This window comes from Leptosomus discolor, chromosome 7 (genome assembly GCF_034619465.1).
Source record: "Leptosomus discolor isolate bLepDis1 chromosome 7, bLepDis1.hap2, whole genome shotgun sequence".
Lineage (NCBI taxonomy): Eukaryota > Metazoa > Chordata > Aves > Leptosomiformes > Leptosomidae > Leptosomus > Leptosomus discolor.
This window is the reverse complement of record NC_141397.1, coordinates 48,986,614-49,041,338: the sequence shown is the minus strand read 5'-3', so window position 1 is coordinate 49,041,338 and position 54,725 is coordinate 48,986,614. Positions and strand designations below refer to the sequence as shown.

General features: G+C 36.5%; 2 protein-coding genes across 9 annotated transcripts; both read right to left on the bottom strand.

Moving 5' to 3' along the window:
* Positions 1-1,991: 1,991 nt before the first annotated feature.
* On the bottom strand, positions 1,992-24,203 carry TRPC1 (transient receptor potential cation channel subfamily C member 1). 7 transcript variants are annotated; one of them, XM_086468653.1, is made up of 13 exons: positions 24,068-24,203; positions 22,084-22,238; positions 20,750-20,851; positions 19,667-19,869; positions 18,098-18,229; positions 16,606-16,801; positions 13,880-14,216; positions 10,604-10,743; positions 8,373-8,516; positions 4,122-4,297; positions 3,759-3,960; positions 3,034-3,228; positions 1,992-2,219 (listed from the first exon to the last, which is right to left on the bottom strand). In XM_086468653.1, the coding sequence occupies exons 1-13, from the start codon at positions 24,201-24,203 to the stop codon at positions 1,992-1,994; spliced, it is 2,346 nt and encodes a 781-aa protein (XP_086324779.1). The 7 variants fall into 7 exon arrangements, with proteins under 7 accessions (XP_086324779.1, XP_086324780.1, XP_086324783.1 ...); XM_086468654.1 differs by lacking the exon at positions 20,750-20,851; XM_086468657.1 differs by lacking the exons at positions 8,373-8,516; positions 20,750-20,851.
* Positions 24,204-26,869: 2,666 nt separating this feature from the next.
* PLS1 (plastin 1) lies at positions 26,870-51,378 on the bottom strand. Of its 2 annotated transcripts, XM_086467865.1 has the most exons (16): positions 51,309-51,378; positions 47,236-47,399; positions 45,837-45,966; positions 44,010-44,142; positions 43,003-43,084; positions 41,511-41,676; positions 41,285-41,427; positions 39,688-39,783; positions 37,943-38,138; positions 36,214-36,234; positions 32,801-32,879; positions 31,547-31,661; positions 30,670-30,803; positions 29,579-29,702; positions 27,493-27,617; positions 26,870-27,005 (listed from the first exon to the last, which is right to left on the bottom strand). In XM_086467865.1, exons 1-16 carry the CDS (start codon positions 51,376-51,378, stop codon positions 26,870-26,872), a joined length of 1,914 nt encoding a protein of 637 aa, XP_086323991.1. The 2 variants fall into 2 exon arrangements, with proteins under 2 accessions (XP_086323991.1, XP_009949679.2); XM_009951377.2 differs by lacking the exon at positions 36,214-36,234.
* Between the last annotated feature and the right edge of the window lie 3,347 nt (positions 51,379-54,725).

Below are 54,725 nucleotides of genomic sequence, written 5' to 3'. Positions count from 1 at the left end.
TTCATACAGATAAACACACCCAGCTTCCCAGAACTATCAGTGTGAGCAGAGTGCCAAGCAGCTAACAGTGCATCTAGAATCCAGCCTAGCTTGTTTGGAACTTGCTCAGGCTATCACTTCATGGCACTGCATGAAGCCATTTAAATGAACTTAGAAGTTAACAGGATGGGTCCACAAGGAAAAAATGTAGTAGCACATTGACACCAGCTACCTTCCTTAAACTCACTAACATTACAAAGAAATTACTTTCAATGTAATACCTGATATAATGTGTTTCAAATATGACTAATACTAATACAACCACATTTTTCAAAGAGCTTTTATTTGTCTGCTTACTTTCTTGGATACACGTAACATACACAGCACACAGTTTTTATGTTGGTGTATTATTTGAACATGAGATCTGAGTCCAAATACAAATTCAGTGATCCTCTTTGCTTTGAACATAAGAGGTTAGCTTCTTATTCACATGAAAAGCCAACACTTATCAGAATCCCTCTGGACTGGAAGCAGAGTATTAAACCCTAGTTCAGATATACATAATTTCATAGTACAGAAAATATATTACCTTTACAAGAAAGAGTTTTATAAGAATTGCTTCAAAAAAGTAAATATTCATGTAAGCCTCCACGCTATCAACCTCCCAAAATCAACTGTAGTCAAAGACCACCATGGCTACCTGCGCCTTCTGGACATAAGACCATTTTAGAAAAGCACCATTGTAACAGTAAAACTGTCAATCAATCCTTTAGCTGTCAAATATACTTATTTTTTAATTAAAAATACAGGAATCTCACATTTCTCAACTACAATTTGTCAACTGAAATTGTATTTAAGCATATAAAGCCATATAGGACCCTCTAGCACAGAAAATCCACAAAGCCCTTACTGTCCATTGTAAGCCAAGTCAAATCACATGTTTTCACAAAACTTAGTATTCCTGACACAAAAATAAAAATGTTTAGCTTGGCAACAATTGTGGTAAAAAAAAAAAGGAAAAAAGACAGACAAGTTTAAAAGTAGGGTACGTAAAACCTGTCTAAAGCAGGCCCTCCTAAACTACATCTGTCCAATGACCAGATTCAGTGTATGTTCTCACAGAAAGAAGTGTAGTATTTAACAGGAACTGTTCAGCACTGCAAACAATAGCACTTTCATTCTCCACCTCATTTTTATTAAATCACAGGTTTTAATAAGTCAAATAATTTATCATCTGGATTTTAAAAAACCAAGACAGTAAACATTAAAAGTTCATAGGTTAGTTTTGAAATTTTGTTCCCAATCTTAACATGTTAGTAAAATGCACCACTGAAAAATCCAAGCAAGAATTGATTGTCTTACATATAACGATAAACACTCAAGAAATGGTTGGTCTATTCTGAGTTCAAAATTTCAATGTTCCCACAACAGGGAAGTCTTGATGATCTGATTTTCTGTATTCTATAAATGTTAGTACACAGTCAATGTTAACATACGAAACGTGGCACTAAAACTGCCTCTTTCAGAGCCATACGGTCTTCGCGTGCACTGTAACCTACAGTCAAACATAATTTCCAACTGGGCTGGAAATTTCCCATTATTCTATATCTGACTTTTCTATTAAAAATAAACACAGGCTGGATTTCTGTTTTAAAAAGCCTACCTTCTCCCACAACTTGAAAAACAAGTATTAAAAAGGAACAAACAGCAAAAATAGAAGAAATAAACACATTGTGCTAGTCATGAAGCTCTAATACGACAGCCACAGCCTGAGGAACATTAAAAAAATTCCTATATACAAATTTTATATACACACTAAGATTAAGAGCTTAAGAAAATCACTATGTCTGTTTTTGCATTTATTTCCACCACTTCTGCATCTAGCTGCAACTCATGCAAATGCAGTTTCAAATGTATTATTGTGCAATAATCTTCTGTTTGGTCTGGCCACAGAATTAGGTAAACACTTTCACCTATAGGTATCTACACACTTTTCATTTAAAAGTTAGGCCTTAGTTTCTTGGATAAAACATAGCATATTTAGAAGTTCGAAAGCCAAGCAGGTCTCTCATTTCGTTTCGGAATTTTGACAAGTCTTGCCTCAGTTCGTTTAGGTTTTCCACAGTTGCCTGATCCGTGCTTTGCATCTTCTGCCTCATGGAAGTCAAGTAACGGTGGACTAAGCAACACATCACCTTTTGATAATTCTCATCTCTCTTCTGCTTCAGATTTCTCCATTCCTTTAAACAAACATCACGCACTTACTATGGAAAAGTGTTTTTTGAGCCCTAAAGCCCGTATACAATTATACAGAGGAAAAATATGAAAAAAATAACAAAGCTATTTTATAGATACATCCTGATGCACACAAATATACAATGCATCTAAATTGCCAATAAAATTTAAATTAAATTATAATCTGCTGCACCAGCAAAACTGAAAATTTTTAATCTACCTGGCTTGGTAATTGTCCTAAGAGCAATTAAGAGTTCCATAATCCTGAATGCTTCAGTGCACATTCCATAAAGTCTTTGAATTTAGTTTAATGCTATTTTTGTCATCTAAAAGATGCAAAATCAGTATGCAAAATTACAGGGTAGAACAAAAACATTTATTTAACACAAACACAAAAAAATCCACCTCCCAGCAACGAGAGGCTTCAGTGATTCTTTTTGGTTATTTATTTTGACACATCTGTAATGTTTAAAACCAGTTGCCTTCTCCAAAGAATACTCTAACCTCACCATTTGTGAGATTAGCACACACTTCCTTGAGGTTCCTGTGAGTTTTCAATCAATCAAGGCATTTTTTCCAGACTGTTTCTGGGGGGATTGGGGTTGGAGGGAAGGGGGTTGAAATTCCCCAAACTGAAAGTTAATAGAATCTTACTTAAGCAGAAATAGGTAAGACTTATTTATATTTTGGATGCAACACACATTATTCTATAGTTCCTATTTATCTTAGTAGCACTCAAATGTGACAGGCTGCTTCATGCAGCAATTTGCTGATTCACTTCCAGCTTCAGAGCCTATGGCTTTCCCAATGATTTCTTACCTTTAGGCTGTTCTGACGTTTCACTTTGCCACTTGATGTGTGAGAGCAGATCCATTTACTAAGACTGTTGAAAAGATAACAGATAGTCTTCGGAGAGGGAATAACATTGAAAGGTGGAGGTAGCGTGCATTTGTCATCAAAGTAGCTAAGCCAAAGCTTGGCACGAGCAAACTTCCATTCCTTATCTTCATGATTCTAAAGCGTCAGAAACATTAACAGAGATCAGGAGCAAAAATATTAACAGGCTACTTCATAAGTTTTATTTTCTCATACCTGAAAAACTGATCATTATTTAACTTTGATAGTATAGTATTTTAATAAATTTGTTTTAATATACTAATATTAAATAATTAAAACCCCTCCTAATCTCTTCACTATATACTCTAGTGTAAATACAAAATGCAGCTATGAAGGTATAAACCCCCTATTAATTGCTCAAGCACCATACCTTACCAAGAATAGCATCTTGAACAGCCATTGCATCAGGAAAGTCTTCAGTACCCAGAGGGCTAAAGCCTTGCATATGTTCAACATGTAAAGTACCCATTTTATTTGGATGAAAGTAAACAAAATTTTGTAATTGAAGGAAAGATGCCCCTCGTGAGCTTAGAGTCAGAGCTCATCCATAGAGGTCTGCAAATTAGTCTAAACATTGTAGGAAGAAGTTTGTATAAAATCCAAAGATACAGGTAGCAATTATTGGTAACTAATCAGAAACCACTTACTGCTATCAGCTGAAAACTCTTATGAAGCATTGCCACAAGGAGTTTAGTTAATACTATCACAACCACCACATTGTAGGTACCAACAATAACAGCACCCACAAAAGACTGTAATTCTTCACCATAGCTGAAACGTGTGACAAAGATTGCTACATGTGCCAGGGAGAATATATACCAGAACAGAGCAAAACACGTGCCAATAAACCTACAAAAACAAGAAAAAAAACCAAATCTGGTTAGGTAAAGCAAACACCAAAAGCGATCTACTCAATGTACATTCAAGTTCTGTGAAAAATTTCAGTTTTCTTTAATTACTAGGAATTAAGGGCTAGAACAAAACAGCTATTTGATAGATATCAAACTCACGAATGGAATGTGTCATTGCTCTGTTGTTCACAGAAAATACCCGCACAGTCCTTTTCTTCATTTACAGTAAATCCTTTATCATAAAGTTGTGTCAATCCAATTGTGAATGAGAACAAGACAAGAAGAAACATGCCCAGAAATTTTCCAAAATCTTGTAGCATCTGCCCCATTGAAATCTGTGAAATAGATTTATTTCCAATTTTAGTAAAACGTGTAGTTATTTATCTGTATTCTCTCCCTCACCCTCGAATCAACAAAAAAATACCTATTTAAACTTTAAATGTTTATCTAAAATTTAAGATGCTAAACAGACCTCAAAATCTGGAGGTACCATTTTTCAGTGAAAAATTCTAGATGTTAAAAGGAAAATTTAAGTCATTTTACCATCATCTGATAAGTTCATATCCTTCAATTAACATAAGCAATAGTATGTACACCTTATTTTTTATTTGTAATACCAATGGTAATAAGGAACTCACAAGTCAACAGAAAAAAGCAGTAAATGAAATGCATTTGAACATAAACACCATCATAGAAAGTTAAGAAAACATTTAATAAGGACACTGAATTAATCAAAACATTTAGAATCATAATCGGAAAAAGCAGTATACCAAAATCAAAATACTAATCAAAAAGTAGTATACCAAAGCCCATCTGCAGAACACAGAATTAATTCACTGTATGTTTTGTGTAAGATTTTAAATATACACGTGTAGGTGTAAGCACATACAAATTGAAGGTTGTAAAGTATAGAAGATTAAAGTCAGATCATTGGTTTCCATTTCAAAATATCCTATACAGAAGTTTGCAACCGTACAAATGCAGCACCTTTAAAACAAAAAATTATGCTTGTGCATTTTTCCAACACAGAGAAGACCTTGACTTGCTTTTGTCCTAAGTGTAAATTTTTACACAGTCACAGCATAAACTGTTTACATTGTTTAAATTACCCTTCCTACAAACTTCTTCAAAGAACAATATACTATTACAAAGAATGCAAATATATAAAATGGGGTTGGGTAAGTCTAATCTTCTATATAAATCAGTGTGTGAAAAGCCTGAATCACACAGTCTGTACCAAATCACAGTCCAGAATTGTTATCATGGTCAGGTTATCATGGTCAGGTTTTGCAAGTCAAGTCTACTGGAAGATAAAGTGCCAGCTCCTGCTCCCTCCCATGCTGCAGGAAACTCACTGAGTAGACCTGCTGCACAGCAGATTGTCTCTGACTCTTTGCACCGTTTGCCACGGTCATGGAGAATCTGCAACTGTAGGCAAAGCTATGCAGTAATTATATCATTTGGTCAGAGGATGAATGTAATCCCCATCATACTGTTTCATCATGTCCAACCCTTTGAAGAAAAAAACCAAAAACCCAACAACAAAACATTTACCCTTTAACAGACACATGGTCGCAGGCAAGAGAGAGAGACAAAGTAGATGAAACAGGAATGCACAACAAGTTCAAACCACCCAAAACTATTTTGGTTGGAATAGAGTGTAGTAACACAGCCCAAATACCAGTTGCTTTCTTCATAGTGTCATGCTATTCCTTTCAAAGTATTTAGAATTTCTAAACATTTGAAATCTAACCATCTAATCTAGGGGAATATTATGCTATCTTCTGTTAATAATAAAAAACCACCATGCACCACCAACTTAAAAATCTGTATTAACGTAGGCTGTATTAATCAATAAGTAAAATAACTGAATGCTTAAAAATAACTCTAAGAGCCAAGAGAACATAGTAGCTGCCTCCCCCCGCTCCCTGCCCCTGTTGGGTTTCCATGCCATATTTGATTACCACCATTTGAACTTTGTGACCTACTTTCAGAAAATACTGTAAGAGTTGTTGCACAAGCTGTACTGGCCAACACTAATAACATAAGCTTCAGTGTGCCACTGAATGGGGTGACTGTTGACTGTTTTTATTTACTTAGAAAATTTCATAACATAGGCTCCTAATAAAAAACTTGTGAAATATCTAGTACATAAATAAATATGCACAATAAACAGTGAATCTCTTTAAAATATGGAGCGACTTCAGCATTCAATCAATTTGTATAACAAGCCTAATGCTTACTGCAACATCAAGACACTAGGATGCAAGTACATTTCCATGTAAAAATATATAAAAAAATATAACAATAATTAACAGCAACATAGTCACAGCTAGAGAGAAAAGGGCAAGAAGTAAAACAAATAAAACCCTGAGAGGAGAAACAGGCATCTTCCAATAATATTAAACTGGTTACAGGAACTATGAACATTCTTTTTAAAGCATTTTCTATGATGATTTTAAAAAGCAATTTAACAAGCAATTGTTTTTCTTTTTCTTGTCAAAGAAGGACTATTCCATGTGAAACAAAAATATTCTAAAAGATAGTTATTTGTGCAGCAAGATTAAGTACTCTAACTCATTAAAATGAGCTAAACATTCAAGCTGGAGGTTTTCAGCTAGATTCTAAAGCCTTGATACAAGACCTACTGATCTGAGCCAAAATTATTTACTTCAGAACCTCCTTTGGTATAGCTCTAGCTGCAAAGCGAGGGTTAAAAAAAACCACTGCACCCAAATATTGAGTCTGCCTTTATGCTTAACAGCCATAATGTTTCTTGCAGGATACTTTCAGATCATCTTCTTGCCACAAAGCTCTCAAAACTAGTCCTGTTCATTAGAAGAGAGGACAAAACATTGATTTGACCTATTGACAGATTCCATCAGTATAATCACTGGATGACTATCCTATTTATTCCAAGTGTCTTTTTAGTCAACAGACACTTGCAAACCCAGTGACAATGTTGACAGCCAGCTATATTAACTACATCCTATCACCATCGGGGAAAAATAAATAAATAAATAGAGGGGGAAATCATCGGTACAAGAAAGCAGTGACTTGTCTGATCTGATTTGTCACCATAAATCCCTCAGGAAGTGGGGCCAGAGAAGCTGGAAGCGTACCTATGCAAAGCTTTTTTCAGTAAGCTATGCTTTTAATAACAGATGCTTTAGTTTGTAAGTGCTTTTCACTGGCAAAGTAACAAAATCAGTCAGTGCTGAGGACTCAAGCTGAACAGAAAAACTGCAGAAGGGAAAAAAATGTTGCTAGTGGAATAAGAGGTGACTTCCACTCTCAGTACCTTTAGGAGGAAGCTTTCTTCCTCTTTTTTATCTAAAAAGGATTAAGGGAGGTAATTGCATCCTGAATTTGATGTCATAATAATAGTCCAGGTTCCTTCCCCTATCCCCAAAGGTACTAGACCTTCTGTATACGGTCATATTGCACTCTTGGGTCCACAGTTTATCTAAAGTTTACCATGATGAATAGCACCAAGACTAAGTGAGAGGGTCTGTGCTTAAAAAAACTAACAAACCAACAGTACACGGCATAAGCTCAGTAGAAAACTCCATGTCTGCTCTCAAATCAGGAAAATAAAATTCAATTCTTTGCACAAAAGCAGGCTAAATTTCAACTTTAAGTTAAAAATTTGAATTTAGCTTAGAAACTGCTGTGGACTACTGTTCCAGCATCACAGCACAAGACTGTTAATGCTTCCCTCCCCATCTCTTGATGACTGAATTAAATGTATTACATAATTAAAATGTGGGGCTTTTCTGTCATTATTACTCACTGGAAGACTCCAGCAAATTCCAAGTAACAAGAAACCTGTTCTCCTTACTTACAACTGGCTACAAATAGATGACCATGTCAATGCTCTTGAGAGATTTATATTTTTCAAACCAAAGCAATCTGCACAATTCAACTCAACAAGCAACTTCAGAGAGATCATAGACATCCACAGAAAGGCTTTGGATTACTCTTCCTTGCTACACATCTCATTCATCTATCTTTTAAAGATAAGAAATCATTTGCACAGAACTTTATAGGAAGAACCTGATCCTTACAGTTTTCAAACTGCAGACACATATGCTGTACATACATGCTGCAGACACGTATGCTTAAGCTAGCAACAGATGAAAACAAAACCACAGTATAGGTACAGTTATCAAGGAAAAGACATTGTAACAAAGTGAACTACACCAGGTCTTCTTTTTCTTACCTTTTCCCATCTAAATCAATATGTTTTACATGAGAGATTAAAAAAACTTCAATGCAGTTATCACTTCTTTCTACTTTTTACTTTCTGATTTTCTTATTTTAATTTCTTCTTTTTCTCTTTTCAATAAGACTTTTCATAGCCAATTAAAATCAAGTTTAATATTTTTCTCAAGCAGTAGTGATACTCACCTGGAGTGGTCCCAGAATAGAGCTGGTTGTGTACATGAAGAAGAGACGCAGATAACTAAGAACATTAGCAAAAGCAAAAAGACCTTCTGCCACTAGGGTAGGATGGAATGCATCCCAGTCCTTCCTTTCAGCATAATCATGAAACTGCAATATAAAAAGGACAAACTGAGATCACTGACATTACAAATACAGAAATGTACCCATGCACTGCTCCCTAATTCTGTCTCCAGAACAGACAATAGCATACAAGAAATTAACGCATACAATTCATAGATAGCTAACGTCTTTCAGGTATCTCCCTCTTCTTAGATAAAGACATTTTAAAAGCCAGAAATCAGATGATTTAAATTCAACACTCAACTCTGCCACTCATTTGCTCAGCAAAACATTTATTCCTCTGTCCTGCTTTCCCTTCTACTCTGTTTTGCATGGTTTGTTGAAACAGGGACTCGTGTACTTTATAAACATGTGCGTTGTCTAGTGTACAGCCCTCAGTCAAAAACAACATTAAAATGCTACAAAGAAAACTAACGTACACAGGCAATTGCAATGTGGTGCTAGCTGGTCTTAAGCAGTTCTAGAAAGATTTAGAAAGACTTAGGACCTAGGGTTTCTTCAGTGGATTTTATGAATGACTACAGAGAATGGAAGTCACAAACTGTTGGTGTAAACACACCCTTAAAGTATATCCACTAGATACTATTCAACTATTCATGGAATAGCCACAGATCACTAACTTTTGGCTTGGCTGAAAACATTCTGCATTTATATTACCAGCTTCTGCTGTCTCAAAATGGATGTTCAAAAACTAAGGAACTCAAAACTGCTTTAAAATAACTTGCCCAAAAGTGTGCTGCACAAAGAGAGTGAGAAACAGGGATAAATATGTCTTCATGCATTGCAATTGCATGTGTACAAATCCTTCTGCTACAGAGACTCTTCCTTTATTTCTTACAGCTTCAGTGCCTATGATACGGACTTAAGGTGTAAACCAAGCATTTTTATTTTGTTTTCTAAATAATTTATAAACTATCAATTTTGCAGTATAGAAGTGGCAAAAAAGGCATCATGTGCCTGTTACACAGGACAGGAGTTCTGCATCTTCAAAAAGGTTACAACTTAAATTAGTAGGAAAGGGCTCTTATCTCAGTGAAGGAACTACTGCTACAGACATGTGCTCGTTGCAAAGCAAATGGCTGGGAAGGCAGCCCAACATGGCATTCTCTCTCTGTTTTTTCCAAGAAATGGACCTTTCCTTTCCAAATGATTACCAGCCTCTGAATCAAAGCAAGGATAGGGAAACGAGCCAAACACCAAGTTGGGAAAAACTGAACCAGTTTATTTCCCTCCCAACTGCCAGACAGCTGTCAACTCACAGTTTGCAATACAAAATAATGGTGCTACTGCACTGGCTTGAATTTTGTTAAAATATTCATATTCAGTTGGTCTGGCAGCTTGCCATATGTTGTGCAGCTAACACCACATGCAAAAGAATGGGAATAATAATTTTCAAAACTTGTATCATCAAGCAAATCCAGATGGCTTTTCAAAGAAAAAAGGCTCCTCAATGGGCTCAGGGCTTTCTTCCTTAATAAAAAAAACAACCAAGCAAACATACAAAAAAAAATCCCCGCCCCACAAAACCAAAAACGATTCAACCCCCCCCCCACCAACCACCTATGACATTTGAGTATATGTAATCAAAATCTAAAATAAAACTTTCTGTAACAAAAAAGCTTTAGGCAATCTAAACACAGAGATTACCATTAGCTTTCAGCATAGTACTGATCTATGGAATCAGGTGAGCTCAAATGCAAAATCAGATGAGCTGTACAGGGAGATTTCCCCAAATGAAAATCAAGCCCTTTGGAAGACCAGCCAGTTCTTACAAGGAACACAGTAGCTCTGTTTGGGGTCCCTGAGTACTTAGACATGTCTTGATGTTTTTTCTAACTCCCATTTGCCTTGCCAACTTCTCTTTCAAGCTCAAGGTGCAACAAGACCAAAGATCTTGACAACTACATGGCATATACTACATAGAACACTTAACTTGGAAGCCTAAACTGTATCCACATAAGTGTACTACATTAGTAATAGTCCACTAACTACAACATACTACTGCTAACATACCACATGTAACATATCTTCACATATTTTCCAGCAATGTACAAAAATTGTATTTGCCCAGTCAGTACCAGAGGAGCTTTGGATCTACAAAGACAGGTGCTCACCTTGTTATGGGCAACTACTTTGAGAGCAAAAGTTGCCAAATACAGGGAATTCATGACAAAACTAAGCTGATTACGGGATTCTTCTAAAAAGTCTTCTAAACCATCATACCAGAGTCTTTTAACATCTGACCACACCATTCCTGCAGGGAAAAAAAAAAAAAAAAAAAAGCCAGGAAAGTCAAGCCATTGCATTGAGTAGATAATTCTTTTACAACTAAAGCACTTTTGACTGAATTTTGTAAATGATATTTTAGCAAAGAGAAAGAAGCAGAGTAATCAAGTAAATTTTCTAAAAGTATTGCACTGGATTACAAGCATTAATAGTAAGGCAACAAGATGTTTAACCTTTTCAGGCCTACTTTCCAATTAAGACAGACATTCTCTAATAAAAAGGGGCATGAGAGGAAATGAATAAGAGAAAAATTGAAGAGGAAAAAGGTCGAATTTAAATAAAATAGAGGACTAGAACAAAAATGCTTTTTCTGGATAAAAAGTATTCACCTTTTTCCAAAAGCACTATAGAAAGCATTACATCACTATATAAAGTACCAAGTATTTTTGGAAGCGTGTAGGTATTATAAAACATTTTTTAAGAATAGTCAGCTCAGTAACTGTTACTGAAAAGATCCAAACAGTAAAAACTTTTCCTACCCTAACTGATACTAAATAACATGAGCAGAGAAAAGAGACCACGACTTAAGACTGCAAAAATTAGAAGTTTAACTGAGAGCAACATACATTTAAATGTTCAGACTCTTAATAGCAAAATGAATTTTACCATTGTTAACCATGTCTGGCTCTACGGAAAAAAACAGTTGCTAAGAATTCTACCAACTTGACTTTTTTATAAAATTTGAAAGGACCATTAGATGAAATATAATGGCACCTTTGACTTCTAGGAATAATCAGTAACTTTTTTTTTTTTTTTTTTTTTTTTTTTTTTTTTTGAGTACTTCAGATGTATACTATTCTATTTAGGACAAGAAGAAAAGCAGCATGTGTATAAATGTAAAGCAAAAAGTGTTAAGAATTGGTTCAGTTTTTAGGATGTTGCAACTTCTCTAAAACTTTGGCCCAGTAAGAGCAAGATCCAGTGAAAGGAAAAAAAAAAAAGACAATCATAAACTTATGCATGACTTTATTTGTTGAGTCAGCTTTACAGCAATGTTGGAAGGCATAATAAAATGTGTGCTATGCACAGTTCATTAAAAGACTTACATAAATCTCTCTTCCTGGCTATAAAGAAAGTATTTCTAAACCAGAACCTCTGTGCCTCTCCATATTGATCGCCATGTATTTTACACTAAATTTGTCACAGAATCGGTAAAAGGAGTTGGAGAAGATGCTATAATGGATGTTATTTACACACGCAAGATTTTGAGTTCTCTTGTTTTATTTTTCTGGGGAAGACACTTGTATGATTTAGGCTCAATAACTTGGAAAAAGATAATTACTGTATTCATGACTTTGAAAGTTAATCTAGTAGAACACAAAACTAGCTGCTAACTTTAAGTGTAAGAAATTCTGCTGTGGCCATTTTGACACTGATTTTTAGAAAGTATTTTAATGGGACTGTGGAAGACAATACTGATTATTGTTGCTTGGTTCTTTTTATTCCAGTTGATTTTGTCACACATTTTCCAAATACATTCTTTTCGACTTAATGAATATTTGTAAGAAAATGGTACAATATGTGATTGCAAATAGGCATTCAAGCTATAAATGCAATTACCATTTAAAAAATTTAAGACTCAATAATGTGCAAAGTAACCAATGTTAATGATATATGTTACTTATAGGTAATTTTTTAATTCTCACTGAAATCCTCATGTTGAAGTACTACATGAAGAAAATAAAATGTTTCTATGGCCTTTCATTAAAATTTTCAAGACCACCTAATGACACACTTTCTGCCTACATTAGATTTGATGGAACAGAAGAATTTCTAAAATTAGATATTGAATCTCAAAACAAAGGAGGAGTCTGTAAGACCCACTTGTACTCCATATTTCAAGGTTTCAAGTTTCTTTTAAGACCTGCATGCATTTTTCTGTGGGGTACTAGGTATTTCCAGAATCTGCATGAAGTACTCAACAGTTTTAATATAGCTAAACAATGAAAGGAATCACCATTACAAAAAACCCACCCTAAAATAACAAATAAACCACCCACAACTACTTTGATAAAAAATGTTGTATTTTCAACTACATGACTGTTTTTCAGAAGTCCAGTAAACCAAATGATAGACATCTAATTACCTTATATTAAGGTATAATTTTCCATGAATTTATCTACCAAATTTTAATGTAAAACCAAAAATATACCAATCATTAAAAACACATTAAAAGGTTTTATGAATTTCCAACCAAAACAAAAGTTAATGAGCACTCAATAAAAATTATACCTGTGCTCCCTCTACTGCATCAACCAGAATTAACATGCATCCTTTCATGTTCAGTTATGGTAATCAGTGACAATAACATGGAGATGGAAAAAAGTACAGCAAAGACAGATCATCAAGTGCAACTACTGACTCCACACAGGGCAACCTAAAAGTTAAACCATGTATCTAAAAGCACTTCCTGCAAAAGAGAGCTGGAAGAAATTAAAAGTTTCATGGATTGCCAGCTGATGAAAAAACAAAACAAGTTTGACTCACAATGATTAAACCACCTACTACTAAATGTACTACTAGTACCTATTCATGAAAAAAGATTGGAAAAAAAACCTCTGAAGTGATGTCTGAATTAATTTTATTCCTCAACTTAGCACCAAGAAAAACTAGTCGATGACAGGCTCTTATCTGTTACAAAACTATTAAACTATTAACCTGAGGAACACACACTAGCTTTGCCTTCAGGGTTTTTTTTTTTGTTTGTTTTTTAAGAACAGAATTTAAAAGTGTCTAGGAAGATACATAGCTTTTACATTAATTTGTTACTGCACAACTGAATCTCACTTGCATCACTCTGAATGCTACCAGTCCTTCTGAAGAAAAATTCACATTCCTCCTCTGTTTGATCCTACAACTTTCTGTTTCTGATACTTCACTGTGTGTGACAACTAGAGATTATTCTAACACTTCACATCTCTTCCTCAAAACACGGGTTTGTTTGGTTTTTGTTTTGTTTTTTTCTCACCTGTAATGCTGTTCTCTAAGGAGTAAACTTTGGTCAAGCAATGAACGACATGCTAATTTCAAAAGAAGGCAGTATAAATCATTATTGTTCAATCAACATCAGCAATTGTCATTCCATCTACCTAAATCATACCTACCAATTAGCCATATTATCAGAAGATAGTCTATTCTTTCAAGGGCTGGTCCCATTGTATTCTTCTTATTCTCATTGTAGACAAGGGAATACAAATTAAGTAGCAACAGAAACGTGAAATATGAAGCTCCATGAATAATAAACTTCATAAAAGGAGTATGAATTATTCGACCTACTCGAGATTTAGGGGCTAACAAGTAACATAAGGACAAAACCGGCCAGAAAATGCCAACCATCAAAACAGTCAAAATTTTCTTGCATGTGTGCTTCCGTCGATAGCCTGCCATCTGTCCAAACCATACAGTGTTTAGAAACTGCTGGCAGTTAGACTGAGCAACAAACTGGGGATAAAAAAAAAAAGAAAGAAACAAACAACAAATCAGTCTCGGGTTTCTTAATACAGATTACTAATTTACTTTCAAACTATGTGCAGTTACCAGTGAATAGGAAAAGGCAAGAATATTAAGTTGAAATAATTATCTCATAGGAGAACAAAAGTGCTATGGACCTATTATGACTATAAACATCCATAATTTTAATTTCCTTCTAAAGCCAGCAACTAAACATGAATCACACATACTAGACTTCTAATGGTTTTGAAGTCAAGAATGAGTTTTGATTTCTAATTATTTAGAAAACTAGCATATAAGTAACATCATACCTCAGACAGCTTCACTGTCTGTTATTAAAAAACACAGTGATCTTATCTGAAGGAAATACTCATCCACATTGTAAAATACAACATCTTGTAAGATAAGGACGAAAGTGGCCAGTTTTATATGTATCAGTTCTTAAAATCATTATGGCTCTATTCAGCAGGGTTAATTTTAAATCAGAGTAAGGTATCTTGCATCAGTCCCTCAAAAGAAGATAGTTTTGGTCTGAAGGTTATGAAATTCTACAAATTTCAGCTGCTTATTTACATGGAGTTACAAAATAATATTTCATTAGAGGATGCTTTGTCATGTAGTTTTAAAAAATATCAACAAAAAGAACCTTGATATTACCTTCACATTTTAGAAAGCATCACAAAAAAATGTCTCTATAGTAAACCTACCATGAATGAAACATATTCTGCAAAGAAACTTTCCTCATACCACACAAAAATTGTTATTCTCCAACCACTGTAGTGAGAAGAAGCTATACTCAAAACCAGAAGAACATCTGAAATACCTCAGATGCTTGTTTAACCTATACCAGAAATGTGTAATGCTGGTTCTATGGCTTATGATTTTTAAACACTATGTATTTTAACAGTTTCACAAACAGTTTAAGCCTAGATATGTAAACCAGACAAAATTAAAATGCCTTCTACAAATGCTGACTGAAAATGGATTTTGCATGGAAAGGAAACTTTCTCTCCATCCTCAGTTCTTGTACTAGAATCTCACTGTCCTAGGTTACAGTGTAAAATGTGCCCCCCCCCAAAAAAAAAAGTATTCTATTACCATCTTCAGGAGCTGTTGAGACCAGGTGGGGCGGCGCTCCCTGCCTCCCCCCTCTGGACTATCTCCTGTTACTGGGCACAACAATGCCTTATCGCCTGACCCATCGGTAACTCGCTCCTGGGCTATCTCCTGTTAATGGCCCATCAAGGAACTGCCTCACGACTCCCCATCCCATTGTGAGATGCTCCGCCCGGGGGGAAGGAGCCAAGCAGTCAATGCCAAATAAAAACTGAGATCTCCAACACCCTAGCAGCCTTCTTCCACTGGATTCCCAGAGGAGCTTTTCCCCTCACTGGAGTTCCAGAGGACAAGAGCTACCTGCCTACCACTGGACCTTCAGAGGAAGATCAGACTCTTTTACCTGATTGCTGCTTCCACAGAACTACATCCATCGCTTCAGGAGGACTGCAGCCATCATCTTATCGGACTGCTACTGCCACCCTAACAGGGTGTCAGGTTGTATTCCTGACTCTGTCAGTGTAAACCAGTGGGTTGTTTTGTTTTTTCCCTGCCTTCTGTTATATATATATATATATATATATATATATTAGTAAAGAACTGTTATTCCTATTCCCCATATCTTTGCCTGAAGGCCCCTTAATTTCAAAATTATAATAATTTGGAGGGAAGGGGGTTGCACTTTCCATTTCAAGGGAGGCTCCTGCCTTCCTCCACAGACACCTGTCTTTCAAACCAAGACACTCACAAATACCTATTTACCTTTTAGTACAGCAAAACTGAAGTTTCTAATTTGTGAAAGGATAAAGAAAACAATGACCTACCACATGAAGTCAGTTCCATACTGATAGCATAGAAAGGCGCTGCTATTCTGGAACAGAGGCGCTATTCAGTTATACCAGCATAGGTCTAACATAATTCTGAACAGCACAGATGAGGCCTAAGCCAAAGCTGAACAGCTAATGACAAGCGAGAAGATGATAAATCGTGTATGGCACTTTAGGATCAATGCTTCCCTAAGTAAGGATTTAATGAGGATCTGAACAAACAATTACCACTACTAGAGCTGTTCATAAAAGAGCGTTAGTCGATACTCCAATACAGAAAACACTACATTCTTCTCCACAGTAAATACTGAAAAAATACTCGGTATCTTGCAATATCATTTCCTTGTTTCACACACAGATTTCCTGTATGCTACTATCTCTTCTATAACTCTAGCAAATTTATTTCCACTTCTATGTCTAGAGGCAGAACAACAACTTAAATTAATTACTAGCAAAATATGATACAGAAAACCCATCAAATTACTGCAAAGACAAACCTCTTTTTGATTATACTTGATTGCAAGTTTTAAGCGACTTAAGTTCATCCTCTCTTCCAACAATCCTCGCTTGTCTACATGTTCATCGCTAGATGTGTGATTCAGAATAACTTCCAGCTCCCGCGAGTTCCGTGCTTGTGCAAGCAAATCTTTAGCAAAGGTTTTGCACTGTTGAGCTAGCTCCTCATAATCATTTCTGAAAGGCAGAGAAACAGTACATACTATTACACTGCTCACATATTTTCCATTAAACCATCTACTATCCATTTTTGGTTGGGATTGTATGTTATGCTGAGAAAATTTATAAAAACCCAACAACAGTCACATGTCAAGATCCAAGCATTCTGAAGGCAACTCTGAGTAGGTTTCACCATGCAACATGACAATTACACTTCAGTTTAGTTTACAACCCCACTAGATAGAAAAAAAATTGAGAAACAGACTTACAGTATATAAATTTTTATCTTGTAAGTTCCATACAAAGAGCTAAAGCTTAGAATTATTTCCAGGAGATAAGAAAGTGTAGTAGTCAGAAAATATGACACTGGTAATTCATCATTTGGACTTTCGACTTGGAAGGGAAGTTGGTTTGAGTTTTGCTTTATTCCTGTCATCTGAAAATTAAAAACTATTCACTGAATACTATTTATTAATGTAATAAACAGAAGAAATTACACCATTTGCTTGTTTCACCTGGCACACAGTCCATTTTAGCACCAAGTTGTATCACAAAATGCAACTTGTTGAACTCTTATTAAGAAAGACAATCAGCTATAAAACCAGAAAATTCATATGTTGTTTCGGAAAGTAGAATTTTACCCCATACGAACATTTTCTTTCATGTTCTCATAAAAAAATACATGCTTTTGGGCTGGAAAGTTTCAAAATGGTAGAAACCTGCATAGTTTAAATATAAAATTATACTGAGCATTTGTTCATTAAATAGAGCATTTTCTGCATGAAATCTACACACATATGCATATTTATATATATATATAAATAAACACACACACACGCGCTGCCCAGTCTTATAATATAAGGAGCAAAATTAAGAAACAATACCCGAAACAAGTCCCAACATGAGTCAGGTCAGTATAGACAAGGTGTTGCATACATCTACCTTGATGTAGGGGAAAAAAAAAAAAAAGCAGAGTACTAATGAGATACTGATATGATTAATAGGTGTGTGATCTTGAAATAAAGTCAGCATTTAGCATCATTTCTGCTAATTTTTCCAGAGTAGAGCTGAAATTTGAACAGTTGGTGCAACTATACATGTTGAACTGTATACACCTAAAAGGATTTAAAGTAATTAAACTGTCAAAATGACTGCTAATGAGGCATAAATTACATAACTGGTTATTATGTCTAATTATCAGTTTAAACACTCCAATCACAAAAAATTAAGAATAAACCTTTTCTAATGCATACACATTTCTATATACGTAATTTCATAAAAGTATCAAAGTTGGTTTGTGTTTTCAATTCCTACCTGAATTCAACCTCAACAAGGCTTAATTCTTTTAAGTCTGCACTAAGTTCAAAAGCTCGCAGGATTGGATCCTCCTCTGTCAACATGATTAAAGCAGGACTGGCCAAACACCGGTAAATGTCAAGACGAAACCTGTGACAAAAGAACAGCAAGCAAAATTACAATGTTTCATTTGATCAGCAGTTTCAAATTCCAACCTATTCAAAAAGTTTGCATAAAACAGTCAGCTGAAAGACAAAACAATTGGGTTTCTTAAAACCAGACACTACAAGCATTAAATGTGATAGGTCACAGAAGATATTGTCCTTCACGTACTTAGAATCCCTACCACTCTAAGTATCAAAAATTGGCTAAACGGGTTCCCTCTTCTTTTCCTCACTACTTCAACTGTTATCAGTACATCTGCAGAAGGCCACCAGTTAAGTAACAGTATTGGTAAAATTTTGACATTTTAAGTGTTACACAGTAGCTCTTGTGGTTCTTCAGGTGGAAATATGACAGGAAGTAAAGCACTTAAGCCAATCTTCTATTTTAACAAACTAAATTACAACAGTGAGGAACTTTAATGTGCAACACACACACACAAAAAAAAAAAAAAGTCAGGGAAAGCATCTGAAGGGATGTCTTCCTCTGGCAAAACTACTGACTCAAACACTGAAACAAAGTCCATTATCCATTCTAGTTTAAACTAAGAGCTGTTATCTCAAATGTTTCTATTGTTTGCTTGGGATACCCTGACACCTTTTCTCATACTGAAGTTAATGACATGGCGACATAGCATATGAAATGGATGTGGCCATTACAGGTACCAGAATGTGGCCTGTAGTAGCTGAATACCAGTAACAATTATCCTTTCACTTCCCTTATTTTTCAGTCATCTGGATATGTACTGAAGTTAATGATGTAATAATTAATTTTATATTGTTAATTGCAGTCCACTCATGACCTTTGAGCTCTGTGATTTTTCACCCCCACTCTCACATAATAAATTGTATTCAACCCTCAAATATGTTGTCAAGTTAATTGGACAAAATATTGTTAAGATCGGTAAATCCCTCATTTGAACCTTTATTAAAAAGCTTTCTACTTTCAGAAATAGTGAAGAAGAAAAACAAACCCATCTTTAGTTTGCATTCATCAATCCACGCTACATAAACACTTTTAGAAACAGGATACAGAATTATTCACCTCCTCGTTCTGGCTCCAAAAAACCCAAGTATTAACTAATTAAGAAAAATTTTATTTGCATAGTTCCTATGCTCTCAAGCCAAAAATAGCTAGAATGTTTGTGACATAACTAGTAGAAAGGAAAGGCACTCGGCTTAAATGCACAGTGACTAATAGTATAAAACCAAAATGAAAAAAAAAGCCACTGCCTCCTACCAGCCTTTTCAAGCACAACCATCCCCAAGAACTACCACCTCTCACAATAAAGGCTACAGTATATTAAAGGAATCCACTCAATCTCACATTAAAAAGAAAAAGGAAATATAATAAATCTGACCCAAACAATATCATAGAATTAAGACCAGATTATTTTTATTATTGTCTATGACTGGTAAGTCTTACCTGGAATGTCGAAGACTATCTTTTTTGTTCTTTGCAGTACAGAGCGTGCATTCACAGCCTACAGCATGAGGCTTGGGTAATGATATATCTTGCTTTAATAGCATGGTGAGAATTTCATAGTTGTTACGATGAGCAGCTAGAATGACAGGTGCCACATCCATGGTTGTCGAGTACTCTGGGTTCTGAATGCGTTCCATTAGTTTCTGGAATAAAACGTAGGAAGTAACTAAATTTATTACACACAGTTCTACCTCAGTGCTTACAAGTAAGGGTTTTTTTAACTGTTCAACAATGAATCTCTCCTTCAAAATATTTTCCTATGTTTCATAACATGAAAATAAGGAAAACTTTGTAGCAACATTCAAACAACTCTCAGATAAATAATGGAAAAAAGAAAAATGGACACAGAAATGTTACTGGTTTATTTACATAGAAAACCTGACATTCAGTGCCCACCTTCTCCAATATACATGCATGATATTAAAAAGTGTATTTCACTCTAGTTTGAGAAAAAAATATGTGTATATTTACAATCTAAGCAGAGAAAAAAATATCCTGACTGTACCACACTGTGTTACACAACACCTTATTCCTTCCCTCCCTCCACCTCTACTTGTGAACTTTTAAAAGTTCTTTGATACTTGAGCATTGCCAAGATGAGATTCAACTAATTAATTTCAAGGTTTAGATTTGATGTTTAGAGATTTGCTCAAAAAAAATCTATGAAGCTTCCATACATTAATATACCTGTTACAGGTCAAGGCTGCTAATTACCTTGCAAACAGTCTACAAGAAGAGGTTTAAAACCACTCCATTTTTCTCTTTTCTGGACTAACTAGGCATCTGTTAGCATTCGGCACATATAAAGCCACTGGATTCCTCAGGTGGTAAAGCAATATTATGTATTCTATTGTTTAAGGCATAAGAGGCTATAAAAATAATCCCTAATGCTCAGATTCTATCACCTTACAGATGTAAAATTTCTTTCAAGAATACTGTTTCAAATGCTGTGGTTACCCAGAATGCAGTAGCACAGCCCCCCACTCCCTGACCAAAAAAAATCAAGGAATAACAACACTCAACTACAATAGTTGGTCTGGAGGATCTTTTTGGTCGGTGATTAAGTAGAATGTCAACAGCTCCCACCACTTCTGAGTCAATAGCCACCAAAAGTGCATCCGATGACTAAGGAGAAAAAACAAGCCATATGTGAAAACAGCAGTAACTTAAACAGCATAAAGAGTCAATCTGAAGCCAAAGCGCATTTTTTAAAACTCAAAGTACTAATATTCTGTATTATCACTATGTGTATGATTAGGACACAAATTCAAGTTGCCATTCCAGGAATTCACATAGCATTACTGACCATTTGTTTCACTGCACAAACCACAGAAGAACCAATTGCAGAAATTACTTTCCAGCAAAGATGATGAAAGATATTTGCAAAAAATCAAGTTCTAAGCAACAGTTTATCGGGTTATTAAAAATGTTAAAAGCAAGCGTCTGTGTAACATAATTCAGGCATACAGGATGCTTCAGTCCCCCATTCGTAGTTCTGTGGTAAAACTAGGAACATAAGCTTTTTTTCTGGGCTGGTAACTACTTCCGAAACTTCTCTTGAGTTGAGCTAAGCAGCTTTTAATTTTCACTACAGTTGATATTATACTTTCTAACTAACTTGAGAAAATTCAAATTTTTAATTTAAAAGAAAAAGACATAGCTTTTATTATCGCCACTGAAAAGGAGATCCAGGGAGGGGAAAGCTTGTTGGTTTTTTCCCATCCAATATCAAACAACCTAACAGAAGATACTACTTTTCCCTGTCTAACATACTTAAGCTATCAGAGCTACAGCTCTCCCAGCAGCAGCAGAGATGTTGCATATAGTTAAGAAAATATTGTTGCTAAGAACTGCCCCTGCTGTCAAGCACAGATCAAGTTTAACAAGAAGGCACTGCAAAAACACATGCTTGCCTTAACTTAAAGTCATATAATACAATGTGTATTTTTCTAACTGTGTCACCATTTTAGAAAGTACTATACTTCACAGCTAGAGATCTCTGCATTCTACACTTTTTAATACGATGTAGTCTGAGTATATACTGTTTATTTTGCCCAAAGATAATGTATATGTTATCTTTGCAACAGGATTAATACTTAAATAAAATTCAGACTTGTTAATATCATTAAAAGTGTTACTACACATTTGCCATGCAAATAAAATCCCACTAAGAAAAGTAAATTAGTGAGAAGAAAACACTTTCACAATTACTAAATGGACAAAGAAGTGAACTGCCTATAAAGACAGATTCTATTTCCTTCCACGCTCTGACAGACTAACAGAGAAGATATTTAAAGAGTAAAATACACAGATTAATGACTACACTGAAAATTTTCAGTAACTTATGTGTTTTATACCTGGCAGCCATAATCCAAAAGAAGCTGTAGTATGTCCAGGTTTTCATTTTCAATGGTTATGGTAACAGCATTTCGTCCGAGCACATCCACACAGTTTATGTTCATTTCGCCTGAGCTGTTCTCCTCTAAGAGTTTCTTAACCATGTAATAGTCACCTGCACAAGTAGCGTATGAATGTCACTTAGTATTACTATAAAGCATTAAAAGCGTGTGAGCATTATAAGTACCAGCTACCATCAAACAAGACAACATTCCATCAACAACAGACATTGACTATGTCAGATAATCAACAAGTAAAGGCAGATCAGCATTCTCTCATCAGGGAAGAAACTGAAGATATTTCAGGAGGTCTCTTTCAGGGAAGCATTAAGATGTGTACCTTAATCCACACTTTTAACTCCAGTCCTAAGAACAAACACACACACAAGCATGGGTACTTTTCAAAACTGGGGTGATAGCTCATACATCACCTGTGAGACACAGGAAACATTAAGTTCAACTACATCAGAGAAGGCTTCTTGGTTCAAAAAAGCCATAGGCTCAGAAAAGCCTTCTCTACAATGCTACAGACAGGTTTGCATCTTCCTTGAGCAGAAGCCCCATTAGTCTTCTCTGTATCACTCCAATTTTAGCATATGTATCATCAAAGCAGGTGAGATATGATGCTGCAGTGTTATAAAATTCAAGCTAGCAAGTCCAATAAGCAAGCAAAGCTAACTACATCAAGATGTACATAAGATGCACTTTCCCATTTTACTGAACCAGACACACCAGGCTGCCCTGTTTACTATTATTCTGTTTAATTGATTCTTCTTGACAAAGATAAAAGCTTTGAAATATTTTTGTCTCTAGCGTAACGCGTTATTTTGCAGCATAGAAGACCACGACGAAGACAGACCTTAGTGTAGCATACTTAAGGAGCAGATGTAGAACACCTCTATGTGCAGCAAAATACACATAGACTCAGTAAGAGTACTAAACCAGATGTTATACAGGCTTTTTTTTTTTTTTTTTTAATTTTTCATCGTGCACCCTTTTAGCCTCCAAGCCTCCGTTTATACTTCGAGAGAAAGCTGTGAAGCTGTGGCTCGGTCCGATCTTCAGGAGAAGCAACACCAGCAGGACGGCTGGCAGCAGTCCAGCTGTCTAACAAGAAGGCACCCCGCACAGAGAGCACCAGAACAAACTTCCTAAGCCCGCTGGCTAACGTCACCACAGAAATACTCCTACGGTTCTGAACTAATCCAAACACACGACCAGCAGACAGCTCTGCATATAAACACACCAGCTTCTATAACCATGCTTACATCCTAAAGTACACACAACCATTCAGCACATGATTAAAAGCCTGTCTCAGAGTCCAACATTTCGGACGTTCATATCAGCTTAAGACTGTGTTTCTACTCAAGGCTAACTAAACATACGCTTGAAGTAGTGTATTTTAGAAAGGACCATGGGTCCTAACCACCACCATGGGTGCAAATCACAGGAAACTAGTCTCACTCATTCTGGGGAGGTCTAGATAAGCCCTCAATTTTACAACATACTCACAGGCTTTAATAGCGAACAGAGCAAATATCTTACGAACTCCCCTGACACAAGACGAACTCCGTCACAAACACGGAAGGAGCTGGCCCACCGCCCCCCTTCTCCCGGCGCCCGCTAGTACCGGGGACAGAGGGAGGCGGCGGGGCTGCGGGGCCGGAGCAGGGCGGCCTCACCGCGGGGCGCCCCCTGAGCCGGGCGTCGAGGCGAGGCCAAACGCCGCGCTGCCCCCGAGCAGCAGCGGCCGCGCAGAACCCGCCGGCCCCCCAGTGCGAGGCGCGGGCACTCGGAGCAGGATTTACCCTCAGCCCCCGCCCAAGCCGCCGGGGCCGGGTGCTCTGCCCCCGGCGGAGGCGGGCTCGGGTCCTCGGAGCGAGCGGCCGAGGCCTCCGCTCCCCAAGGGAGCGGCAGGCGGTACCGGGACAGGCCGGGCCGGTACCTTTGTCGCAGGCCAGGAGGAAGAGCTTCTCGTCCAGGGTGGTCTCCTCCTTCACCTGCCGCACGTCCTTCAGCGCCAGCAGCTTGTTCGGCGAGGCCGAGGCGGACGGGTCCGCGCTCTGGTACAAGGCAGCCATGGCGCCGGCTCCGCCAGGCCCATCAGAGCGCGGGCGGGGCGGTGGCGCGGCGCAGCGCGACCCCCGGTGCCCGCTGCCACCCCGCCGGGAGCGCGGCGGCAAAGGCCGGCGCTGTCAGCCCCGCGGGCAGGGCAGGGCAGGGCGGAGGTCGGCTGCTCCCCGCCGCACTGCGCAGGCTCCAATGGCGACGTTCCCTCCGCGAGGGGCAGCGGGAGGCGGGCCGCTGGCGGCTCTGGCGGCCGGCCGGCCGGCCGGGGAGGCAGCCCTGCCGCCTCCGCCGCCCCGTCTTCCTCTGCTCCCGCGGCTCCGCGGTTTGCCTTCCCTCCCCACAGCTCCTAGGGGCTGGGGGCGGCCGGGGATGGGGCCTGTGCTTGTCAGGAGCTGCGAGGAGGAGCCCGCGGGCTCTCGTCGAGGGCGCTCGCCCTCTCAGCACACTCCTCTTCTGTGACTACTCGTAGAAATCAGATCTGTTTTCCCTTTTCATATTAAAATTATGTGCCATTTTGTCCTTAACTTCAAAAAGACATTTATGTTACAAGCTACGAGACAAATTAATTTTTTGTGCATTACTCCAGTATGATAAACAAGAATTCAGCACTTGTGTCCGTGGTGTATGTTTGCAGCAGAGAGAAGCACAGAACCAGCTTTACTAACCTCAGCTGAGCTGTAAGGATTAATGTAAGCTCCCAGTCTGACTCATTCTTTGAATGTCCTTTAGAAAAATCCTGTTTGATTAACACTTGCACTTTTAGAATGTTTGTTTCAGAGAAGACAATTTTTTCAGATGGTTTTAACCATCATTTGTCCTTCAACACATAGCTCTTACTTAGTTTGTAGGTCATAGAAGCATTAGGGTGGAAAAGACCTCCATGATCATCAAGTCCAACCATCAACCCAACACCACCAGGCCCACTAAACCATGTCCTCAAGCATCAAACTTTTGTGCTGAGAAACATGAGATGGTTGCCACTGAAAATCAATTTCAATTTGATCAAAGCAAGTTTAAAGTAATTCTGAACATATAATAATGAGCGACGTAACTGTAGCAGATTTTTCCCTAAAGGGATAAAACACTATGGCAATAGTTTACACGACAGAAAATACTGACCCTTACAGAGGAAGCTGCTGAGCGCCTGGCCAGGCAAGTATAGTAGTTTAGAACCATGTACTTCAAGAAGAGATCATTTATTCTTGCAGCACAGAAGAACTCAATTGAGGCTATCTTGAACGAGGACTTGTTTCCAGAATCAGGGCAAAACACTCAAATTTTGTGCAACAGCTGGTCAGTGTTTGGAACTGGGAATAGAAACCAGGTAACTATCAAATATTAATAATTTATTCTTGTCCAGACAATACAAACCAGTAAACAGAGACAAAGGGATCTAAATCCAAGCACTTGTCTCAACTCCCAAGATCCTCTTATATAATGGAAACTAAATGGACACATCTTTTTTCCATTAATATGTTGTGCAAGATACTGAAGATGTAACGGTTAGTCCACTCATCATGATTCTTGAATTCTGCCACACTCTTTTCAGGAGCTGAGAAAGTAGCAGCTTCATACTTGAACAACCAACTTTCATTTCTATTTAGTTTTCTTTCTTTCTTACTGTTTAGTTTCTGGTAACAAATTTATTAAATGTCCAGCTCCACAATGTTTGGTGAAAGTTTACAGCTGCAGAGAAAGGAGTATAACTACTTACTTTGAAATCAATAAGAAAATAATTGTGGACTTCATCTCATCCAGACAACACACCATTCTTTCTACACAAAACGTCTGCTCCCATAATATATACTTTAGGAAAAGCAAAGGAGTAATCTATAAGGAAATGCAATACATTACTGTGAAACCCCAAACTGGACTAGCCAGCTCTTTATTGTTTTCTTATACAATATTTAATGAAAAATTAAAAAAATAATCAGATGTTTAGTTCAACTGCAAAAGCTAACACATATGCAGACCTAATAATGACATGATTACATTTCTGCTTACTATTTGCTGTTTTTTCTTAAGACATGGACCATAAAAGTTCCTGTTCAGTAACAGAACAAAACTACTACATATAGAGATTATTCCCACAAAAAAAGTTTCATCAGCTTTATCAATATTCATTGACAGACATTATCATAGGCCTTCACTTGCTCTCACTGAAGTCAATGACACAACTCTCATTGGCTTCAAAAGGAGTTAAGCTCTTAAAGAATAAGGCAAAGATGATAACTTCTGTGCAGTTCGGAGTAATATAATAGGATTGGAATGCACCTTGAGACTTGTATGACTACATTAAGTAACACCCACAAAAATCAAACAACGTTTCACAATAGGTCCTGAAATAACATATGTAAAATGATGTCAGTTCTTACAATGCTATGGAGATTAATACAAATGAAGCTTGACTAATATGGTGTGGAGTTTCTTTAAAGCAATACAAATCTCTGATGTTAATTTGATAATGAACATGTTCTGAAAATAGTATTATCAATAAATAATCAATGTGTTATGAAATTGAATAAATTTAAACTAATATAAACACAATATTAAAGTGTAATTAATTAGTATATTTGTGCATACAAATTTTCTTGTTTTACACTAAGCTTCAGAACTCTGTAAACTGCGAGGCATTCATCATGCTTAACGTGGCAGAAAGTTACATTACACATCTTCATTATTTTATTTTGTTCAGTCCTCTTCCCATCAAACATGCAAACACTGTCATCACCATTTTTGGCTTCACTTCAACCAGATCATCTGGGAGAGCATATATACGAGCACCAATTTTTCGAGAAACTGAAATGGCATACCTCAGAAAACAAAGAGAAAATAAATATTGTTATTTTCCTTGCATCTACTAGTGTGCCAAGATCCACAACACCACCAACAACAGATTTTAATAGCAGGATATGCCTGTTCAGTCAGTACTTACAGTCTACAAGAAAACAGACATTATTGTGAAGAAAGCACGTATTAGCAATTGTATTGGCAGGTGTTTTGCTACTGGTTATCAAAGCATTTTTTTGGTCAAAACCAATATGGGTTATGGCAGGCTATTAATAAACCAATTGCAGTGCAGTGGTGGTAGGTCATATCAACAATGAATTTGAGTTCATGTTTTAAATATGCTAGAAAAATAGCTCTAGAACAGAATTAAAAACATACCCTATTTGAAACAAATTAACTAATACTAGTGTAATCTCCCTCTGTTGACAAATCAGTAAATCATCCATTAAACCATGAATTCATGCATTTCTCGTGCTTCAGAAAAATATAAAGCATTCATTTAAAACTTACTTAGCATTATTCAATTTGTCTTGGTAGGAAAGATCTTCTCTCTTGACCATTTCTGGACGAACTGCTTTTGGTGCAATGGCATCTATTAAATCTAGGACAGGTAAACTAGTGCTAATTGATTTGTCCTAAAAGAGAGTCAAAAGATTAGTATAAGGAATTTGCCTTGATTATTCTGTCTTCACAATGCAAAAAACCTTACAGCACATCTTACATACTTATTGAAAGATAGCAGAATGCTTTGTTACTTTATTGTGTGAAGGTTCCCCCTCACCCTTTACGAGGTCTAATATTTTTTTCTGCAACCAAAAAGATAAGGTTCACACTCAGTGTTGATATTATTATTAAACAAATAGTTTAAATTTAGTTAATGAAAGAAACAGATGGTATTCTGAGCTAGTACGAGCAGTCTGTGTTTTGTATTTAATACACAAACATGTGTTTTCTTCTATTCTTAAAATAGCAAGTGCTATTGCTGCAATTATTTCTCCCCAACAGTTAGGGCAGATAAGCACCTGATGATGTCAAACCAGAGTCAGTGGACAGTGCCAGCGAGGCTGGCTCTGTTCCTGCAGGGGCTCAGCACGGAAGCCACGTGACAAGGCTGCCTTCACCACCAGGTCAGAACTATGATTTCAAATTCAGTGAAGTCCCACAGAGACACCACATTAATTATGCATTACAACAGTAATATAAATCTGCTTGAAGACAATGAATGCATGGAGAATCTCCCCAAGACCTTAAGCCAAACCCCACACCTTTGTAATTTTTACCATTTGAACTAACAGAAATTCAATAGAACTTTGCCTTCATAGTCAAAAATAAATATGAAGGACCCCTGCTTTCTCTGCTACACAATCTGCTTGCTGCAGTAATGCCAAAATACAGACAAAAATTCAAATTATGAAAGGCAATATATATGTGAATGCCACCAAAAATCAGTAGTAAAAGGTGTACTGAATCATGTCACTTTACATCAGTAGCTCCTTATCTTCATTGGTCTACCACCAGTTGAATTACCTTAAAAACACAACAAATGCCCCCCAAAAAACACAGGCATACCAAAAGCAAGATATTGGGGCAGACTCCCTTTGTACTTTCAACTTATTTATACCACCATTATTACAATTTATGTAGAAATAAGAGAAGCAGCAATCCCTTTTAAGAAGATGAAGGCCTAAGTTACCTTCTAGAGTAAAAATTAAATATTTTTTCTATAAAATTATTTGATATTACTTTTTGCCTAATTTTTACCTAATTCAATTTCATAACACAGTGATCTTTCAAATATTTAACTTGCTACATTCTTATGTTCCTGTCGTGTACCACAGACATAACGTTTTCAGAGTATACAGTGAACATGTATAGGAATGTAGTAATTGCACTTCCACGCAAATATAAATCTACCGTTTCTAAAGAATGAGATTCACACAGCATGACACACCTGACAAACATATGACTTCTTTCATGTCTAACAGTTTAAAAATGTGAAAGCTTTCTGCATCAATTTGTTCATATTTGCTGAATGGGAAAAGCTCCTGTTTTGTAAAGATCTGCTGCACATGAGCAGTGCCAATGAAGACAAAAGATTTCGCTGGTTAACTTGGGGTCCCTCTCCTGGCTCTGTCACACACGAGGACATCTTTTTGACCAGTTGTTATTTTTTAAAAAAAAAAAAAAAAAGGTGATTTCCCCCCAACCCTGCCCTCAGTATTTCCAAAATTGTTCTTCACATTGGTACAAGCATGAGTGCGCCTATATCCAAAAATTTGGAAGCTAGATGACATGCTATGCCCAAACATTGGTAACTCGAGACAGAAGCCCCTTTGTAAAATTTAGCCTTTTGTTGTTGTTGGGTGGGGTTTTTTTTGTTTTGACTCCTACAGCAGCAGTTATAATTTCTTTTTGTTTCTTATTAATAGACTTGTAAAATATTTTTGAAGATTCATAGACTGTCAGAAATATTTCTTTATACAATTTCGCTAGCTGATGGGACAGCCACTGTTAAGTTAGAATTGTTAACAGTTCAGGTTAAAAGCCCCAGATTGGATTACATGTGGAAAGAAGAAAAGTAAATTAATTTGATTACCTTGAAACTTGTAATTGAAGTTTTCTTATTTGCTTTTGCAAGTGTCTGATTCACCCACTTAATAATAATTTCATCATTTACTTTTTCCCCCTCTCCAAGGTCTGATAGTACATTCAAAGTATACCTTTAATAAAGAAAGTAAGAGTCTGAGTTAAAATGAATGGTAGAACTCGACTCCGCTAACAGTACAAAGCTACAAGCAAAAGTATTATTTCTTACTTCAGCACAGTAACAATGCCAAGTACTCATCTGCATAAGGTACCCTTAACCTTATAAACTATTTAGTACTTTAAAATCACTTTTTTGGTTGTTGCAAGAATAAAATAACATCCCAAACCTCATAATATTCACTGTTACATCTTCATCATATATTTGTTTTACTCAGCACATCATAACTACTTTTACTTTATAAGCTTAAATGGTTCCCTACAGCCAAGTCACCTTAGAAACTGCAGTATAACAGTTCGAGCAACAAAAAGCATTGAGTGTTTTGGGGTAGGTGTAAGAAAACTGACTTGTGGAAGATATTTGCAATAAAGTACTCTTTATTGAAATAAATTTATAATATTTTTTTTTCTGCTCAGTACAACAGCAAGATTTTGATTTTAAGATAGTTACACTACTATAGCTGTGATGGCCTAAAATTTTCTTCCCATTTTGACTTCTATAGCATACATCACCTCTTCCTATTTTTTTTTTTTTTTGATTTTACAAATATTGAAATTACTCTCTACTTATGGAAAAATACATGGAATCAGCATGAAGTCGTGCTCTTTTTACTTGCTGCAGGATTTAATTCTAATCACAGTTTTTAGCACATAAAGGTTTTAATTATCTTTATAAATGGATGTGTACATATACACATTATTGTGGTTTCAAGCACTACACAGTATGTAAAACTACAAAAACCCGTACAAAAGTTTATCTTAGGGAAGCGGGATATTTAGAGATGGATCTCTAAAGCATCTGTTGGGTGAACTGAATGCTAACTTTAATTTGTGTTGATATACAGAGAGACACACAGATACACACATGCACAGATACATATATATACACACACACACAACTATCATATACTGTGCCTAACTTACCTTCTCATTAGCTGCCATACCAAAGCCAAAGTAAGAGTTTGATTACCCTCATTTAGATCGTGTCCAGCAATACCAACCAGTGAGAATTTGGCTTTTGTCTTCCCAAGTTCTACTGCATAATTGCAATTCTCAATCTAAAAATAAATGTTGTGTGCAAATAATGAAAACATCTTAATATTTCTATAACACAGACCTATAATCTCTGTGTAGTTTGAATTACTTTGGCTTATTGGTTTCCTATGGTGAGATCTGGAGATAAAGAAAGATTTCTAGCCTTTCTACACTGTGATTAAAATAATAGCAGTTTTACAATAAATGCAAGTATGCAAGATTCCAATGATAATCCTTTTTCACATTTGAAAAAAAAAAACAAGTTTACTTCCACTAAAATCAATGAATTAATATATACTTACATCAAAACTGAATTTGGAAAAAAATTGAAATGTGTTCTTCTTAGACAGTAATTTTTTTTTCTTCTACATTACTGGCTTCATAATGATCACAAAACTAACGGAAAGCTTGGATTCTGCAAGTCTTGCACAAATTCTCCTGGCAGCACAAAAACTGCTCTGTGAGGAAATGCCTCACAATGCAAGAGCATCAGGCAACAACTGTGTCAGGCCTGAAACTTTTACTCGTATACCCTAATTAAACCCTAAATATTGCCAAAAGGAAGATGTCCACATTTAGAAACTAAAGTGATATATGCTATAACTGTTATTTATTCCTTGAGATAATATCCGGAGGATATTTTTTTCCTTTTTTTTTTTTTTTTGCCAGGGCTGTCTCAGTAGCACACAAATCTAGACAATCCAGATTACTACAAAGAGCACAATGGAAGACATTAAAACTGGACTGGATTAGAGTGTCTACCCACCTTTTTCATGTTACCACCGAGTAATGGATAAGGAGGTTTGTTGACGTGGTTCCAGTCAACTGGCACGCGAGTCATATCATACAATTGGAAGATTATTAAAGCATCAGAGAGGTCACTAAACCAGAGTAAAACAATGTTTTTAAGCACAAAAGCTCATATTCACAATGAAAACATTAAGCACTTGAGAGTTCTCGAAGTGTAATTAAGTTGCTGAAAAATTCCAGTCAAAGCTTTGTGCCGTTCTGTGGAGAAACTGGCCTATATCCTATTGCTTGATTTCTGTGATTATTTACATTAAATCATGTTTCATGTCATTATTTTCACAAATCTCAGTGAAGTAAGCACAGCCACTGTTTTTTACAAACTTTAATTAAATAATCGTTTTCATAAAGCAGGCATAGAGAGTATATAGCTAAAGAATTTTCATTTATTGATCTAGTTTTAATTTTCTCAGGACTTCACAAAACATTAAATACTTATGCTTTACCTGCACCTATTTTGCTAAAGAATAATCAAAACCAATTTACTCATCTTGTGAAAAAAAAAATATTGGGAAAAGCATTATTTTCTCATTATAAATTGCATTCCTGATAATCCCCTTCAGCTACCTCCTAAATGAAATTCTCTACATTAAGCTACCGACGGGTGGTATCACCTTGCAGAAATGAAGTGAAATCTAACAGCATGTTTATACGCAAGCAGATGTTCCCAGTTGCTCCCTATAGCCCGTCTTTTATTGACAGGATTTGAATCAACTGCTGGCACAATTTGAAAGTGGTCAGAAACATCGGAAAAGCATGCTAAAAAGCCTTTCATTTTGAGTGAATACCACACTGCATAGATTCTTACAGTTTACTCAGCAGACATCTATCCTCTCTTATAGTTTAGAGTTATATTACTATTTTAATAGGTTTATGGTCATTTCATCTGTCATGAGAGAAAATAAAAATCATGCATTATAAAACCCAACTGTCTCAACTTTTTAAGAAATGTAATTCAAAGTACAACTGAGTGAGCGGAGCACATGAAAACTTTTTAGGTTTTCAGTATTTCTAGATCATGAGTATAATATCCGAGTCAGATACTGCTAAAGCCAGATACTTCTTAAGACCAGTTTTGAAGTCCCTATCACACTGTGTGGAAACCTGGAAATCACTGTTCTAGTAGAAGTACAACTTCCTTTACTTCTTCCCTTCTTCTTTCTTCCCCTGTCTTCCCAGAGAAATCAAATTATTGTTTTCAAAAAAGCCTTACCTGTATAAATGATTAACATATGGGTTTACACCCAGTGAATTCATCCAGTTTCTGAATGTCCTTTCTTCCTTGCTTTCTCCTGTGATGACAAATATAACTCTGTATAAATTATTGGAGAGGACACTTTAATAAGCAACATTTAAATGACTCTAGTAGCCCATCCCCCCAGCTCCTCTATCCCCAAAAATCAGTTCATCCTTTCCCTAAGAGTAGTCTCTACTGGCCAGTAAGCTGAAGCAATCCTATCAAGTTCAGAGTCCCTCAGTTCTGGGCACAAGGCCAACGCCACTACAGGGAGCACTATTAGACTACATTTTTCTGTGTAAATGCGATTTGATAAAATACAGTTTGTTCGTTATATTTTAGATAATTAATATATCATTGAGAAAGCAGTGATGATTAATAATAATTTCCTAAAACCAAAATCAGTGGAAATTGCATTCAACAATATCTTTAAATCTCTTTGAAATGGCATATTTTTATTAAAAGTTCACACTAACACACTTACTGCAATTGCATCAAACTCCAGAAACTATAGCTCCACTTCTCTCCATACAGAAGTTCCCAGGGTTAATTTGTGAAGGTCTTCCCCAAAGCAATAGACCTCACCTTTTTAGTTTTTAACACTGGAGACTTAGCAAGGCAGTATTGTATTGGTTAAATTTGTGAAGCTGTTTATACTGCTGAGGGGCCTAGTTACTCTTGCAGTTTTAACTAGCAACTCTGCTTATGAGAAATGTAGAAAATTCAGTAGGAAAAAAAAACACCCTTCACTTTCCTGACTTGGGCTGGTTTTGTCTATTGTAATCATGGGTTGCTAAACTAACGGTCTTTCTCTATAAAATTAGTTTGCAGTAATAAATTTTCTACATATAACATTACCTAAATTTTAGCAGTGTATCTGTGGCCAATTGCATATGAATCAGTGCTGCAGAAGCTGTTTTCTTTACATCAAAGAGAAGCATTTAAGAAAATATTTAGCCTGTATATGCAAGCTTGGAATAATCTCTTCGTTTTGTTCCATTGGGTTGATAATCCACAGTTAAGAAAACGGAAAGGACATTGAGGAGGGAGAAAACCTCCCCAAAACAATGGAAGAACAGACTTCTCGGGACTGAAACATGTAAAAATCTCAGTAAGATTTTTTTCTTTGCTTTTTTTGTTTGTTTCTTAGAGGATAATGGTACCAAGTTTATCTAATGAGGTTTTATGTAGCATGAAAACAGTCTCATTTAGTACTGCAGTTCTGTGTTGACTACAGAACAATGAATGTTTTTGCAAAATGAAGCTACTGTATAAACATGTATTTATTATTAGAACAGAAAACCTCTTTAATATTATTTTTGCATGAAATAGACCTACATAATAACATCAATTTTTAGACAGAGGTTACAGTTTTCATCTAGATCTCTTCCCCTTTATACAAAAAGCTCTGGTCTTCAAACTATATTTATAAAAAACTTAATTTCAGAAATTTCAGCTGTAATTGACATTTTCTAACAGAATAAATTTTATTTAAAACGTTTCAGCCAGCTTACCAGTTACTTCCTCTCTCGTTATTATAAAATACATGATATTCATGCTACTGACATATTTTCTTTCTAAATTATGAAGTCTTCATATGCAATTCAATTTGTTTCAAAAATTTACGTGTAAAAATTACCAAAGAGTCACTGATGAATGCATGCTGAAACAAAGAAAAATACTATCCTGCAAGGTCTTCAGGCAGTCAGCTTTGTTTCACGTATTTCTTCCCACAACAAGATTTAAAAGACAGCAAAGAACCACACTTTATGAAAAAGTTAGAGATATCAGTATTTTTTCGTTAAAAAAAAAAAAACAAACATGACATATAATTCGAGTTTATAAGGAGTAACTTAAGAGGTTACAGCATTTTGAAGCAAGTTCCTTTTGCTTTGTTCTTTTTTAAAGTTTTTAGGCTTACTGAGCTTAGAGTTGGTTTGCAATACCTGCTGACTGCAAAGTGCTTTCAGGAACTTGTCCATTGCAAAACCACTAATTTTTGATTATTTAATGAACTCTTACTAAACAAAGCATAGCTACAATACCAGATACTCAGCAACTTCACTCAGACTGAGAATTTTAAAATGCATGCTTAGCACTGTTGAAACAATCCAAAGGAGCCAAGCAGGAGCAAGAGCATGCAAGTTGGGCAGCACTCTTTCGGGTAGCAGGAATCCGGGAACTAAACCCAGCATACTGTATTTAATATGCCATTCTAAACAAGTCCCTTTATCATGCAACACAAGTGATCCTAAGTTTTCCAGATGGCTGAAACTGACCAATTTTTTCTCTCTATTCTTTTATTCAAAATATACCTTGTGATCCTATCACGACCATATCTTCTGCTGAGTGGTGCAGCAGATAGCCAAAATCATTGGAAAACTGCAGAAAGGGGGCAGAGCTACACAAAAGAGAGAGGAGCAGATTTGGTAGTATCCTTTATATTCATTGCCATCTCTTTCTTTGAGATCATTATACTACGGAACTGAGTGGGGAGTAGCCATAGTGATGGGGTCAAGAATCCAAAGGGCTCCAGATACCTACGATTCTCTCAAAGTCAGAGCTGAACATGCAATTTGCACCCTAAGTTCAGCTGGTCTGAGTGGGAGCAGTTAACTCTCTAGTGGTAACAACCTTGAAGGCTGCCAGTGGACTAAACAACAGCAGCAGAGGACATCTACACTGGAGGAAACGGGTGGACAGAACTCCCTCCTCTTCCTCCCCCCAAGAACTCAGCTTTCTGTGTGACTTAAGGCTCCAAGCTCTGCTGCCTTCCCCCACAAGTGAGAGGTTCTTCAGAGCATTGACTGAGGTGGGGACTCCCCCTTTCATCCCCACATAGTATCAAATGTTCATTTTGTGATGTCAGTATACCTGAGGGATATGCTCTCTGTATACAAGTGCACATCACCAGACTTGTTAAGTATTATCAAAGCAGTTGCCTATTTATGTATGCACAGTGTTCATTGTCTTAAACCAAAGAGAACAGCCACATCATACCCTTTGGGTGGAATAGTCACTGAAAAGACGGAATTTATGCAGGAAAATTAAGACTTTCAGAAAGATCTACTCACCCAACACAAGCCTAGAGCTTTACATCTTGGTTCATGGAAAGCCCCTACTGGTTAAACCCACAGAAAGAACTATATGACATTTGACTTACTGCAAGTCCTGCCCTCATTTTATATGCATCATGTTAGATCTGTGGGGGGTGTTTTTTCTTCTAATTTTGACGGCATATTAAAGCAATAGAAAAATGTAAGAACAATGCAAAAAATTAACCAGAGAAGGGCAGAGGCAATTAAAACACTAGGGGAAAAAAAAAAAAAGGAAGAAAAATTGCAGAATAAACACTTTTATGGAGTACAGAAAAGTACTAAATACAGTACCTACATTAGGAGGGGTCAAATCTGCATTTCATGAAGAAAAATAGGAAAGCATTATAAATTATGAGTCAGATTTCAACAGACAATCTACAATGAAACTATAAAGAAATTAATGTCTTCTATGTTATATCACTACCTTGAGAAAACATCAATAAAACCACAAGATTTTATGGAAGAAATAAAACAAATTTCCAGAAAAAAAACCACATTAACATCATTGTCTTTTAGTTGAAATAACTATTTTGATGGTTTAGATCTACATGACACCACAGAAGTTATTATTTGGGGGCAGAGGAGAGTTTTCTACTTGCCTTTGAACAGATAACATTGGTGTGATTATCCATCTCTAAAATATATACTCCAAACAGCAAGTTAAATTTGGCTGGTATTTATCATTACAAAATCGTAACCTAGCATTCAAGTGATTGTGACTTTTTACAAACTGTTTTAGCTGAGACTTTGATCTCATCTAAATATTTTAAGAAAGTTCAGAAAGTAGTTCAGCTGGTTTTTGCCATGCCAATGAAAATATCTAAATTCGACCAAGTTTTCAGTATTTTGTATCTCACCTGCAACTTTATATTCAGAACAGAGAAGCTGAACTGAACATATTCCACCTCCACACAGCTCCTGTATACATTTTCAAGAGCATACATTTCTAACAAAATTGCAGCAAGCCTTTCCTTTAACCATTTGTCCTGGTCAGCAGGGACTGCAGTGACTAGGGATATCACAGCTGAAAAGGGAAGGCTACCTCCTGTGCTCTGATACCTCTACCACAGCTGGCATCCAGCTGAAACTAGGAAGAGCAAGAAGCCTGAAACAGGAGTGGTCAGAGGGATACAAGACTTGTGACACAGGGATGCAGCACAGCAGACAAATTATGAAAAAAAGAGGAGCAAAGGTAGATGGACTCACCTAGATGGAAAGGAAACCTGATAGGAACAGTAAGAGGAAGGCAGGAGAAGGCAGTGCAGAGGAATGTGTGAACATTGCTGATGATTCTCCCGAGTGCAGCACCCCTGATTCTCACCATTCCTTTGAGATCAGTGAACAACTGTGAAATACACTGGCAGGAGCCATTTCATTATCCTAGATTAGCTGGTCCACAGAAAGGGTAACAGCCAAAGATCGCTACCAATTATCCCTTTATCTCTAGCATTAGGGATCTGAACTGTACAGTTCGAGTCCAAACTTGCTGACGTGCTAGGATCTATATAGGTTGCTGATGCAATAGATTAATATAGGTTGCTGATACAGAAGACTTTTTTTAATGTTTCCTGTTTTAAAAGGCAACAAACTAATTCACATACACACACACACATATATATGTAAACACACTATGTGAAAAGTACTTTAAAAGACTATTACAGTTGCACAGTATAGCACTGCAAATTAGGGAAAGCTAGAATTTGTGCATCAGCTAAAATATAAACAGTATGGAAAGAAGCACAGGAAACTGGAAAGAGAGTAAGAGGACAGTTTTTGCTCCTGCGAATGAATGATAGAAGGTTATTCAGGAATAACCTTTCATCAGGCTAACACAACTGAACAATATTCACAGTAACGGGGACTTCTACTAAGGCTTACATTGAAAGCTAGTGAGAAAGCTCTATATGCTGGTGTTAACACAGGCATCATCACACAGGGTTCCTATATCACAACCTAGAAGGAATATTTAAATAGAAATCACTAATATTCTTGTCTCTGGTATGCTTAGTAAGTTAAGTACCTTCTAATAAATTGAGATCATAAGATGAATTGTCAGGCTTGTGTAGGGCTGGATATGTGTTAAAGAGATTTGCAACAAAAGCCAAGTTGAGTTTAGGGTTGCCTGCAACCACATCAGCTGGAGTTACAAACTGTCTGCAGCCCAATTTATCTGCCTGTTGGAGCATGTATTCAGCCCTCCTCAAGTCATTTTTATCCTAAAAGAAGAAAAAAATAAAAATTAATTTGTAATGACAACTAGCATGTTTCCATTCTTTACTGAATCTTCAGTTTGGCAGATCTTTAAATGACCCCTGTCAGTTCCTCCCTCATTCCCCCAATGTTTGAGCTAGCTCTCGCAGCCCATAAGAACTCCCCTCTTCCCATCTTCCTTCTACCTTTTTTCTGCCCTTCACTTCTGTGGCTGCCTGCACAGCATTCCTCATGAATCACAGAGACAACAGTTGCAGCCAGAGGAGTAGTGGTTATATTTCCATTTCCAGGCTGTTGATTCCCACACTGCATATTCTGCTACATGTGCCAATCACCATCACTGCTTTAAACTGATATTCTCAAGCACAGTAATTACAGACGATGGCCAAAATGCTCAGTAAGAGTTTGAATGCTTCAGAATGTGATAATCCACGACCTTGCTTTCCTTTTAATATTTTTGCCTCTGAATTGTCTTAAGTTGGTAACTTATGTGTTATTGTGTTTATTAGTCTTTACTGTTACTCTACATAGAATAAATCAGTGTTCAAAACTTTGCACCTTATACTTTTCGTCTCTAATCTTCACAACACTAAGTTACTATTTATAGGGAAATGAGTTATTAATTGAACTTGTTAGAATTGAGTAACAGTAATTCAGTGTTGGTACACTCAACCAGAAACTTGCTCTAGAAGAAGTTGTTACATGTTATTGATACTGGTTTATAACGCATTACAGAACATGACCATATGAACTGTAGAAAATTACATGGAAAAAAATTAACTACTATCCTTTCTTACTCCCCAAAAAACCCCTAAAACAAAAGCAAACAAACAAAACTGGACTCTCCTCATGAAGGAGTTTGAAAGAAATAAAGCTTGTAAGCACACATCATTTTGCATGGGGGTTTTCATTATTATAGAGAATAACAAGATTCTACTTAAGATTCTGACTGATATATAGATATCCATATTTCAGACAGTTCAATTTTTTATCAAATGCGTTCTCGGAATCATCCTTCCAAAAATCATTAAGTAGCAGCTTAGAGAAAAGTGTTTTTACATCTACCTAGGCTGGTTTTAGACCCTCTGTCCTTTTACAGCTTAGAGCTTGAGGGATGCCACACTTTCCTTTCCTGATGGTTATTGCAAAGGCTCACCTGTTATTTCTGAATGTTATTTGGTTTGAGGAAGGATCACGAGGTTTGTGAACTCTACTTCTTTTTCGTGTCTGAATTCCAGAAGAGCAGAACTGACCAGGATGTTGTAATATTCATGTTGGAGGACCCAACCGAAAATAAAACAGTTAGATGCTACTCCAAGTAAAACATAGCTCCAAATTTTAGATTGCAGGATGCATTATCCTGTTTCAGCAGTGCCCTGGAAGTTTAATCGAGTTTTTACCCATTTAAGCTTTTGTGACGTTGAGGAACCTGAGTTTTTTGCATGCTTTATAAAACAAAAGAGGATTCTGGGACAGCCTTGTAACCAGGACATTGGATACATACATAGAGGTCTCAGATCACTCCAGTCTGTTTTAACGTTTCTGGATACTTACATGAAATCCAGAAAAGTCAATTTTGATGAGCAGTTCATCAAGGTCATCTCCTTTGGGTGCAATCTGATTTAACAGATGGTAATATGCTCTTGAATCCTAAAACAAACAGCGTAATATTTAAATAAATAAAAAGAGACCAAGTGTGTAGACTTTCATAGCCATTTACTGCTCTTCACAGTCCAATTCAGAAGCCATAGAAATAAAAAATATGGCACCCTAATTTCAATGAATATGAATGAGGTCATACAGCCATTTTACTATGCTGTTTCACATAGTAATGTTATTCATCCAGGTAACAGAGAAAAGGAATGTCTGCTAATTGTTCTGGACAATGTTAAATTCATTCTGCTGGATACAAGTTAGACAGCTGTAAATAAGATATTTACTATAAATTTATATAGGTTACCCACAAAAAAACCCCAACATTGATCTTTTCAGTGTTGGTATTTTATTCCTTCACTATCCCTTTGAAATAGACTATTTTATAAAAAATTCTTTCTTAATTGACAATTTAATTGGAATTAAAAATGGAGAGCAAAGTAGCTCTTTTAGGATGAATCTATAGCAAAAAAAGAAATTATATTTATTTAATGCAGTTTTCAGTATGCTTCTGTTTTTTTTCCCCCCACTAAAACTAGAAAAATAAAACAAAAACCTGCTAGTTTTAGAAGTATTTAATACTTCTCTTAAATAGCATGTAATATTTTTACCATAGTAGCAGTTTTCATATAAAATCCTAGTTAAAGGTTTGCTTAAACAACAGCTTTCTTGGTGGCATTTGAAAAGATATAACTAGCAATTAATGACATAGTTTTCTTCAATGAAAACAGGACTTACCACTTCACGGAATCTTCCTCCTTTGCTTTTAGTTTTAAAAATTTGTGTTTCTCTCTTTTCAACTGGACTTACTACAGTACTCCGCATACCTTATGCAGAATGACTTGAAGCAGAGAGAAGAATTATGCAGATCTGCCATCTGCCCCAAGGAACCAGCATGCCTTTCAGTCCCCTTGTGTCAGTAAATTGGCACACCAGCAAAGCACAATGATTGAGGGGGGCTGCTCTCTGCTGGGATCAAGAATCAGGAGCTGCTCCAGACAGCCCTCTGAATAACTGTTGTTTCCTCAAGAGGTTTCCTACTCTTGTGTAGAATGCTAGGTATGAAGGTAAATCACCATTAGCAAATATGCACTGGGAGCAGATTTAAAGCCATACATCTCCTCTTTAAAACAACAAAAGACAGAAAAGGTGGCTTTCTGCAGACCCAGGAGCAGGGAAGGATGGATAGGAAACACTTAACTAATAAGGTAGTGCAAATTGTCCTGAATAACTCTAACATTAGAACTTCCTCGAATATGAGCTTGTCAGAAACTTTCGCTTCACACTGTGATGTGACAATACATAGTATGAGCAAATGAATAGGATACAAGAGATTTAAATAATGCTCTTTCAGTGTTGAAAAACGCAGGATCAATTTATAGCTAGCAAAAGCAGAAGACTACTATTTTTCTAAATACTTCTGATCCGACTCATTTGTTTCTGTGCATAGTGTGTTTAAATACCATTATGTTCAATTATCAGAGTGATAACTACATACCTTAATGTCTTGGCTGAAGTTACTGATTTTCTGCCAACCTGCATTGGCCAGATGGTAGTTCACCCAGCGTAGCAAGAGATCTTCTGGGGAAAGCTTCATTAACTGATCTAGTTCTTCCCCTTCATTTAGCAAGGCAATAAGAGCTAAAAGCATGTTTGAAAGAAAGCTGAAATTGCTGCAGTTAATTCCAAATTGCCAGTGTTGCTACACCTGCCATTACTCTTACCTTCATTTCTGGAGATCTCAATATCAGCAAAAAGACCCACTTTAATGATCTGCCATAAAAGTCCTAATACCAAGTGTGGTTTTCCTTCTTGCAAATCTTGTGATCCAATATTGACAACCGTACAGCCAATAGCAGATGCTGAATTCAGAGCCAGGTTTAGGTTTTCCTATTTGGAATATCATTGTTTAACAATTTGATGAGGTTGTAATTCTTAGTAAATTTGCTCACACTAAATTTTCATGTAAGTTGCAAAAGTTGTAAGAAATAATGCATTAGTTCAATGGTTTCCAGTGGAAAACTGCACTCCTGAGATTTTTTTTTTGTGTATCTTTTCAAAGTTTAATGGAAACCACTATTGACAGTGTTTAACATGGACCCACCAAAAAATTGTGGACCACCTAATTGTGGACTAGCCTTTCTTTCAGTGTCAGGATGTTGAATTGCTATGATTTTCTTACGCTGTCTGTTCAATTACAGTTTAACAGTTGCTAGAATAAATGTGTTAGCCTGTGCAAGATCCAAGATGGGATGACAGTGTCAGCCTCCTGCACGTGGCAGAATTCTATACAAGCACATTTGTCCACAGGATCAAGCCCGTGATATTTTGAGCAACACTGTTTAATTTGTTTATGTGATACTTAAGAATTACAAAAAATATTTTACTTAGAGTATTCCTTAGCGATCCAAGCTGAAAGAAAGGCTAGTGATTATAATAGATAAAACATTCCAAGAAAAAAATACCTGGCAGCTCTTGTAAATATTACTCTCTATTTTCTTATGTAATGTTTTAACTGTCTACAGAGACAACAAACACATGTACTATCATCTTTGCTGACACATCATCTTTAAATAAGTAGAGATTACAAAACCCACTCGGATGATTTAGAACATAGTATGTTTTAACTTTTCATATGTTAATGTCACAGACTGAAGAGTCTGCCAACTAACTGAGGTTTTCAATAATGATTTTTTTTTCTCATTAGCCTGGTAAATTATGGATCTACTTCCCTCTTTCAGACCTGTTTTCTTATACTCAAACTAAGGTCCTAAGAACTGTTTCTCTTAAATATTTTCATGAATTCATACACAATTAAAAATAGAGCTCCTCATCTTCTGTCCAAGCCGCTCTCCACTATTGCAATGCATCAACCTACCATACAGTACACAGCCATCCAGATACTTTCTGCACTGCTAAAATACAACCTGACCATCCAGTCAGAAGTCTAAAACTATTTTCTTCAGCTACTTAGTAAAGCAAAATGAGAATAGCAAATAGGGAAAGAACTAAGGAACACATAAAAAAATAACAAGTTTTCCTGTAAACCATCTAAGAAACAGGATAATTCAGCAGAGTTTATTAGAAAATACAATTTCATGCTTTGATATTTTTTAACACACAGGACTTTTTTACTCCACCAGGACAACTGTCATAAAAACAAAGCTATACAAAGCTTTTTTATTTGTGGCAAGTTCCTATCTGTGCAGTACTTACAGAAATAGTGAAAGGAGTTAATTTCTTCTTATTAATAGCCCTTTCATCAATTGTATCTGGTTGTGAAAAGTTGATCATTTTGCTAAGGAAGAAAAGTCAGAATTTATTCAAAATTTAATTTCTCAGAAAATATATTATTTGATCATAAACTCTTAACACTTTAAAATAGCTGTAAATATTTCTGATAAGATTAATAGAAAAAGACAACCTCATCCTCTAAATCTCCTCTCTCTGCTAAATAATTGCACACTCATCCAGAAACGCCTAGATAACATATAAGAAACTTGACCAACTGGGTTTTATACTTAGATAACAGAGCATGTCTGTGCTGCCAGAAAAAGTTCTTGAGAAGATTAAACCTCTAAATTAAAGTCAGTTAAATAGTCTCTAATGAAAATCTTTGTAATATAATCAATTTCAGACATGCATTTCTACAGTATCTTGCATCTACAAGGATTTCAAAGACTAATTTACACCAATACTAATATGCTAATCCCTTGTTAGCATACTGTATGAATAAGTACTATTAGTCCACTTTTAACTAACTAGAAAGTTACAGCAGTCTAAAGTTAAGGGGCCTACTATATGCTCTCTGTTTTGCTGCAGATTTAATTCAGATTTCAGTTCCTCCCATCCTATCCTTTAGTAACTACATTTTGTAACTTTTAAAAATATTTGAAATAGCAAAGTTTTATAATTATTTCAGCTAATGAATATATGAACGGTCTAATTATCCCCTTTATAAACAGCCTGCACATATCTGATGTGTTTAATTATCGTACTGAAGTGGAAGCCCACTTCTGTAATACGTACAGAGTCACATACAAAATTTGCCAAATATAACATTTCTACAGCCAAACAGATTTTCCCCATCTTACACATTGGTTGAAATATTTAAGAGTGGAGTCTTGATGTTAAAGCCTGTCAGAAGTTTTCCAATTCATGTCACTGATCAGCATTTAACCTTTGAGATTAATTTATTTTCTTTCTCTCAGCCATGGACTCACCAAAGGAGGATGCCATCTGCAAGGGATTTAAAAAGACTGGCATCTGATGGGTTCATAGGTAGGAGGTGCTTACAGTCTGGGTCATCTTGTAGAGCTTTATTTATCCAATTAACAAAAGCAACTTTTTCTTCCTCTGAAAAGAAAAACAGCATTAAAATAATCTAGTATAATTCCCATGAACACATACTACTATATGTCAGACTTGGGTCAAAAAGGTTCATCTGCAACAAAGCCCCTTAGTTTCACAGAGGCCAGTTATAGAAATTATCAGACCAGTGGGAAAGAACAAAAAAAATAGCAAGTACAGGTTGATCTTTCTCTGACTGTACCCTCTTAACAGCTGGTGATTTTCCGAAGGACAGCATAAAAATCTGAGAGACATAATGAGGAAGGTATCATCACAGCTGACTTCAAATTCAGTTTCTCAACACTACAACAAAAAGAGGGAAATCTGTGATCTGAAATACGCAACATATTGATCTATACACCCTTGGTTTAAAATGCAGAATTTCATTCCACCTTCCAAGGACTTCCGAGACTAGCAGTATTTTTTCAGACTTTGTGCTGTATTTAGCTTCGAGAAACTTTGAGAGCCATTCTACTATTCTACAAAACTTAAGAAGTTAGCACTCAGTTTTAAATTCTCTTTCATATTTACTGCAGAGTTTATTACTATGTATCTAAGAATGCTTACTGGTACAACAGTCAATCAAGCATCAGTATCCAAATACCACCACAGTACAGGTGGTATTCATCTCACCTCAAGAAGCGTACAAGACAAGTACCTACACATGACTCACTACACTTCTTTCATTGTCAGTGGGAAGGAACATGAAGTTCTAGTGAACTCTTCATCTCATCATAAACTAGATGGCTTCTGAGGCCAGATGGGTTGCACCCTAGTGTGCTCAGTTTCTACCCACCAAAAATTAAAGGGAGTCTAAATTAGGTCTGATGGTGTCCCCCCTCTACAAGCATCCTTTGAGATGGAATATATCCCCTGCTTTGGAGACAGGCCAAGTGCAGCTGGTGCTATAAGGATAATATTGAGAGAGAGGGTATCACCACCTTTAGCTAACTGAAGTGAATCTTCCTCATATATAGAGTCTTAACACTCTTCTGGAACCACAGCAAATCCCAGACTCGAGACAACCAAAAAAGATGCAAAATTGAGTATTGTAATATGATCCTGGAAGGCAGTTAATATTCTGACCCGGAGCTGCAATGCAATTAGGCACAATTACCAACTTAAATGACATGCAGCAGGGGAAGGTAGAAAGAAACAGAGATCAAATATTAAAAGCAACTTCTCAAGCATCAGATAGGCTATGCAAAATCATATGGGAGTGCACAATTCTGTAATGGCTCAGAGACAGCTGAGGAGGGCCTTCTATCCAGAAAGGATATGTTTGGGTTTTGGGTTGGTTTTCTTCCATTTTAGATAACACTGCAGAAATGAAAACGGGCACTCATTTTTATCTGAATATAGGAATAAGAGTAGATTAGCATGTAATGAAGCCAAAAACGACTAGCATTACTAGAAGTACACTAAAGGAGTCATTTATTTCCCCCTCCCTTGCCCTACTGTCAGTGCTTCTTTTAATTTTTTGCTCTCCCAAAGATGCCTAGCTTGCCTTGAAGTGCAGCACGAAACTAGCAACAACTGAACAGCCTGCATTTTAATATACTACCACCCACAATTACCTTGTCCATCTCCACATGCTTTCTCTGTGTTAATTTACTTTCAACAGCCACATTTTTCTTCCTTTGTAGTGCAAATTTAAAGAGCCTTTCTCCATGCAAAATTTGCTCATGTTTATTTCTTACCTGAATAAGAGTGCTGTGTCCCCTCACTAGATATTGCTGATGTTCCTCCAATTGCTGTAATACCTTGTTTTTTGTTTATAGATTTTCGGAAAGATTTGCTAACATCTTTACTTTTCAATTCCTGAATTATCTGGAATAAAAAAAAAATAGAGAGCATTTTGTGATTGATCATACCTTCAAATAACTGTTAACTCATGTAAGTACTCTAGAGTCAGTAGTTAACTTGACTGTCTTTCTTTAATATTTACATTGACTTCTGTTCTGAAAAAAATAATTACTATACGGGTAAAACTAGTTTAAATCCCTTCATGAAACTTGTATACTGGCTATCTAATATATTATTTCTGAGTGAGCACCTCAAGTGCTACCTCTATTAAGCCATGCTATCTAAAAAAGTAGACAATCAACAATCTACACAATTTTTCCACAGATATTTTGGTAAACTGAAAAAAACAACTAATGATATGCACATTTTCAATGACTATATCATATATTCTTCCACTTACTTCATCATATGGTTTACAGTAAAAGGTTACTATATGACAGTTACACATACCCTTAAGGAAGCTGATATCATTTTCCATCTGCCTGCAACATAAACCATGTTGCATAAATTGATACATCCTTGATTTGCCCAAATACTGTAGAGGTCTCAAAACTGACAATGAAGTGTAAGTAACAGACACAGTTCAATACCTGGATGCAAATATTTGCATCTCACCTATGAACCATTGCAAATTAGAATCTTGGAAAGAAAGATCAATAACTAGTTCAACAAGCAACCTGCTGCAATAAGCAGCAGTACTTTAAATTCAAAGCAAAAACTAATCATCCCCAAACACACACTCAAACCAACAGCCTGAAAAGTTTTTTTTTTCCTCTTAAATAAAGCACACTATTGAGTGATCCACATTAAAAAAAGTCTAAACCTTTCAAATTTGTTCACTAAAAGTGAAAAACTGTATCTCACTCCCAGTAAAAAATGGCCTTTAGTATAGGAATTAAGTATAGTAGCGCAAGCATTGGTTTATCACTAAAAGAATTCAGAGGGTGGTATCTAATTATCCACTCTTGTCAGGGCAAGGGCTGACACAATAGTTCCTGAAGTACGTAGTCCATCCCCTCATCTTTGAGAAAATAGAAAGTAGGACTGATGGAAACTACTGTGGTCTCATATGCTGCCCAAATGACATCTACTAAATTAAATGGGAGAGCAAAATACAAAGGCTGGAAAATAATCATATAGGATATTGGGTAAGTTTTCTGTGACAATTTACATTCTCAAAATATTACTTATTTGTATCAAAACAGTACTTAGCCATACCACTTAATTCAGTTTTCTATCCTAGTTCTCAGCAGATATCAGACAGTAGAGAAACATCCAAAGGGAATTTCTTACAGAGACAAATTCTTCAAAGTTGATTCTCCCGTCCTTGTTGCTATCTGTCACTGCAATGATTTTTTCTACAATCTCCCGAACTCTGTAACCAGGCAAGGGCACACTTGCTTCTTTAAACAAGTCTTGAAGCTCATAATCACTGACATACCCACTGTTGTCAATATCTGTAAAGTGAAAGCACAAGTTGTTTTTATACTTATCTAAAGAACCACCTATAGTAACTGTTAAGAATAAATAAAGTGCGAGAAACACACTTCTAGAAGACGAGTATTTCTTCTGCTGACATAAGAAAGCGTGAAAGAATACTTGTGAATTAGAGGCACAACTGGCTAGGAGTTGTGCCATCTTGTTATGTATTTTCCTCAGGAACCATCTCACAATCCCAAAGCACAGCTATAACAAGATGGCAAATTCATAAATAGTGAAGTTTAAGCTTTTTTTAAGACTCCCAACAAAATTCTTCATGAACCTTCAAGTGAAAGGGATATCAATTATTATATTCTTACTATCAATATTATACCATTTGCAATCAGTAAACTCAAATCTGATGCAAGCTGTCATCAGAAGAGCACACTTATAGAAGAAAACCTACTTACACAAGAACTCTGCCTGACTCTGCATTTTGTTTCTTATCCTAGTATCTGACAGACATTTTCTGTTCTTGAAAACTTTTGATGTGGTTAGGCTTACCTGTGAAGAATAAATCCAGGATAATCTGTATCTGTTTATTAAAGGTGACCTTCCTTAATCTATTAACTAGCTCTGTTGGGAGCAATTTGTACTGCCATCTTCACTTACACTTGGCTCCCAAGACCACATGTCAGGAATGTCTGTGTACAGCAAAGCATCAGACTGCTTTTTTCAACAAGAGGTATGGTATAGCTCCACAATTGTGGAAAGAAATGAATGGCTGTATCACATAGAAATAAATTAAGAAAAAAAGGGTATAATTTGATTTACTTATGATGAATAACACAGCAGCACAGAAAAAAAAAAAATCTTAAAAACACCCTTTGTACTTCCACCTTAAGCCAACATGTATGCAGAAAGCTTTCTTGAATTCTTGTCTTAGTATAATAAAGCACCATTTTACAAATCCAGAATAAGTTTTTATGCAATGTAATGCATAAATGAATCAAACATAGTAACTGTTCCTAGTTTTTATGGTATCTGTGCATATTCCCATATATATGTATACACATATCTATACAAGCAGAATTTGAGAATGTCCATTAAAACACCCTTGCCTGTACCTGTAGTGCAATGTCTATGCAAAAAGAGAGAAGTACTTTTAAAGGCAGAAAAGCTATAGTCCATACACAGTATAGATGAAGCTCACTCAAACACAAGAAATCATATCCAGCATAACTAGTGCTGGATATAATGCCATCATTCTATATTTTTAATGCTAATAGTTGACAACAATTTTCAGTCTCTTTCATGATCATAGAATCATACAATGCATTAGGTTGGAAGGAACCCCCAAAGGTCATCTAGTTCAACCCCCCCGCAGTGAGCAGGAACATCTTTAGCTCGATCAGGTTGCCCAAAGCCCCGTCAAGCCTGATCTTGAATGTCTCCAGGGATGGGGCCTGCACCACCTCTCTGGGCAACCTGTTCCAGTGCTTTACCACCCTTATGGTAAAGAACTTCTTCCTAATGTCCAATCTAAATCAACCCGCTTCTAGTTTAAAACCGTTGCCCCTCGTCCTATCGCTACGTGCCCTTGTAAACAGTCCCTCGCCAGCTCTCCTGTAGGCCCCCTTTCAGCACTGGAAGGCCGCTATAAGGTCTCCCCGGAGCCTTCTCTTCTCCAGGCTGAACAATCCCAACTCTCTCAGCCTGTCCGCGCAGTGGAGGTGCTCCAGCCCCGTGACCATCTTCGTGGTCTTCCTCTGGACCTGCTCCAACAGGTCCATGTGCTTCTTGTATTGAGGGCTCCAGAGCTGGACACAGTACTCCAGGTGGGGTCTCATCATATTAAAGCTCTTGAAAAATATGAATTAATAGTATTTTCACAGTTCTACAAATGATGCATCTAAGATAAGTTATTTAAGAAAATGTCACAAGTAACACAATGAGTCAGAAACAGAAGACCATTTTTCTGACTTGTGAAGGTGCTCCCACTTGTGTTTTTTTCATTTACTAGCTTAAAAGACCTCTTCATATTTCGTCCAGTATCAGAACTCACCCAAGAACACCGGAGTGGATGAATAAAATATCACATTGCATAAGCAGAGAAACATGCTTTCATCTCTAGCCATAACTGTTGCTATACAGTAATTTCCCTGTAATCCATATTACACTATGTAGCTTCTGTCCAGCTTTGTAAAAAGGTCACATGTCACTGCTGACAAAAGGCTAAAAACACCTGTTTAAAAAAATAAAATCTCTTTCTGTGTTTTTGTTACTACCAACAATTCACAAATCACTACACAGACAAACTTTATGTCTGCTTATGTATTAATATATGCACTGTCTGGCTTGCAGACATATAACACCACACATAATAACAGGGATGGTCTAAAATGCAAGACATGCTCACGAGCTCACTCAGATTACCAGTTACTTAACTTCTCTAGGTTCATCTTTCACGGAGGGTAAGTTTCCATGATGACAAACAGAGAGTTAAATATATGCCTTTTCTCTCAGTTTAGCAATATAGCTGCAAGCAATTTATCCATAACAACCTTGGAAATGTTAAAAAAAAAAAATGAAAAGAAAAAACATAACTATGCTTAATTTTTATATTTTAGAGAAAACATAATACAGTAAGGAAGAAAATGCTTTTCAGTAGGTAGCAGTAGTACAGACAATCCTTAGAGACAAAACATGAAAACATGCAGGAAAGCAAGGGAGAAAAAGAAGGAACACAGATGGTAAAAAACAAACAAACAGAAAAGCTGTCAAACACCAGCAAGTACCTACTTATCCTAACACCTCCCAGTAGATTGATACATGTATACAGTGCCCTTTTCTTTGGTCTGTCTTCCCAGCTCCTGCAGGTTATACACTGAGCTCAAGGAGCTACAGACGATGTCAAGATGATTGTTTAACAGCAACTCAAGAATTATCTTTCATGGATGTATCTTAATCCTTCAGCATTTCTACTCCTTTTTGGTCTCAAAAACATCCCGAGTCAATGGGTTCATGGTTTTATTATTTGTCATAAAGAAAAGTTACTACTATTTATTTTAAGCTTTCTGACTCTCTGCTGGGCATCATGTGATACCTGTATTGACAGAAACCAAGTAATTCCCTCTTCACCTTTTCCATACTACTCATGGTCTTACATCTCTAACATACAGTTTCCCAATAGTCTCTTTACCAAGCTAGAGACTCCCAATACTTCAGACTTCTTGCCTAAAGCGACCTTGTTCCCCCATTACAAATACGTTTGAGTTGCAGAGCTGCACAGTTACACATCACCTCCTCAGAACTGCAGCAAATAAGAAATAAAGCAGACATGAACTTTAACATTCAGAACAGTATTGCAATCCAGAAATAAGGGTTAGTTACTATAGAATTTCTCACTCTTTCTGTTCATTCTCTGATTAATCTGCAAACATCCTGTCAAGCATACAAAATTGTACAGTTATTTATCTGCTAGCTACAAAAACAAATGAAAAGACCTCCAATTTTAGCTTACTTAAAATGTAAAATCCAATCCAATAAAAGATAAATTACTAGTTCACCAAAGCATGCAAGTAAAGCAAAAACAAAGTTTCAGTAGTCTAACGTGAAAATATATTTAAGAATTGAGCTTTAACCAAACTTCTTTTTTTCAGATTTAAGGAGTTCAAAAAACTAAATTGAGACCTATCATGCTTCATATACAATGGCTCAAATAATGCAACTGCCCATCAAGAAAATGTATGTTTTCATTGCTGAAGTTGAAAGAAATAAATAGGCACATATTTTCAGTGGAAAATAAGGCGTTTTATGTAAACATTCTCATTTTCTTAGATGTTACTAGCAACATAGAAGGGAAACATGACCCTATCAAAACACAATGATCCATAAAGATTTCTTCCACACATCCTACACGGCATATTTCCTTACTGAAAACATACCTATTTTACTGAACGCCTCTCTTAGTTCTTCAAGCTCTTCACGAGAGATAGTAGTTATGTTGTTTTCCATCTTTGGACAGCAAGAAGTGTTGTCCTCAATTTCTTATACCTAATAATAACAAACAGGAACTACATAAGGCTTTCATTTCAAGCACATGCCAATACAAGTTACTGATCTTTTCAGTACAAGGTACCAGACCTGAATGAGACTTCCAGGCCTGGCACACTTAAAACATTACAGACAACACTTTTAAGTACATCAAACACCTAGCAATCCTTTTCACTGTAGTGCCTGAGAATTCACAATAGCAGCACCTGCTTTCATACACTTGATGTATTCATTCACACAGAATAAGCACTAACCAACAATCTACCTCCATTGCTTGAGTGTTTTTCCAATATTAAATTCATCACCTTACAATTCAACAACAATTTTTTAAAAAATTAATTTCTAAGTGTAATGCAGTATTATTGCCAATTAATGGTTAGCACTAGAATTTAGTCCTGCAAAGCATTGAGCACTCCAACATTTGGACAGTAGTAACCTCAGTGGGACACTGTCAAGCACTTGCTCACAATCAGTGGGTGAATGCTGATAAGCCTTTCCACAGCTGCTGCAGAAGTTACCACCTCCTGGCCTTTACTCCACTCTTCTGACAAGCCTGTTGTCTCCTAACACTGTCAAAGAGCTGAGTAAAGGCTTTTACTGAGCAAAGACTGGAGTCCCAATGTGAATCTACTTTCTCTACCCAACTCCATAAAAAAACCAAACCAAAACAAAACTGAAGGCACCTTCACAAGGGTTGATAAACCCCCATGACCAATCCTTACCCATTTCCTCTTAACAAGGCTTTACTACAACAGGATGATTCAGACTCCTGTTAGTAAGTGCAAGTTTGTAAAGAAGTCACAATTGTCTCAATACTCAAGCTTATATTTGCATTTGACATTTTCCACTGTGCACATGCCACTGGTATACACAAAGTAAGCCCACGGCAGCACCCATCTGCGTGCACTAAGCCCTGAGGTGGTGCTGTGCCTACCATAAAGTAAAAGTTTTGTCTTTGCTTTTACTTAAGCCAGAAGTGGCAAAAATCCACCTCGTTTTGATTCCCTCAACAGTATTTTCATGAATGCAAAGTAAGTTTTTGCCTTTGGTTTTCCAATACAAGAGGCAATGGGACAGTATTTTTGCTACTGTTTTTACTGCTGATAAGAGAAATCTGTATAGGAGAGAATAAACTATCCTGCACTATAAAGTAACCACTAAAATTCTTGATCTGTTTGTAAAGAAAAAAATGCTCTACAGGAAATGCTGGAAAGGTCTCCAGAACTAAAAAGGAAATGCTGAATGAGGTATCCCACATGTAGGTAAACATAATGATACAAGCAATGCTCATAAGCTGGCAACAAGTAAGCTCCCAACTTCTTTCAAAGTACTATTTTTAAATAAACAAAGCAACTGCTTGTTCAAAATACTATGACTTTATAAACCCCACAGAAAAAAAAACTTAAATATAAACCCCACAGAATTAAAAAAAAAAAAAACAAACAAAAAGGGGAGGGAATAAAGTGTAAAAAATGTTCTTTAAAAGTTTGTGCTTATCTGAAACTGTCAGAGTTAAGCATTGCCTTCAAAAAGACAATGACCTGGAAGTCAAGGTTCTCATGTAACAAACTTCAACTGGGGGTCAGGATTTTAACGAATGTGGTGAAACCTTCTAAGGGAGCAACTCTATTGCCAGACCATTCAAGAAAATAGAAGAAAATTTGTCACAAGAGTATGTGACTACTGTCTCAAAGTACAAAAGTAAAAATATTTATTTGGGCCCTATCTGCAGCATAAGCATTTATTTATCCACACTTACACTGCTGTGTAAGAGATAAAACAAGTCATGCACCACGTAACTGATTCTCATCCGGGCAAATATTTCAGCTTCTTTTAAGGCACTAGTTTACTTCTCTTCCATGATGCTATAAAAAGTTTCCATGGTAATTTAGTTTTCTACCATGATGCTATATAAAAGAGTTCTTAAACAACAGTGGGTTATTTTAATTAAATCTTGTCTACTTTACCCAGGTTAGTATTTTCTGTGTCTTCATGAGGACTGTTCCCATGGGTCACACAGGTTATAGCCTTGAGTGTGGGTGGTGAGTTAAGTCTTTTTCCTTCATGTCACTCGATCTTAAGTACTAAAATCCCACTCATCCATTTTGCTAAGCTTACTAGCAGCATGTACCAGTCTTCATACTCGAAAGAAACATTTAAAATATATATTCAGAAAAAATGACCAGATGTTTCTGGAAGTGTAAGTACCTTGATTGGAAACCTGATGTGGCAATTAAAAATAAAGAAACAATGAACTGTGGAAAAAATGGGTAAAAAAAATGTAAACATTTAAATACAAATTACTAATGAAATTTAAAGGACTCAAACTGCAAACAGAAGACAGTTCCCTGAATTACAGGGAAATTTCACTTAGGCAAGTCAAAGCGTAAGTGAAAAATTTAGCCTCGCAGGTGCAAAGGACAACACCACTTCTGTCATACTGTTAATGTTTTTAACTATTTACCAATGCAATGAGTTTCACTCTTTTATGATTCATAATTTAGATTTTCCATTATATTCTATTTCAAAAACCAGCAATCTGATTTCCAAAGATGCTGATTATTTCAGTAACACAGTAGAAACATCTGTTCTTGAATGAAGCAAATAAAGCTAACACCTCTGCTCGAAAAAGACAGTCTGAAATACCCTATTATCTAATTACAGGGTAAATTAGATGGTCAATTAAATGGCAGAAGTGCTACAATCATGGTTCTGGCATTCAGGAGAGACTGAGTCTGAGCGGAGACAACACCTAAACTAGTCAGACATTTCAGACAATTTCAATATAGAAACAGGGACCTTCTATCTAAGCTAATAAATACCTTGCACATGCAGGTTTATCACCACCCAAGATGACTCAGTCCACAAGCAATTCTGAGAAGATTTACCATCCAAAGATACATGTCTATTGGAACTATGACTACCTGCTAAAAGATGTATTTGTTTACAGAGATCACATTTCTTTCTACTCTGGTGTTGTTCAGATGACACTTGGATTTTCTGCAGTCTGTGCTTACATTAAACCATCTCCTGCTGCCCCAGGACAAGGTAGGTACAAACACTGTTATGCTAGAAAGTACCCTCGATCCTCTTTTCAGTCCTTGACAATACACTTAACAGGAAATGACAATATTAATCTATCCCTAGCCTGCCTTCTATGCCTGGAAGGCTTTTTGTACCTGAAGACAATTCATTGGAGTCTCCTGGGAATGTTCCACATCCAACATTAATACAGACACAAACTACTGTTGATACCATTGTAGTATTTCTTTGTGTGAAGAGGAGCATCTGTGGCTGACAAAACACAA

What these genes read in the sequence shown, in the direction of transcription:
- TRPC1 (XM_086468653.1), bottom strand. Translation starts at nt 24,203, where the DNA reads ATGGCTGCCTTGTACCAGAGCGCGGACCCGTCCGCCTCGGCCTCGCCG. An exon ending in AAGTAGTTGCCCATAACAAG is followed by an intron (nt 8,517 to 10,603) that starts GTGAGCACCTGT and finishes TTTATATTGCAG; the next exon opens with TTTCATGATTATGCTGAAAG. An exon ending in AGAGTTTTCAGCTGATAGCA is followed by an intron (nt 3,229 to 3,758) that starts GTAAGTGGTTTC and finishes CTGACGCTTTAG; the next exon opens with AATCATGAAGATAAGGAATG.
- PLS1 (XM_086467865.1), bottom strand. Translation starts at nt 51,378, where the DNA reads ATGGAAAACAACATAACTACTATCTCTCGTGAAGAGCTTGAAGAACTA. An exon ending in ACTTCAGCCAAGACATTAAG is followed by an intron (nt 39,784 to 41,284) that starts GTATGTAGTTAT and finishes TGTTTGTTTTAG; the next exon opens with GATTCAAGAGCATATTACCA. An exon ending in TATGTTAATCATTTATACAG is followed by an intron (nt 31,662 to 32,800) that starts GTAAGGCTTTTT and finishes ACTCTGGTTTAG; the next exon opens with TGACCTCTCTGATGCTTTAA.